The 72089-nt window shown below is 37.3% G+C and overlaps 3 protein-coding genes and 1 long non-coding RNA gene across 10 annotated transcripts; 3 read left to right on the top strand and 1 right to left on the bottom strand.

Annotated features, from left to right (window-relative positions):
• Window positions 1-7442: 7442 nt before the first annotated feature.
• LOC131606616 (uncharacterized) lies at window positions 7443-10019 on the top strand. 7 transcript variants are annotated; one of them, XR_009284918.1, is made up of 6 exons: window positions 7444-7804; window positions 8532-8593; window positions 8743-8784; window positions 8852-8926; window positions 9003-9676; window positions 9756-10019. It is a non-coding gene; the product is annotated as an uncharacterized LOC131606616 (long non-coding RNA). The 7 variants fall into 7 exon arrangements; XR_009284920.1 differs by having other exon boundaries at window positions 7443-7804; window positions 8697-8926; XR_009284917.1 differs by having other exon boundaries at window positions 7443-7804; window positions 8532-8784.
• A 14456-nt stretch (window positions 10020-24475) lies between these two features.
• LOC131604653 (uncharacterized) lies at window positions 24476-24916 on the top strand. Its single transcript, XM_058877084.1, has 2 exons — window positions 24476-24694; window positions 24761-24916. The coding sequence occupies exons 1-2, from the start codon at window positions 24476-24478 to the stop codon at window positions 24914-24916; spliced, it is 375 nt and encodes a 124-aa protein (XP_058733067.1).
• A 6717-nt stretch (window positions 24917-31633) lies between these two features.
• Window positions 31634-43886, bottom strand: LOC131606615 (putative calcium-transporting ATPase 11, plasma membrane-type). The gene is made up of 7 exons (XM_058878811.1): window positions 43713-43886; window positions 35352-35406; window positions 33296-35250; window positions 33002-33160; window positions 32619-32790; window positions 32239-32537; window positions 31634-32095 (listed from the first exon to the last, which is right to left on the bottom strand). Exons 1-7 carry the CDS (start codon window positions 43884-43886, stop codon window positions 31787-31789), a joined length of 3123 nt encoding a protein of 1040 aa, XP_058734794.1. The 3' UTR covers window positions 31634-31786.
• A 5804-nt stretch (window positions 43887-49690) lies between these two features.
• On the top strand, window positions 49691-51662 carry LOC131604652 (uncharacterized). The gene is made up of 3 exons (XM_058877083.1): window positions 49691-49925; window positions 50016-50530; window positions 50634-51662. The coding sequence occupies exons 1-3, from the start codon at window positions 49691-49693 to the stop codon at window positions 51660-51662; spliced, it is 1779 nt and encodes a 592-aa protein (XP_058733066.1).
• The last annotated feature ends 20427 nt before the right edge of the window (window positions 51663-72089 follow it).

Genomic DNA, 72089 nt, shown 5'->3' with positions numbered 1-72089 from the left:
ACATCGACTCAACATCAGGAGAAGACCTAAGCATGATCTTCAGGACTGAAAGAATAAGATCTCTTACGATCTATGACTCAACATCGACTCGACACCAGGAGAAGATCTAAGCATGATCTTCAGGACTGAAAGAATAAGATCTTTTACGATCTATGACTCAACATCGACTCAACACCAGGAGAAGACCTAAGCATGATCTTCAGGACTGAAAGAATAAGATCTTTTACGATCTATGACTCAACATCGACTCAACATCAGGAGAAGACCTAAGCATGATCTTCAGGACTGAAAGAATAAGATCTTTTACGATCTATGACTCAACATCGACTCAACATCAGGAGAAGACCTAAGCATGATCTTCAGGACTGAAAGAATAAGATCTTTTACGATCTATGACTCAACATCGACTCGACACCAGGACAAAAGAAAACATTGTGTCAGACACTCATCAGAGATTGAAGATACCTCGCCTCGGCACCGTGGTTGGAAGAGATTTGAAATGTAGTAGCAGATATCAATCAGAATTTGTAAGGACAACTTTTTGTGTGGGGATGTATCATTGTCTTGACTGGGTGCGGATTTGTATTATCTGGCTTATGCTTTGTATGCATGTTTGAATTTTTCTGTGGCGTAATGCTCCATCTTGATGGATATGCTACGCTTTTGAGGATGTAATGTTATATGCAATGAGTACTATATGCAGAATGCCAAATAAAGGCATTGGTGATGTAAACACCAGGGAGGATCCCCTTAGTGTTAAGGACCATGTGGAGGTGCCAATAGATATTGGAATTTTGATTTGAAAGATGCACTTTTCTTTGACTTGAAGAATGATTTCTGACTTCTCACCATGCGCCACTGCTTGGAGGATTTTCAGTTTGAGGAGATTCCCTCGATTCACCATGTTAGGGATGAGAAATCCAGATAAGGAGCCTTGACTAGGGAAGTAGAACGACTCCTAGGAGGGATAAACCCTTATGCTTGAGGAGAGACCAAATTTCTAGGAGAAATAAACTCCTATGGTCATGGAGCGACAAAAACTCAGAATTGTCCCCCAGGCTTCGTGACTTATGGAGGGATTTGCCCCAGAGGATCCTTGGAGAGATTTGTCGAATCTCGACGTAACTGCCCCCGATTGGTCGAACTCAAGAGAGATTCCTCGACATGATTGCCCCAGATTGATCGAAGCTTGAAAAGATTTATAGCCATGACTGCCCCAGATAGATCAAGGCTTGAAGATGTTTACCTCGACATGATTGCCCCAGATATGCTGAATTTGAGAGGTCAAACCTCGACTTAATTGCCCCTGATTAGGTACATCGGACTAGAATCCTCAAGCCTTCATTGTTTTGAAGTTAAACAAACATGGAAACAACTTTACCACGCTCAACGGAGTCTTCAAACTCTTCCCCTCAAGGTAATCAAAGAAAGTATTAATTGTTCATGCCCAACGGAGTTCTTTAGAGAACCTGCCCCTTGATGGTCAACATTTGGAGTGATTAGCTTTTACTCCTCGGAGTTCTCAAGTCTCTTGTATTTTGACATGATCAAGTTGCTCACTGATTCTCATCCTTGAAAATTTCCTTGATGTTAAGCACACATTTCGCATGCAAAAGAATGTTAATTCTAAGAATGGTAATTCTAATGCAAAGCCTATGTTGATCTTGAAGTTGTAAACTTTTTATGAGATGAGGTTGCGACACAACCTCGATTTTTGCATATGGAAGATAAAGCAAGCATACGATACCAACATGGATATGAGTCTCGCTTCATTGGAAGTCAGTTGAACGCTATCTCGTCGGAGTGTGTTTTCAAAACAAACCCTACTTCAATTAGGACTTTTAAGGGTTGTAACTTGGCCAGGTTCCCGGTTTTCAGAAAACAAAGGATTTTAGGCTCAAAATTATTTGGTACCCACCCCCTTCGTGATGTTCTCCATTCCTATGTTCAATTAACTCGACACGAGTGCTCATCCCTCACAAGGAATTTTGAGATGGTTGAAGAATCAATGAGGATTTTTGGACATGGCGGGTCGCTCACCTTTTATTCTTCTGATTCATGATCACACGACTTTGTTCTTGCTTGGCAATTTCATCATCTTTTTTCTTTCGCCATTTTCTTTTTCATCTTTTATTTTCATTATTTTTCGCCATTTTTTTTTTGCTCTTTTTTCTTTTGAACAAGTCGTGTGACCTCGCATAGTCTTTGATTCGTTGGAGGTGATTGCGACTGCCTCACTCCTTTGATTTGATGAAGGATTACCATTGTGGTATCGTCATCTCTTGATCTCTTGATGGAATAAGTATAATCATTGTGGTTTTGACATTCCTCAACCTTTTGGAGGATAACCATTGTTGTATCCTTAGATGCATGCCCTTCTGGTGAGTTTTGAACACTCGATCAAGTTAAATGAACATTACCCTGCCCCAAGGTCAAAATAAGGGTTTTAATGATTTAGAAAAGAACTCCTACTTCAAGGCTCAAAGGGGTCGACGAGGGTCTATCTCCCTTATATCTCCGGTGTTTGGGGATTTGAAACAATGCCTGTACATCCTCAGTAGGGTTTTATTCAAAAGCACATGATTAGAGATTTTTGCGTTTTTATTTTTCATCATTCTCCCTCAGCTTTTGCCTAAGCAAGCAATTAATAAAGTTGGTATCGTAATGCCAAAACATTTTATGAGTGATAACGAATGGATTACTTCAAGACGAACATGAACAATGTATTATGATTTTCATTCAGAAATTAACAAGTTTTTACATGCTATAAATGCTTAAACAAACAATGAAATGTTACGAATGAGAATGCAATGAAGAACTGAATGGCTGCCATTGTTGAGGAGACTTGACTCCGTCTGGACTTGTTGATCTCGAATACTTTCTGCAGTTCCTTCCAAACTCTTCAGATTACTTCAAAAGAGAACTCCAACGAAGTCACCCATGAGTCGTAAACTTTTGCTTTGCTTTAGGGATTCGAGCAATGCGAGTGATGCAATGCTCAAGATAAAAGTACGTCTTGCTTATCCCTCGTGCGGGAGCCCCAAGCATAGGTGTTGTAGAAGTATTCATTATCAAAAGTGGAGGAACCTTGCATGGTCATCAAATTGAGAACTTGTGGTGAAGAAGACCTTGAGAATGAGGAGCATTGTGTAGAATACTCTTGATTACCACATGGAAGAAGATTCCGACAAAGTCACCCAAGAATTTGTAATGCTTTAGGGATTCGAGCAATGCGAATGATGCAATGCTCAAGATAAGAGTGCGTCTTGCTTATCCCTCGTGCGGGAGCCCCAAGCATATTCATTGAAGAATTATTTGCCGTCAAACATGGAGGAACTTTGCGTGATCACCAAACTTAGAGAAGTTACTTGTTGCAAGGAGAGCTCAAACACCAACTGAAACACCAACCTCCACGGATACAACTGAGCATAAGAACCTTGAGAATGAGAGATGGTTCTACAAAACATTCTTGATTACTTTTTGAAAAAGATTCTGACAAAGTTGCTCGAGAATTTGTGGTGTTTTCATTATTATCATACCAACGAGTTCAAACAAGGAAGCAGCTTTCTACAAAACAGGAAATACTTGAAATGAGAACACATAAAGGAAATGATGATTGCCATAGTTGAGGAGACTTGACTCCTTCTGGGCTTATTCTTCTTTTTTTTTTTTGATACTTTCTGGAATACGGGCATTCACTTAGGCATGAACTCTTCGTTTTATGCGCAGGCCATTTGGAGTGAATGATATTACTTTGGAGTCAACGAGATCTTGGACTTTGTGTTTCAAAATATTACAATTCTCAGTTGAATGTCCAGATGTCCCAGAATGGTACTCACACCTTGCATTTAAGTCATATCCTTGAGGAATCGATGTTGGAGGGGGCTTAAACTCCTTTAGTTGGACCAAAGAATCCTTGAGCAAATGAGAAAGCAGCTGACTATAGGTCATAGGAATTGGGTCAATCCTTCTTGGTGGTCTCCTTGGCATTTGTGGACCCGGCTGATGGCAATGATTCCAATACCCATTCTGTTCAGGTGTCTTCCTCTTTTGATCTGGCTGTGAAACAAATGGAGATTGATGAGGTGGGAAACCTGGAACCCAAGATGGTGCATTATGCTTCTGATTTGAAGTAGATCTGACATAGAAGTATGAATCAACCTTTTCTTCCACCGCAGTTGGAACCCCATTTCCTTGAACAAACATACCCTCGGGGGTGAACAAAATCACTTTTGAATCAATGAGATCTTGAATTTGCTGCTTCAGCGCCCTACAATTCTCAATATCATGACCAGGTGCCCCAAAATGAAACTCACATCGAGCATTGGCATCAAAGGTGGGGGGGAAGCTTTTCAGGCGTAGCCAATTCTCGTAGCTCAACCAACTGAAGCTCCAGCAAACGGGGAAGTAACTGAGCGTAAGGCATCGGGATAGGATTGAGAATTCTCTGAGGTTTCTTAGGCTTTTTCCCACACATTTGGCCTCCTTGAAGAACAGATTGGCATGGAGGTAATGGCACATGGAGTTGAGGAGGAACTTCCTGAGGTATTCCATGAGTGGGAAGGGATCCTACTGAAGAGAAGGGATCAACAACTTCTGTTGCAGCAGTAGGAACAACATCCCCTTCCTTTCTTAGTACTGTTTTTAGAATTTCCATAACCAAGCTTAACTGAGTCTTCAACTGACTATTCTCTTCTTTTAGTGCATCCTGATTATGGACCAAGTCTTGCATCTCCAACATAAGATGACCCATTTGTTCCCTCATCTCATCCATTTCCTCACGGAGTTGTTCCATAGTTGATTTTGGAGTCGTGGCGGTGAGAAGTCGAATTTGTTGTTGATCTTGAAATCTGAAGAGAAAGGGTCCCATAAGTATCTGAGAGAACCATGAAATGCATGATAGTATGAATGCATGTTCCGTTTGTGAGAGATCCTAAAGTCTTTTCACACTTTTTTGTTCTCTTTTGGAATCAAAGCCCTTTTTTTTTTGTATAGAATATCTTTTCTTTTCTTTTTTCTGATCTTCTATTTCTTTTTCCTTTTTTCTCTTTTTTTTTTTTTTTGGAAATAGACTTTAGGACCCCCCGCAAATGAAGTGGATGAAGGAATAATGTTATGCAATGCAAAGGCATGGGATCAAGGCTCATATAATCTTAGTAACCACCGCACAATCCTCTGAATAACTGATGTGAAACCTCTGTACAGGCCAAATGTCACAGGATCAAAGGTTCGACGCCTTTTTTGAATACCAGAATATCAAGCACCATGAGAACAGACCAAATAAAGGTCCGACCTCAAGTATGAAGAAGTAATGGTATGTAGGAGCCAAGGTTTCCTGTCCCACCCCAAACTCACGGGTATGAATTCTAGACACGGACAGGTGGTCCCTAATGGTCACTAGGGTCTACAGTTCCCATGGGGTACAAAGTGTTTGAGGCAACAAGCGTGCCAGACACAGTGTTCCATGAAAGAACCTCGCCCAGTTGTGGTACCTCATACTGAACTCATCCATAGCAAGCGCTACGGTAGTCAACATGAGCATCCACGCTAATCCTATGTGTCACTTGGCCTGGGTAATGGGCCTTTTACCTCACACAAACCCCCCCACCTGCAAAACAGAACAGAAGACCCCAAGGAACACAGAATATAATCCATATGCATGATGTGCAAAAAGAAATAAACATGATATGCAAGCAGAAAATAAACATACAAACATATATACAAGATATAGACATAAAACAAATAAACACCCAATAAAAGAAACAAACAAAGGCTAGGATCGACTTGCTTAGGTAATCCCCAGCAGAGTCGCCAGCTGTCGCACGCTCGCGAAAAATGAACAGAGTCGCCACCAATATATTTATCCCAAAAGGGAAAGGAATATCAGAAAACCTAACAAAGGAAGGAACAGGGTCTTGCGACCAGAGAATCAAGGTACAGGAGTCGGTTACGCGAGGGGAAGGTATTAGCACCCCTCGCGCCCATCGTACTCGATGGTATCCACCTATGTTTGTTTCTATCTAAAGGGTGTGTCTATGTCTATGTCTACATGCGAATGAATGCAAAAGAAATACGGGGAAAAGAAGGAAATATTTACAAATGTGCTCGTTCAAGCCCCGCGACTTGATGCCTACGTATCCTTTTCAGGAATCAGAGCGCCGTAGTTCGGCTCCATAGTTTCTGTTTGTTTTTGTGTTTTTTAGTTGGGCGGCGTTAACGTTCGCGCTCTTGCACAAGGGGACAGCCTAGGATGCAATGGAGCGGAAATAACGGTGCCCTTAAGAAAGCGAGAGAAGAGAGAGAGTTTGAGTGTTTCGAGGAAATCCCTTAAGCAAGGGAAACTCGAGTTACTCTTTGGTTGGTGTTTTTTAGGAGTTGGGAACTTACGCCTGAATGGAACCCTTAAGCAAGGGAGCTCCAGGCACTCGAACATCCCTTAAGCAAGGGAAGTTACAAGCTTCCATTCCCTTTTTATTAGTCAAAGTATTTATTAGTCATTTTTTATGAGTTTTCTTGGTGTTTTTTATGGGAAATTTATTCAAGTATTTTTAAATGGGTTAAAGTTGAAAAGAAAAAGAAACTAGCCTAAATGAAGGGAATTTCTACCTATTATTATCATGGTTTCTACCTATGGTTAGGAATAGGAGAGCATGAAACTTAAAGCAAAAAGTAGGATATTGAAAATGGCATGAATAAGAACAAGTCGAAATATAGCACAAAAGTGAATTAAAAGTACTTTTATTTTTATTGATTTTTTATGGAAGAAATGAGTTCAAATCAAGTAAAAGACCAAAACAAAATAGCCTAAAACTACTATTTTTTATGTACATTTTTTGACAAAATTGGTATTCTAATCAAACACAAGAATTAAAAGTCTAAACTAATATTTTGTGATCATTTATTTTTAGTCAAAAATTAGTGTTAAGGTCTAAAAGTACAAGGAAGAAAATTAGCAATTTATTATTAAAATGTAAGGAAATCTAAATTCTAAAATGCAAAAGAGTGTGAATTGAGGGGGTGCATGTTGAAACTATGGGTGCAGTAAGCATATACGCGCAGGGCCCAGACTGAATTAGGCCCACCAGAGTTTGTTTTATTGTTACAGTATGCCAAAAACGTGGTATGGGCCACCTGGGGTGTGAAACTGAAAAATGAAGGTGTAAGTAATGGACAGGGCGCGGGCCCACTGAATACTGGCCCAGCAGAATGATTATTGTTATAGTTTTGTTTTTGGACAGCAATAGGAGGTGTATGGGCTCTCAGGGGGTGTGAAGGGTAACTCGTGAAGGCCCAACGGATTTGTTGTTTTGGTCCCAAAGCATTATCCAGATTTTATTTCAGATTTAGTTATCTAGATTTTTTGTATTAACATTCTAATTACCAGCAATCACATACGAATAATCCTCATTCAATTTTTCTAACCTCAGATTAATTTCAATTAAACATAGTTAGCAATTACTGTGACATAACAAAAAGGGTTAGGGTTACAAACCTGTGAGCATTCAAACTGATCTCTCCCTTTTTCAATCGGCGACGGCGGTGCTTTCACGACGGCGATCAGAGTTCCCTTCTTCGACTGAACCAGCGGCGGACTCCCTTCCGACCCCTTCTGATAAGCTCGAGTACACCACTCTCTAAGCCGAACACATGCTTTTCTCCATCTCCGATCGTCTTTCACACATATCGTTATCTCTTCGATTCGTATCGATCGGACAAAAAACACCCGGTGCTTCTTTGAACGATGGAATGCGATGAAGACGTAGGATAAACGCGGAGAAACAAACGAAGGATACTCTGGTTTCAGGTGATAACACGCATTCAAACTTCTGTAACTCTCCTTCTATCACCTTCTTCTATGCTCTATTTGTTTTTGATTTCATTTTCTTCTTCTTTTTCTGTATGCGGTTTTGGTGAGTGAGGTTGGGAGGGTGAAGATGAAGAGTGTATGAAGATTGGAGAGTGGAAGATGATGGTGGATGAAGGTTGGTGAAGATTAGTGGAGTGGTGTATGTGAAGTTGATTCTGTTATAGGTTGGAAGTGAAATTGAATTCAGTTAGAGAGGTGAGTGATAACGATGAAGATGGTGAAGGATGAATGGAGTATGAGGTGATGGTCTTGGATCGTGTGATTGATGAAGGTTTGAAGGAGGTTGCAGAGATTGAAGATGAATCGAAAATGGAAAATGGACGTGTGAAGAGAAGGAAGATGAAAATGGTGGAGAAGGTGAGGTGAGAATGGAGAAAGTAGTGTGTTTGAACTTTAGGTTTTAGCACTTCTTCTCTCAAGGTTTGCAAGCGAAACAATGACGAAGCTTAGTGCTTGTGCTTTCTAGGTGTAGCTTTCTGAGTGGGTGGAGCTGACTATTTATACAGCGATGATTGGGCGATCAATATGAGTTCTTAGATGTGGGACTCAGGATCACAGCTCATGATGTGTTTTTTTTCAATTTCTTGAATGTGGGACTGATATGATTGCAGCATAGTTTTTTGATTTCTTGAATGTGGGACTAATATGAACTTTGGCTCTGCAGGTTTCTTGATGGTGAAGAGTGATACCAATGTGGAGCTGCTTGTTTGTGTGGCCGAATTTCACGTATGGATTTTGTTTTTTCTGTTATATTATGTATGGCTGGTTGCTGTCTTCCTTTTCTTCTGTGTGTGAATATAGATTGAATGGCATGCTGTTTTGGATAAAGGATTGATTTGAATGGAGTGCTGAATTGTGATTTTATGCGTATGCAGCTGTTACGGATTAGTAGGTTTATTTTTCTCTGTGTTCTGAAGGTAATGCAGCCCTGCTGTTAGTTAGAGTTTGGCTGTTTATAAGTTACTAACTGCAGGTTTTGTGCAGGTTTGAATGCGGTTGTTAGTGGTTAGGACTGGTATTGAACATGGTTGCTAATGGTTAGGACTAGTGTGAAATTCGGTTAGTGAAACTGTTAGTTTTAAATGGTGCAGCAGGTTGTCTCTTGTAGGCTGAACTTGTTTTATTGTGAATGCAGGTCTGATGGTTTCATGAAAGCAAGAGATGGTGAGCTGTTTTTTTCCTTTTGTACTTTGTTTTGCTGATTTATGTTGATTGTTTTGTGGAATGGTCCCTGAACTGGTTCAGTATGGTATATTAGTTTAGTGTAGCATGACGGTTCGAATTCTAAGGGGTTTTGTGGTTTATTATTTTTGGGAATTAAAAAGGTATGTGGTTAGTATGTGTATGGCAGCAGGTTTGACTGGTAATTGTGTAGGGGCTGTTTTCTTTTGTATTGAACTAATGTATGTTAATACTTAATGGATGTGCTTGGTACTGGCAGTTGGTTTTGAATAGTGGCAGGTGTACATGACTTGAAGATGGCTTGAATATTGTGATGAGTGTTTGAGTGTTGAACATCAGCTGACTGCAGACAGGACTTGAATATGCTGTTAGATTTGAGTCTGAATTTGGTTTTATGTATGGCTGAACCATGATGAATGATGATACTGAACTGAGACATTCTGATATTGCGGGTTTGGAGCAGCATGAGGAAGTGAATATTGTGGCTGAGTGACTGCTATGGTTGAATGGGATGGGACTGATTTAATGTTGGCTTGATAGTGCCGAGTCAGATTCAAGTGTACCTCAAGAGTGTTTCGCTTTTTTTTTGTGATCGTTTTGAATTATGTATTTATGGTGCCAGTTTAGGTATGTATTGTATGGTAGTTTTGAACTGTGAAGGTAGGGTAGGCTGACTCATGACTCATGTATGTTCACAAATATGCAGGTCTTTTCTCTCAGATGGATGCAAGATACGATGACTTGATTTGAACTGATATTGGCTCCGATGTGTATGGGACTGTTAGTAAATGGATGTGGAATGTATTTTTATGAACCAAGACTTATTTCAAATGTATTTTGGAGTGTATGTGAATGTATGTATTAATGCAAGACTGTATGATTGTATTGGCTTGTTTGACAAACTCCCTGTAATAGCTGCTGACCCATGTAATGATAGGGATGTTGAATGGAACTTGTATCCTTTTAGACATGACTGAAAGCTTGAATTGTAGTGCAAATAGATTTTAGCTTTTTCTTCCTTTCAAAAGCAATTTGAAAATTCCTCCCTACACTTTGAAGCATCAAATCTTTTGCCATTACTTTACTCACCATGCTTGAATCCAACTACCAATAAGAAAGCCTTTAGTTATAGCTTCACTCTTGCAATGATTTCACGAAAACTCCTCATAGACTCCAATCCTTGTGATATTTGAATCAAGTAGCACCGAGGTAAAATGAAAACCATAAACTTCTTTGGTCAAAAGTCAACTTTCCATGGTTGACTTTGACCCAAAAGTCAAATCCTTAAAACTTTGCTTCTAAACCTATAGCTTAGCCACATTAACACCGTATACCATTCTCTGTCCAAATTCACTCTTGCAATGAATCTCTAGAGCAATGACTTGCGTCGTGAGTGAAAATGAAACTAAACTTCAAGGGATGAACAAATCCAAGTGTTGAGAAAAAGCCCACGATGATCATAAGACCAAACCATAGATGTATCAGTAAACTTCAATCCATGATCAATTGAGAACTTCAGTAGAAATAAGCCTGCATGAACACTGAACCCTGTGAAACCTCAGCTCTATCTATGACCTCGATCCCATGTCGAGTTTATTGATTAATGATGCATGTTATGTTAATGACCTAATGGGAGGTATGTACATGAGATTGTGAAATGCATAAGCCAGTTAGAAATTAAGGGTAGGACAAATTTGGGGTATGACACCATGGTACCTGTGATGTTTAAAAAAAATGTCTCTAAGTTCCTTGAAAACCATTTGTGAATGTTATTTTTATGAATGCATGAATGCATGGTTTATGCATCAATCACAATCAAGAGCACACAAGAGCACATCAAATCACACAAAATCACACAGTCCAGGTTCTTAGGTTCGACGGCACGAGCATGGAGCCATGGGTCTACCCATCCCACAAGGTGTGTTCTAGGGAATTTTGTACCTGCCAATCGGGTTCTACAAAGGTTCCCAGAGTTTTCAATCTTCTATCGGATATTACCGGCACGCACAATTGCTCATGGGCGCCAATAATATGCCTAAAAAGACCTCGTCTGAGCGTAGTATCGCATGACAACAAGCTCAAATTGGTACTTGATCTTGTTTCTGCACTACATCCTAAAAAGGCTTAGATTGGTTAAAAAGGTTCTAGGCCATTCAGCTTCTACGGACACTCACTATTGAAAGTAATAGTGTTATCACGATGGTTCGTAACAACCTCTACTACCTTCCATGAGGCCTCCACTGATTGGGGTTCCACCATATGACGCTCATGGTAAGGATTGCTCCTGACATGCGACTATTGGTCTTACCACCTCCTATCTCAAGTTACTCACCAAAGTTCGGGTTAGAACTTTGTCTCATCACAGAGGAACCATCAAGCACCAAAAAGAAAAAAAAGAAAAAAAAACAAACAAAGCACACATCAATATATACAGATAAAAACACACAGACAAACAAAAATAGGCTTAACACACTTAAAACTGAAAATCCCCAGTGAAGTCGCCATTTTTCTGTAGCGGGGAAAATCTGATATCGAAGCCATGAAATTGACTCGAATCAATATTTCGTTTGAAATCGCCACCGCGCTTTATTTTTTCAAAGGAAAAGGGAAAAGAACGTAAAACCCAAAGTTTTGTTTTTAAAACAAGAAAGAGATCTCAGGTACGGGTGTTGATTATATGAGGGGAAGGTTTTAAGCACCTCTCATATCTGTGGTATTCCACAGGAACCTTTTTGAAAATCTGTGTGTGTGTGCTAAAAAAGGGTTTGTTTTATTTTTAAAATAAGCTCGGCAAAGCGTTTAGCTTTGGGCCTACATACCTCCTCGGTGCAATGGAGAAGTCAGAGCTAATGTAGTTCCGCTTAAAGGGAAAAAATGTTTAAAAACGAATAAACACTTTATCGTCGTCGGAGAGAAATACTCAGCCGTGGATTTTGAGCATGAGAACAAACGAGTTCTTTGCATCGCAAATGAAAGAAGGGCTCCAACTCGGATAAAATCGACGAGTATGCCACTAGCTCTCTCACGCGGAAAAGATCTCATTATATCAATCAATTTCAAAATCGTGGGGTATAACCACTCGTTTCGACAATTAACGGTGTCTAAACTTTTGAAGAAAAGCCACTAAGGGCGAAAGATATTTTTTGAGAAAAGGTTTTGAAAAGGTTGCAAACATAAGAATATTTTGAAAAAGGGAGAAGATTTTGAAAATTTAAGAAGTGGGAGGAGATGAAGAGGCTATCCTATTGCGTAAAATAAAAGCTAAGGAAAAGAACGGTCTAACCGAAATAAGAAGCCAACACTTGACATTAAGAGTCAAGGTAGATTTCCCATCCTTTGGAATTATCAATACCAACACATTAACACTTGGGGGATCCAGATGAACTTATTGTCTTAGCACCACTTTTCATTAAGCACATTAAGATTCTGACGAAAATCGGGCAGAGTAACGGCTGTTTTCGGGTAAAATCCTTATCTCAATGCCTTGGAATTAACCATCAAGGGCTTTCAAGGAAATACCTGCACATACAAACAGACAACAATCCAATGCCAGACAGACAGAATAGTAGCAGAGTAATAACAGAATAAGAGTCCAGAGGCACTAGGTCCATAAGTCCGAATCTCCAAAATGCTAGGGATAGTAACCAATAGTCCAAAGAGAGCCTTATGTGTTTTTTAGATTTTGGTTGTTTATTAGTGTTTTAGCATAAAAGTAAAGTATGGTCCAAGTGGACAAAAGGAAAATAGCGGAAGCATAAACATATGTCCAAGTGGACAAAGAGAAAATAGCGGAATTATAAACGTCCAAATGGACAAAGAAAAATGGCGGAATGTAAATATGATGAAATGATAAAATAAAGCGATAAAGCGAGAAATATAAAGAGCGGTATAATAAATGGCGGAAATTAAAGTTAGTTGTTAGATGTTAAAGATAACCATCTTGAAACTTGTCAAGTATGTTATCAAAGTTAGTAATGAAGATCGATGGTGAGTGAATGATGTACTCGGATTTAAGGTCAATGGAAACTTATCAGATGCTTGATAAAATCATAGCGACTACACGATAAATTTCCATAAGTCATAAATCAACCACATACAATTCTCTTCTATATTTGATCTTTTATCGAGTCGGGACAAATGTAGGAGAACTCTCCATGTATCAAGATCATCAATCAAAAGAAATAAGAAGGAGAAGAAGAAATGATCTAGCCTTTATCAAGAATCCATAGAATTCTCAAGATATCAAGACTTTCATCGATCAAGAGAAAATAAGATGAAAAAAGATAAGAATGAAAACAAATTGATCTAGTCTTTATCAAGAATCCATAGAATTCTCAAGATATTAAGACTTTCATCGATCAAAAGGAAATAAGATGAAAAGATAAGAATGAAAACAAATTGATCTAGTCTTCATCAAAAATCCATAGAATCCTCAAGATGTCAAGACTTTCATCGATCAAAAGAAAGATAAGATGAAAATAAGAATGAAAACACAAAAGATAATCAACTCACACTATCATTAATATCATTCATCCATTTTGGTGGATTAGGTCATTTCAAACCTATCAACACCCTAGATCCAATGATATTAATGAAGTGTAGGAAGAAGGAAGCCAAAACAAGCACAAAAAAGGCAAAAAACCACATTCTGCCTGCTGGAAATCGATTTCATGCAGGGGGAAATCGATTTCCATAGTGCAGTTTTAAAAAAAACAAGTTACGTTCAGCAGGAAATCGATTTCAGCCTTAAGGAAATCGATTTCCTCAGTGTAAATTTCAGCAAAAACAGCATTTAAAGGCATGAAACTTGATTTGAACAAATATACAAACACCTTATGATCACACATCAACTTGAGCACGAAATTTCCATCACAAAACCAGCAAATATCATCAATATAGCATCAAAGATGCATTGAACACAAGAAATAAAGATCTACATCATGGATCTAGCAAATTACCACTTCTTGAACAAAGATTTTGGAGTAGCTTCAAGAGAAAGCACAAGGTGTGTAGATCCTTCAAATTTGGAGATGATCAAACAAAGAAAAGAGTGAAATGTAGGAGGCTTAGTTCAAAATTAGCAAGATTCAATGTGAATCTCACTAATCTTATGAAAATGAACTTTGGGTGAGGGTTTTGGAAATGGTGAGAAATGAATTTGCAAGCAATTTTTTGGCTCTCCAAGCTTGAGAAATGAGAGAGTAGTGGGCTCTATTTATAGGATGAGAGCAAGAGTAGTGGTAGTTTGGTCTTTTTGCATTTGGTAATTAGCTTGTGTTTAATTGGTGATTAAAGTGGCAATTAAATGGTAAAAAGTGGTAAAATGGGGTTTAAGTGGGTTTAATTAAGAGAATTATTTTGATGAGGTGGAAAATTGGTACAATGATCAAATAAAAAGGTGCCAAAATGATGTCAAGCTTCCTTCCTTATATTTTTTTGAATTTCGCCCCAAGGAAATCGATTTCCCCAAGAGTGAAATCGATTTCACTCTGTTCCAGAAGAGAATTTGGCGCAAAATACACTAGGGAAATCGATTTACCCAGGAGGGAAATCGATTTCATGCTGTCCAAAATGTGATTTTATTGAAGATTGCTGCAGGGAAATCGATTTACCCAGTAGGGAAATCGATTTCATCAGTCAAAAATTTGAAAAATGCCTTGTTTATTGCATGTCTTGGCTTGGTACCTACAAAACAAAAGCCTACAAAGAAACAAAGCAATGTTTTTGGTATTTGGGTTAGTATAATATGCATACAAGATAAACAATCATTGGTGCTTGATGGTCCCTCTTATTGATGAGGTGAGTGCAACACCATAAACAAAACTTCCAAGTGAAGCTCTTGATTAGTGATTGGGATATGAATGATATAGGATCTTAGGGTCAAAAATTGGGGTATGACAGATATGAAGCTACCTCCAATGTAACACTGCGATAATTAGATTTAATTATTTAATTATTATTTGATGTGTGTGGGGTAGTAGAATTAAGGTATTAGTTAGAATAATATAATTTCTAATTAGCATTACCAACTAATTAAATAAAATAAGAGATATTGTGAGATAAATTAGTAAGGGAAAATGAGGAAGTTCATAAAGGGTCCTAAGGCTAACTAGGTAAAAAGAGAAAAAGGGAGAGAAATTCATTAGTTGTAGAATTGGAGAAAACGTGAATAGAAGAGAGAGCTAGGGCAAGAGAGGAGAAGAAGAACGACCGTAGAATTTGGGAAGATAATAAATCAAGATAATAATCTAAAGTAAGGGGGTTATCTTAATTATTATGTTTGCCTTAAGGGATTGATAATTATCTGTTGGTTTGGATTTGTGGATTTTATGATGAATTTGAAGATATTGATGAAATACTATGATGAATTGTTTGGATTGCTTGATTTATATTATGTATGATATCGTTGATTGTTGTATTGGAGATTAATAACATGATTTAGACTCAAATTCACCATTGTTAAGGATTTGAAAATCTAGGGTTTGATGAAGAATGATGGAGGTATGAGGAATATGTGTGTTTTTGTGATTAGAATGATTGAACCATGTTAGAACAAGGTCAATAGACCTTAAATCGCAGAAAATTATTGATTAAAATCAATTTTTGGGCAAAGATTTGGGTCTGGTATTATGTAGATGGCGCAGAAATTTATGCAGAATTTTAGAGCCCGCTCTAAAAAATAATTTCCAGTAGAGGGCGTGCTTAGCGCGATATTTTGGTGCACAACACGGTCCCCGAAAATGAAATTTTTTTATTTTTGAAAAACGATTTTAGAATATGGTAACTTATATTTTTTAGAATGTCTGAGAATTTTTTGGAATTTACTGTACACGTTTGGGTAGGTTTAGAGGGGATTTTGTATGAAACTTGACTTTGTGAATTCTTGTGTTTCTATATCTGACTTTGGTGAATGTTGTTGTGTTGATTGATAACATGATTAATTGATGTTTGTGTGTTGTGTTGAACAAGATGCTTGTGATGTTGTGTGTTTGAATGATGACATGACTTTGATGAATACATGAATGATGATGCCATTTTGACTAACCATGGTCGTTGATTTTGTGACGTTGAGAATCATGCATTCATAGCATAATTATAGGACGAAAGTCCAATGATGTTGTAGGACCCTGGTCTAGTGTTGGCCTCAATTCCATTGTGTGGATTGAGTGCATTTTGTGTTGAGCTCCAGTTCCAAGTGGGAAACGATCCTACGGTGGGGATCTTTGGAGGACAATGACAGAGTCATCAGTGATGAAATGGTACCACATGCATGAGTCCATTGTTGTTGCACTGCATTGTTGTGACATTGTGTGAATTTTTGATATTCGATTATTTGTGATGTGAAATACTTAAGTGATAACTGTGATTGACTTGTGAGATGATGTTGTGAATATGTGATGATGTGCAGGTGGGAGTAAGTATGTGTATATGATGGATAAGTCATATTGGTATATGTGTGATTGGTTGTTTATATGCCACTACTATATCTGTTCCTTATGTCTTACATGATGATTATGAAATACCCACACTTTCCGTTTGAATGTTGCCTGCACGTGGGTAACGCACAGGTAATCAGGAGTAGTCCGATGAAGTTAGAGGATAACTTCATGGCGTCCTTTTACCATAATTTATATTGAAGCGAGTCTTGATCTGATACGTAACATCGGTGATGGGGTCGTTATGTTTTGAACTATTATGTTCTCTTTGATTATCTGAGATGATTTACATTTGATGTTTATGCTTTGAGTTGTAACTCATGAACCATGATGTTCAGTTGATGTTTATGAAGTGTATTTTAAAGATGTTTTAGATTTTGAATTCCGCTGTAAAGTATTTGAATAAGTATGTTGAACTGTCATTCGATGTATGTTTTAAAATTGATTGCAACCCGTGTTATGGAGCAGGACTAGTTATTGTGAAGTTTTTATGACGATGTGACACCATTGTTGGTGATTTTATTTGACATTATTGTATTATATTGTGAATATTATTTGTGGGTTAGAAGGATGTTACATTAGTGGTATTAGAGCAGTTCGGTCCATCCGGGAAGGTTATTGAGTCTGTAGTGTGACAGTTGGATTACTGTTGATAAGTTATTTCTAACCTTGATGTTAACTTTTGGTGTGAGTAGAGTATGGCTAGAATAAATGATACTGCAATTTCTGCTGCTTTGGAGGCTGTTGCTTAGGCCATGCAGAATCAGCATAATATTTGAGGGGTTGATGAGTCGCGTAGCTTGAGTATGTTCTAGAGGGAGAATCCGCCTACCTTCAAAGGTAAGTACGATCTTGATGGAGCGCAAGAGTGGCTTAAGGAGATCGAGAGGATCTTCAGGGTGATGGATTGTTTTTCAGCGCAGAAAGTACATTATGGTACTCATATGCTGGCTGGAGAAGCTGATGACTGGTGGGTTGGTACTCGTCAGAGATTGAAAGCTGTTGGTGAGGTGATTACTTGGGATGTGTTCACGAGGGAGTTCCTGAGGAAGTATTTTCCCGAAGATGTCCGGGGAAAGAAAGAGATGGAGTTCCTTGTGTTGAAATAAGGTAATTCAACCGTCACTGAGTATGCTTCTAAGTTTGTGGAGCTTGTGAAGTTCTATCAACATTATAGTGCGGAGACGGCTGAGTTTTCGAAGTGTATCAATTTTGAGATTGGGCTACGTCTAGAGATCAAACGGGAGATGGGATATCAACAAATCCGTAGATTTGTGAAATTGGTGAACAATTTTCAGATCTATGAAGAAGATATCATTGCTCATTCGGCTCACTACAAGAGTCTGAACGAGAAATGAGGAAAATTGCATCATGATCATAAGAAGCCTTATGATGCTCTTGCTGACAAAGGGAAGAAGAAAGTTGCTGATGGGAAGATGACAAGTGGGGGAGGAGCTCTTGCTTCTGTCGGTTGTTATAGATATGGTGAACAAGGTCACCGTGCCAATGAGTGTAAGAACAAGGTGCTGAGATATTACAAATGTGGCAAGGCCGATTATTGTTTTTCTGACTGCAAAATGATGGTCCGACTTGTTTTAATTATGGTGAACATGGTCATATCAGTACCCAGTTCCAGAAGTCGAAGAAGGATGCTGATGCTGCTAAGACTAATGGTAGAGTGTTCTCTTTGAGTGGGACTGAAGACTCCAAGAAGGACAACTTGATTTGAGGTACTTGTTTTATTAACAATGTCGAATTGGTTGCTATTATTGACATTGGTGCTACTCCTTTGTTTATTTCGCTTGATTGTGCTGCTATGTTGGAATTGCAATTGTCTTCTATGGATTGTAGTATGGTAATAGATACTTCTGCTAGTGGTTCTGTTACTACTACTTTTGTTAGTAAGGGATGTCCTTTGACTATCTTTGATAAGAGTTTTGTGATGGAATTGGTGTGTCTACTCTTGCACCAAATCGATGTGATTCTTGGTATGAACTGGTTGGAGTTCAACTATGTTCATATTAATTGTTTTAATAAGATGTTGAGGTTCCCCAAATTTAGTGATAACGGAGAAGTGATGATGTTGACTGCTAAGCAAGTGAGTGAAAGCCTTAGAGATGAAGCCGCGATGTTTGCAATGTTTGAATCATTGTAAAGTGACCATGAAACTACAAGTGTTGAACTTCCGTTTGTTTGCGAGTTTCCAGAGGTGTTTCCAGATGATATAAGGGATTTGCCTTCGAAACGTGAAGTAGATTTTTCTATAGAATTGGTGCCAGGTACGAGTCTAGTATCGATGGCTCCTTATAGAATGTCAACTTCTGATTTGAATGAAATGAAGAAGAAATTGGAAGAGATGCTCGAGACAAATTTTTTTTTGACCGAGTGTTTCTCTGTGGGGTGCACCTATGTTGCTAGTTAAGAAGAAAGACAGAAGTATGAGGTTGTGCGTGGACTACAGGCAGTTAAATAAAGTGACTATCAAGAATAAGTATCCACTTCCGAGGATTGACGATTTGATGGACTAGTTAGACGGTGCTAATTTTTTTCAGCAAGATTGATTTGAGGTCGGGTTATCATCAGATTCAAGTTAGACTAGATGATATTTCAAAGACGGCTTTCTGAACGAGGTATATTGTGATTTCGTTCGGTGTGTCGAATGCTCCGGGTGTTTTTATGGAATATATGAAACAGACTTTCCATTCATATTTGGATAAGTTTGTGGTGGTCTTCATCAATGATATGTTGATTTATTCCAAATCGGAAGAGGAACATGTTGAACATTTGCGCGTGGTATTGCAAGTATTGAAAGAGCAGAAGTTGTATGTAAAGCTATTGAAGTGTGAGTTTTGGTTGAAAGAAGTGATTTTTCTTGGCCACGTGATTTCTAGCGGTGGAATTGCTGTAGATCCTTCTAAAGTTGATGCTATGTTGCAATGGGAAACTCCGAAGTCTGTGACTGAGATTAGACGTTTTCTTGGTTTAGGTGGTTATTATTGAAGGTTTATTGAAGTATTTTCTAAGTTGGCATTAATAACTATTAACTCAGTTGGCTCGAAAGGGTCAAGCTTACGTGTGGGATGTTGCGTGTGAAGAAATTTTTGTGGAGTTAAAGAAGAAGTTGACGACTGCTCCGGTGTTAGTTTTGCCTAACCCAAACGAGTTTTTTGTGATATATTGTGATATGTCAAAGATGGGTCTTGGTGATGTATTGATGCAAAATGGACAAGTTAATGCATATGCTTTAAGACAAATTAAAGTTCATGAGAGGAATTATCCTACGCATGATTTAGAGTTGGCCCCTGTGGTGTTTGTTTTGAAAATTTTGAGACATTATCTTTTTGGCTCTAAATTTAAAGTGTTTAGCGATCAGAAAGAGTTGAACATCAGGCACAGAAGATGGTTGGAATAGTTGAAAGACTATGGTTTTGATTTGAGTTACCATTTAGGTGAAGCAAATATGGTAGCCGATGCATTGAGTAGGAATTCTTCGCATGTGTCGATGATGATGGTGCGTGAATTAGAGTTAGTTGAACAATTATGAGGCATGAGTTTGGTGTATGAAACAACTCCTGATAGTGTGAAGTTAGGAATGTTGAAGTTGACAAGTGGAATTCTTGAAGAGATTCAAGAAGGACAGAAATCCGACTTGAAATTGGTTAAGCAATTAACTTTGATTAACCAAGGTAAATTAGGTGAATTCTGACATGATGAGAATGATGTGATGAGATTTGGGAATAGAGTATGTATTCCAGATGTTTCCTGTCGCACGCTCGCGAAAAATGAACAGACAGAGTCGCCACTAACATATCTATCCTAAAAGGAAAGGAACGTCAGCAAACCTAAAATGAATAAGAACGAGGTCTTTCGACCAAAGATAGGGTACAGAAGTCGGTTACGCGAGGGGAAGGTGCTAGCACCCCTCACGCCCATCGTACTCGATGGTATCCACCTATGTTTGTTGTTATCTAAAGGGTGTATAAATCTATAGTTTAATGCTAAGGGAATACATGCAAATGAATGAAAAGAAACACGGGGAAAATAAGGTTTATAAATAATTGTGCTCGCTTAGGCCCCGCGACCTAATGCCTACGTATCCTTTTCAGGAATCAGAGCGCCGTAGTTCGGCTCTTTGGTTTTGTTTGTTTTTGTGTTTTTTAGTTGAACAGTTACATTCGCACTCCGCTGCTCGACCTCTGGAGTCTTAAGCTGGGAATGGAGCGGAAATAACGTGTCCGATTAAAGAATGCCTCGGAGGCGAGGTAGAGAAGAGAGTTTGAGCGTTCAAGTGGCACCCTAAAGCAAGGGAGACTCGAGTTGCTCTATGGTTTGTGTTTTTTAACGTTGGGAACTTACGCTCGAATGGTTCCCTAAAGCAAGGGAGATCCAAGCACTCGAATGATTCCCTAAAGCAAGGGAGATTCAAGCTTCCATTCCCTTTTTAATGATTTTCACTTTTTTATTAATGTTTTATTAAGTGTTTTCTTTGTATTTTTTAAAGGGATTTTATTTTGATAGTGTTAGGTGTTTTAAAGTTGAAAAGGAAAAGAAGCTAGCCTAAGTATGAAGGGAATTTCTACCTAATGTTATCATGGTTTCTACCTAAGGTTAGGATTAAAAGAAACATGAAAGATAAAGTCACATCATGAGCAAAATTGAGTAAGGATACAATGGTACAAAAATTATACACAAGTATGAATTAGCAAGTAAAAAACATAGTACAAAATGAATTGAAAATACTACTATATTTTTTTTATATTGATTTTTATGGGAGAAATTGAATTACAAATCAAATAGCCTAAAGCTACTATTTTTTATGAACATTTTTATATGTCAAAATTGTGTTAAAGTCTAAAAAAACAAGAAAAGTTAGCATTTTTATTACTAAAAGAAGTGACAAAAATCTAATTAAAACCTCTAAATTGTTAAGTTAACAAAATACGAACAGGGGTGCATAGAGTGATTCGGCCCACGAGCTTTGTGTTTGATCCATTGGATTTCTCATGGTTGATTTTCAGAAACTCTGATCTAGGACCGAGTTCAAACTAAACTATATGTTAATCCCAATTAAATCTACACTTAATGCATATTTAATTCACATTAATATCAATTAACATACTTCTTTATACTTAATCAATATTAACTTAATAAAATAGAAGGAAAGAGGAATTAGGTTAGAATCATTCGTGACCTTCAGACTCCCTTCACTCAAATGCACTTGTGACGGCGACGAATTCTCCGATCGCTCTCTCTCCCGACGGTGGCGCGGCTTCAAACTCTTTCTGATTGAAGCAAAAATGGCGAAGGCTTCTTGATATCTTTGTGCGCTTGGCGATGGGAGAAGAACGTCAATTGATGAAGAAGGACGTTGACGAGGTTGAATCTGAGATAAAGATCATGGAGCGATGTTGCGAAGGTGACGATAGGGGTCGAGAATTGAAGATTGAAGCGTGGAGATTGACGTGGAAGTGCTGAAGGTTCTTTATGTAAGTTCTCGCTTCTTCGACCTCTTACTCTGTTCTTCTTCTCGAATTCTTCTTTTTCTTTGAGTTTTCTGCTGAGCCGTGTTTCGAATTCTGAGTTGTTGCTGTTGCAGATGTGCGTTGATGATGATGATGATGAGAAGGTTGATGAAGATGAGGCTGATTCAAGGTGAAGGTTGAAGGGAGCAATTCGGTTAGAGGCTCAATTTCGAGTGTGGTTAGGGAGGATCGAAGAATGGTGAAGGTTGAAGATTCTGGTGTGTGAAGTGAGGGTTGGTGATGAGAGTGAATGAAGAAGATGAAGGATGGTGGTTCTGGAATGATGAATCGAGAGCAGAGAGATGAAGTGTGATGAATTATGAAAAATGGTGGAGAGATCGTTGAAGATTGTGAAGGTTTGTTTAAATAGAGATTGATGGAGAAGAAGTTAGTTAGGAATCAGTTTCTGTGGTGAGCTTAGAGCCATTGGATCAAACTTCTCTGTTGGACAAATGGAGGGTGAGATTTGGTTAGTTATATCTGAACTGAATTCTGTTACTTTCTGTTTTTGGTAGTTACATGGTAGTTATTGAATTGGTTTTTGTGGTTGAGAAACCTGTTAGTGATTATCAGTTGCCAACTGAATGTGCGAATTAGTTAGGGTCATATTTGGATGGTTTCTGTTAATGAATATATGCAAGGCTGTGGGTTTTGTTTGAAGGTGTATGGATTTGGTTTTGGGAGAATTCACATAGGATTGCAGGGTCTGACATCTGGATTTTTTTGCATCTTTTTTGGACTGTGCTTAGAACTTATGATGGTCTGCCAATATTAATGCTTTGCCATTTGTTTTTGTATTGCAGCTGGGAGGATCTCGGTAAAGGCGCTTGCGTTCCAGTCTGAATTATAATAACATGCTATGAGCTGAAGTGTAAAAGCATTAGTAATTATCCTGGCAGTTAGATAACATAGGAAAGTAGTTTGAGCATGTACTGTCAGTAGGTTATAGCCCTTATTATATACATTTTTTGATTGTATGTAAATTTTCTTGCAATATGATGTAGTGGTGATGGCCCTGTGAGGTATTTTGAATATATGTATAATTTGACATTTGAGAATGGACACTTGATTTTTGGTTTTGATGAACATTTGAAATTAACTTGAAATCTCGATAACTTTGAATGAGAAATGATGAGAAATGTTTGAACTTGAACGGTGTTGACTCGAATGATGTTGTCTTATACTTTGAAATATGATGAATTTTGCTTTTGTAATCAAGACTCCAAGCAATTCAATACCTTAATCCAACTAACTTCACACATTGAGAACTCTTGGCCATAAGTAGTATTTGAAATGAATAATTATGACATTAGTCAGAACTTAACTCAAATTTCTAAGTTCACTTGCATAGAAAGTTTACAAGCAGATTCTTTGATCAAGATGACCTCTTATTTTGAAATAATTTGATAATAAGTTTAATGCCCCTTTTGTAGCTTGAGAGACGGAAGAAATTCATAATGACTTATTAACACACAACCTCAACTTCATGAACCCTAATTAACAATAGAACTAGTTGATTCCTTGAGTAAAGTTGAAAGCCTTTAAGTGTAGAGAAGTCATTTCTCAACACGATCCTTGATTCAAGATTTAAAACACTTGACAAATGAATGTAATATGCAAATTACCTAATGAGGATATGCCGATGAAATGCAAAGTTTGAGCCAATTAGAAATAAAATTAGATGGGCAAATTTTGGGGTGCAACATTTCGAACTTAAGAAGAGTATTCTTCAAGAGGGATATAGAAGTGGTTTAAATATTCATCCAGATGCTACTAAGATGTATCAGGATTTGAAGAAATTATTTTGGTGGCCCGGTATGAAGAAAGATGTTGCTGAATTTGTTAATGCTTTCTTAACTTGTCAGAAGTCGAAGGTTGAACATCAAAAACCTCCTGGGTTAATTTAACCGTTGAACATTCCAGAGTGGAAGTGGGATAGCATTTCCATGGATTTTCTGACGGGATTGTCGAATACTGCTAAGGGCAATGATTCTATTTGGGTGATTGTGGATAGGTTGACTAAGTGAGCTCATTTCTTAATGATGAAGATTAACCATCCTATTTCTATGTTGGCCGAGATGTATGTTGAGGAGATCTTGAAGTTTCACGGAATACCTTCAAGTATTGTGTTAGATAGAGATCCAAGGTTTACATCGCGGTTTTGGAAGAGTTTGCAAGATTTTTTGGGTACTACTTTGAGGTTTAGTTCGGCGTATCATCCGCAGGCGGATGGTCAAACCGAAAGGACTATTCAATCATTAAAGGATTTGTTGAGGGCTTGTGTGTTAGACCAAGAAGGATCATGGGATAGCCATTTGCCATTGATTGAGTTTACTTATAACAATATTTTTCATGCAAGTATCGGTATGGCACCATATGAAGCGTTGTATGGTAGGAGGTGTAGAAATTCGTTGTGTTGGTATGAATCAGGAGAGAGTGTTATGCTCGGACCTGAGATTGTACAAGAAATGACTGTAAATATAAGAATGATCCGTGAGAGGATGAAAGATTCTCAGAGTTGTCAGAAGAGTTATCATGATAAGATGAGGAAAGCAGTTGAGTTCCAAGTGGATGACCATATATTTATGAGAGTTACTCCAGTAACCGGTGTCGGTAGAGCTTTCAATTCGAGAAAGCTTAGGCCTTGTTTTATCGGTCCATATCAGATTTTTGAGAGGATAGGTGAGGTGGCTTAACGGATTGTGTTGTCTCCGTTGCTTGCGAATCTTCATGATGAGTTTCATGTATCCCAGTTGAGGAGATATGTTCCGGATCTTTCACACGTGATGCAAATGGATGATATTCAGGTGAAAGATAACCTGACTATTGAAGCGTCACCAGTGCGAATAGAAGGATGGGAAGTGAGGCAATTGCGAGGAAAAGAAATTGCCTTAGTGAAGGTGTTGTAGGGTGGACCAACAGGTGAAAGTATGACGTGGGTGCGGGAGGAACAGATGAGGGAGTCTTATCCGTTTTTGTTTCCGTTAGGTAATTTTCGAAGGCGAAATTTCTTTAAGTGGGAGAGAGTTGTAATACCCCGATAATTAGATTTAATTATTTAATTATTATTTTATATTTTTGATGTGATTATGTGGCGTGTGATGTTATGTTGATGTGTGTGGGGTAGTAGAATTAAGGTGATAATCAGAATATTAGAATAATATAATTCATAATTAGCATTATTAACTAATTAAATAAAATAAGAGATATTGTAAGATACATTAGTAAGGAAAAATGAGGAAGTTCATAAAAAGGGTCCTAAGGCTAACTAGGTAAAAAGAGAAAAGGGAGAGACATTTATTAGTCGTAGAATTGGAAAAAACGTGTAGAGAAGAGAGAGCTAGGCCAAAAGCGGAGAAGAAGAACGACCGTAGAATTTGGGAAGATAATCGATCAAGATAATAATCTAAGGTAAGGGGGTTATCTTAATTGTTATGTTTTCCTTAAGGGATTGATAAATATATGTTGGTTTAAGTTTGGGGATTTTATGATGAATTTGATGATATTGATGAAATACCATGATGAATTCTTTGGACTGCATGATTAATATGATGTATGATATCGTCGATTGTTGTATTGGTGATTAATAACATGATTTAGACTCGAATCCACCATTGTTGAGGATTTGAAAGTCTAGGGTTTGATGAAGAATGATGGAGGTATGATGAATATGTGTGTTTTTGTGATTAGAATGATTGAACCATGTTAGAACTAGGTTAATAAACCTTAAATCGCATAAAATTATTGATTTAAAATAAGTTTTTGGGCAAAGATTTGGGCCTGGTATGATGCAGGTCGTGTAGAAATTTCTGCAGAATTTTAGAGCCCGCTTTGAAAAATAATTTCCAGTAGAGGGCATGCTTAGCGTGATATTTCGGTGCTCAGCGCGGTCCCCGAAAATGAAAATTTTTATTTTTGAAAAACGATTTCAGAATATGGCAACTTATATTTTATTAGAATTTGTGAGAATTTTCTTGAATTTATTGTGCATGTTTGGGTAGGTTTAGAGGGCATTTTGCATAAAACTTGACTTTGTGAATTCTTGTGTTTCTATAGCTGACTTTGGTGATGGAGTCGTTATGTTTTGAACTATTATGTTCTCTTTGATTATCTGAGATGATTTACATTTGATAGAGTTGTTATGTTTTGAACTATTATGTTCTCTTTGATTATCTGAGATGATTTACATTTGATGTTGATGCTTTGAGTTGTAACTCATGAACCATGATGTTCAGTTCATGTTTATGAAGTTTATTTTAAAGATGTTTTAGATTTTGAATTCCGCTGCGAAGTATTTGACTAAGTATGTTGAACTGTCATTCGATGTATGTTTAAAAATTGATTGCAACCCGTGTTACAGAGCGGGACTAGTTATTGTGAAGTTTTTATGACGATGTGACACTCTTGTTGGTGATTTTATTTGACCTTATTTTGTATTATATTGCGAATATTATTTATGGGTTAGAAAGGTGTTACATCTAACGGAGAAACCTCCGCCAATGGTGTTTATGTTGTAATCTAGCGTTTTGTCGGCCATATTCAGAGGGAAGATGGAGGGAGTAGGAGTAGGAGTAGGAGTGTGGCCTATGTTAGTTTTACCGGTGCCCTACCGTGGGCACCATTATAGTGATAAAAAAGTACAGGTGTGCGTGTTCCTTCTGCAAGGGCAGGGGGACTCAGAGAGCTTATTAGGTATATTACATTGTACGGTGGTTAGGGCTTGCCCCTGGCAGCGAGAAGGCCTATACGATGGTGTTTTGTGGTGGGTTTAGGAGTCTTGCACACGTGAGGTTAGAGGCTCTGTGGAAGAATGATATGCTTATGCATAAGCGTGTATAGGGTGTGATCAATATGAGTTATGTCCTTTCTCACCCTGAGAGGGGTGTATTTATAGAAACCTTTAAGACCTAAGGTTCTATTGGAAAGGATCACAGATATGCGTGTCTCTCCTTCCAGTGCATGGGTACTTAGAGGACTTAGTAGGTATATTATGTTGTATAGTGGTTAGGGAGCAGCGATAAGCCCTGTATAGTGGTGTTTTGTTGGGGGTTTAAGAGTCATGCTCACGTGAGGTGAGAGACTTTGTGAATGAATGATATGCTCATGTATACGCGTGTAGAGGATGTGATCATTTTGAGTTATGATATGTCATTCCTCCCCCTGAGAGAGGTGTATTTATATTGGCCTTTAAGGCCCAAGGTTCTCTTGGAAAGGATCACCTCTCACCTAGTCATTGGTGGACTGTTGAATCCATATTTCTAAGGAGGTTGTGGATGAGTTAATGACCCTGACTTCTCTCTACCCAAGAAATGTCTCTTCCCATGTTTCCCATGACTGGGCAATAGGAAGACTTTAGGGGCGATGAGATACCTCCTCTTTGGGCAACATGTTATCGCCTCTCCTTGGGCGTCCTATAACCATCGCCCTAGTTGAGTCCTTTTACAAATATAACACTACAATTACCAAGGTAGATAATCAAATAGAGGCAAAGTATATATATATATATGTGTATATATATATATATATATATATATATATATATATATATATATATATATATGTGTGTGTGTGTGTGTGTGTGTGTGTGTGTGTGTGTGTGTATGTGTGTGTGTGTGTGTGTGTACTCGCCTCCTCTATTTTTCTCATGCCTCTCTTACATTATTCTACTATGTTCTTCTTGTTTTCTCCAAATTCTTGAAAAGTCTTTTGCAATCTTCATCATCGTCAATGGTTTTAAAAAGGACAAGAACTTCTAGAATTTCCTCATCAATACACTTCTCCTTAGTACTAATTTTATTTCAAGATCAAGAGGTTCGTTTCAACAGAGATTATGCAAAAATAAGGATCCTCCCATCCTACTAAATGGAAGAGAAAGTCTTTAAAAATTATGAATTTTTGAAGTGGTTTTAAGAAGTTTTGCTAAGGAGCTTCGTTTGTGACATCCATGAAGACATGTTTCTAAGTTTTTTAAGGATGTTTATTACAACCTTAAGTATGGTAGAGGGATCCTTACAAGTTAAGTGAATAAGCATAAAATAACATTATCTCTTGAAGAGTTTACTAAGATTGGAAATCTTTCGTGCATCAATTCAGAATTTGAAGCTGAAGGTAATGGTTATTCTTATATGTGTGTTGTTGTTTCGTTCTTGGTTGATCCTATATGTGACATCCCTACTCCTCTCAAGGTGATTTGAGTTCTTCTTGATATTCGTATCACCCCTTATGTGGTTTCTCATATTCTTGTCCCAAAGAATCACAATTTTAGGTAACTATCTAGAACCGAGGTTGTTGTGGTCTAGATAATTGCCAACAAAATAGAAACAAATTAGGAAAATGTTGTGATCCACCACATTATTGACAACAAGAGAAATAATACGTGGTTACCGTTTGGTGGGTTCATAACAAAATTTGTAGAGCAATCCAGGTTCAACCTCGAAGATGGAGAGTCAAATATAATTACCCTGAGATAAAAAGTAACAAAATAGGCCAAATGAAGTGTTTTCCTGAAATTCTTCCAAATAAAAGGGAAGCTCTTCAAGTCAATAACCTCCACCTTAGCAAGGAAAGGTGTCCCTTTTAAAAGATTTAGATTATGAACTTCCAGAGACTGCTCCAACTAAAGCTTTCCTCAACACCATTATTAAAAGGCAAAATAAGACTAATAAGAAAATCAACATTTTGGTCTGTATGCTCGTAGAAAGTGAGTCTCAGATATCTCCTGGAGTTTTCATTAATGATGATACATAGTAATTTTTCTTAGTTGTGTCTTTTTGCTTTTTGTTCTTGTTTTTTGTACTTGAATTATGTTTTTCTAATTAATGAAGTACTTTGAGTTTTTAAAAATGCCTGTGCATGCTTTGGTGATCTATGTGCTTGAATACTTGCCATATTTGTTTAATGTTTTTATTTACTTTTTGATAATTCCAAAGAGGGCGAAGTATACTCTTAGAGGAAGCAGAGCATACTCTCTATATTTATCAGGGGGAGTTTAACCACTAAAACCTATCACCCTTGTCGTGCTTGACTCGAGTGATTTGTGTGTAAAAGGTATACAATTAGCTCTTAAATTTTCGAAGGAAAATCACACACACACACACACACACACACACACACACACACACACACACACTTTCAAATGATAGAAAATATTCTCCTAATTAATTAAATCTTCCGTAAAATGTTTTGTTGTCTAGCTAATGGATTAAAGACTCATTATAATTAATTAGAAGGATTTTTAACATGGCATAATCGATTAGCTCATTAGGGTTAATCAATTATAAGTCTTACAACTCTAATAATCGACTATTAGGTCTCTTAATTGATTAATGGTTACGCCTTTTGAAAACTTCCTTTTTGAACTACATAATTGAGTATCCGTGTGGCATCGTTTATGAGCTTTAAAAAGCCCATGTGTCCTTTTCTTGTTGAGCCTTGTTTTTTCTTATAAAAAGAGGGGTTCCCCTCATTTCATTTTAGATTTGAAAAACATATTCTAAATATCTTTCTCTCACTGTCATCTTTCTATCTTTATTTCTTCACTGTTGTCTTAGTGTTTTGTGAGTGAATATTTTATATGTGAGATGTTTGGATCTAGGGTAAAGGAATTATTGTAAAATAACTTTGTGTTAAGTTTTTTTTGGGTTGTGAGTTAAACCAATTGAAAATATCTTGTTTGGTTGTTAAGGTGAACGTGTTAAAACCTCTGTTTGGTTGAAGGTCTCCGTAATTAAAAGTCTCGTTTGGTTCGTGAGCTTATCTTGGTGTTAAAAGATTTTAGTTGGTTTGAGATTGTACTAGGGATAAAATCTCTTGGTTAGGAGGTTTAAATAGTTAAAATCTCGTGTTTTTTTGGAGGGAAAGCATTGGAAAACTCAAGTCCATTTATAAGGAAGTTTGTGGAAAAAACCTGTCAAAAGTTCATTTCATAGTGGAAACTCTCAAGAAGATATTCTTAGGGAGAGGAGTAAGCCAAATCATTAGGTTGAACCTCTATAAATATGTTATGCATATTTTTCTTCAATTGTCTCTTTATATTTTTGCTATTTATTTTCACTTCATTTCATTCTCTTCGATTTACTTTACTCCGCGACTTATTTCTTGTTTGTTTTAAAAACTCGTTTTAAACTCTAATTTTGTCAAGTATTTTTATCTGGAAATCATATTTCAAATCTTCACAATTGACCCTCCTTTTGTGTTTGGAGTCACTTGTTCAACATGATTTTGTTGACCAATTCCGAATGACTGTTCCCTTAGGGGTGCTCGACCGAGATAAGCTTTGTTTGTATTTCTAAATTCTTACATAAGTCGGGCACAAAAGAGCTGACGAACTATGTCTTGTTGTTGGAGACTATGGTGTTTAGTAATCTGAATCTTCAAACAATATTTTGCCAATTAAAACGACATGCCTTTTCTACGATTATCTTGGCCGCTACTTTGGCCTCAACCCATTTGGTGAAGTATTATACCCGACCAATAGGAATTTGAGCTATCCAGAGGACAATGAGAATAGCCCAACTATGTCCACCCCCACTAATAGAAAGGCCATGATGAAATCACTAAGAGCATCTCCAATGGAGATTGCTTATTGTCTAGGTGGAGGCCTTAGTTCCATCTCTTAAGTTTTCAATCATTGGAGGAGATCTAGGTGGAGTTCTTGTTACTTATATATTTGTGTCGGTAGTCTATTGAAGTAACCCAAAAAGCAAGTTGCTTATGATTAAAAAAATAATAAAATTTGTTCAAATGTTATGAGAAAAGGGAAAAAGAAAAAAAATCATATTTTGTGAGGTCATTTAAGAGATCAAATTTAAAAGATCAAGTATTGGAGTAAAATTATTGTAGATTGCTAAAAAATGATGTGGCACATGGGGCCATTTAAAATATGCTGAGAGACCAATTTAAGAAATGGTGCATTGGAGATGCTCTAAGTGCAGGATCTCGCAGAGGTGTGGATGAAATTTGAAAATCTTTGTCTTTTACAACCTTAGTAAAGGAACTCGACAATATCTCTTAGTATATTGGCCAATAGTATTCGGCTCTTAGAAGCTTGTTCTCTAATGCTCTTCCTCCAATCCGACTTCCATGTCTTCATGTACTTCTGGTAATACTAAACCCACATCATCTTCTACCAAGCATCTCAACATAAGTGTGAATCACCCCATCATATATTGCTTGTCCGCCACAATGACATATCTAGCTGAAAGTCTTCTTATCTTTCAGACTTCTGTTTCATCCTTTAGTAGTTGTTTATTTATCAACTATCTAATGATGGACGACATCCAACCTTTGCTAATATCTATCACTATTATTTGGGCGACTTCATATCTTATGTGCTAGGGATCTCTAATAAACAGGTTAAATGATTTTTATGATCAGTTGATTGAGTTTAATTTAAAAAAGTTTAAAATATAAATTATGAATTTATAAATTTATAATAAATTAATAAATTGTTTTTGTTGTTTATTATTATCGAAATTCAAATTCAAAATCAAACTCATTCAATTCTTTCACTTTTATCACGCCCAACTATTTCTAGTAGTTTAACTCAATGAACTATATAGCTAAATTTCTATTCAATAATCAATATGTATATGTTCCCTGCCAAACTAATGTTGATTATAAAAAAATGTGAATGGAGAAAAATGAAGTAGCTACTAGCTAGTACAGAGACATGAAAAGAGTGTCGTAGGAGAAGGAAAATAGAGTCTCTCTTTTATATGCTTTTAAAAGAATGCATGCAAGCAAGCTTATAGTAAACTGAATTGAAGTATCTATCATATTCATGCCAACTCTGGTCCACTGGGAAGCTGCTCGTAGCCATCGTGATGCGTTGCGACGTAATTTTTGACAGGAACAGGAATGCATTTTAAGACAACAGCTACTAGTAAACTTACGGCACCAATCATCACACTCATGAGCCACAAGTCACTACTCAGTGGCACTGTTTGAGCAAAAGCACCAAGAAATTCAACTATTATGATTTGAAAAAATATTGTTGCGGCCATTACTATCAGAAATATCCAGCTACTCAATAGGCCTCCGAAAACGTTTATTTTTTCCATGTCGCGGCTGTTTACCTCGTTGAATACCTGTTTAGTTCATAGATGGAATCGAAAAGTATGTTAAATAATGGCACAAATTGGAAAGTGTTTGCCCGTTTGCCTGCTATTTCAGTATAATTTTGAAAACTACTTGTTTGACAGAATAAACGTGCATTTAAGTAATGAAATACCTGGCAAAACACAAAGGTGTTGAATATGAATGTATTTAGAGTAATGGTAGCATCGGGTCCATTGAGGTTAAGAATATGTTCGCCGCGAAATTTAAGGACCAAAAGAACGATAGTTTGATAGAGACTCTGACCAATGATGTTCCTCCACATGACCCCGGTGATGAACTTGGCATTTCTTCCAATAGGTGGTCTCTTCATCAATCCATCATGGGGAGGTTCTGTAGCCAATGCCAATGCACCTAGTGTGTCCATTATCATGTTTACCCATAGCATTTGAACAGCAGTAAGAGGAGCAGAGCCTGTGATTCATTGAAATTGTGATTAAAATCATATTACAAGTTTTTTCAATGGTTTAGGCGAATTATGTTAATATGTACTACCTGATACACAAGCTGAAACAAAATTCAGCATGAGAGCTACAACATTAACTGTTAACTGGAACTGGACAAACTTTTGTATGTTAATATAAACAGAACGACCCCATCGCGTAACATTCACTATTGTGGTGAAGTTATCGTCCATCACAATCACATCCGCATTTTCTTTTGCTACCTGTTCGAGATCACAGTTAACATTTCTCAACTTATACAACATATTTTGCTTGTGCCTAACATTTTAACCTATATAGTATTGATACTTTTGATCGAAGACGTGTCACATGTCTTATACGTGTCTGTGTCTAACATCAACATGACCCTGATATATTTGGTTACATTCTATCAATTCTATTTTCTTAAATTACTAACTTTAGATTGCGACAAACCTCGGTTCCAGCAATACCCATAGCAAATCCAATATCAGCTTCATGCAATGCTGGAGCATCATTCGTCCCATCACCTGTTACTGCCACAACTTCTTTGAAGTCCTTTCTCAAATGAGTCACTAAGGTGTGCTTATCAAGAGGCAAAGATCGAGCCATTACCTACACACGCGTGAGCATTAACCAACCGTTATATAAAATGTACCTTAAAAACATTTATTCTAGTCCTAGGATTAAAAAAATAAAAATAAGAGAAATCCAATTTATTTTAGAGACAAAATGATTCGGTAACACAACCTGCAATTTAGGTATTATCTCTTCCATTTCTTGCTGAGTCTTGTTTCTGAAATCCGGTCCCTCTATGGCCAAACCATCTGTCAAAATACCACATTCTCTAGCTATAGCTTTAGCAGTGTTTATATTATCACCAGTTACCATTCTTACAGTGATTCCAGCTGCCAAACAAGTCTTAACAGCTTCTTTTACTCCAGGTCTCACTGGATCCTTGATTCCAATAATAGAAATTAGAGTATAGTTATCCTCAGGAATACTGCTACCACTTTCAGAAGATCCTTCAATATCCTTAAAAGCAATGCAAAGTGTTCTCAGCGCATCACAAGCAAAACCATTAATAACTTCATAGATGTTATTTCTTAGTTGTTCATTCAAATCAACAACTTTTCCTTCTGCATTAACAACTTTATCACACATTTTAACCACTATTTCTGATGCTCCTTTACAAAATGCTCTAGTTTTGTTGGTGCTATCCGGAAGAGAAACAAGAACCGACATCTTTTTTCTGTTTGAATTGAAAGGTTCAACTTTAATTATCTTATACTTGTCATTGTAAAACTTAGTATCACCTCCTAACATCAAACCAAATCCAAGCAATGCTGATTCTGTTGGAGTTCCCATCACCTTGTTCTTTCCATCTTCACCTTTAACAACCTCTGACGCAGTATTCTGAAATATGGACTGCAAAAGTAGATCAAATATCTCCACAGAAATTGATTTCTTCAACACGCTGTCATCGAAATTTCCGCTTTTAATTGCCTTAGTTTGTTCACAGATCCATATTTTGTCAACAACCATTTGATTTGTAGTCAATGTTCCAGTTTTATCAGTGCAAATACAACCAGCAGATCCCATTGTTTCGCATGCAGATAAGTGCCTAACTAGGGCCTTATCATTCATTAGTTTCTTCATTGCAAATGCAAGACTTAGTGTAACCGCTAAAGGTAACCCTTCAGGAACTGCTACAACTATTATAATAACAGCAGTAGCAAAGAAATTGAGAAGCTTAGATGCATCATCTAGAGACCATTTAGTGATACTATCATGAGATATTTTCACCAACAAAAACCTACCAGTTAGAACTAAGAATGTTACCAATGCAAAACCTAATCCTATCTTTCCGATAAGCGTAGCAACGCCGTTTAGTTTAACTTGAAGAGGTGTTTCATCGTCACCACCTTCATTCAAAGTTTCCATCAATCTACCCCATTCCGTCTTCATACCGACCGCAGTCACTAGCATCTTAGCAGAACCATCTTGAACTGTGGTTCCACATAAAAGAAAAGGCTTTTGTTTGTCAGCATTCACTGCTTCACTCTCGCCCGATAAACTTGATTCATCGATCAATAGACTAAAACCAGATATAAATAATCCATCTGCAGGAACTATGTCTCCTATCGCGAGATGAACTATATCTCCAACTACTAGTTCATGAATAGAAACCTTTTGTCTTCTACTATCTCTTGTAACATGAATACTTACATTTTTTTTCTCTTTATCCAAATCCTTAAATTGCAAAGACTGTTTATAGTCACTTAATGAAGTGACAAAAACAACTAAAATAATGCATAGTATGATTCCAACTCCATCATACATACCTTTCGGAAAACCTTCCGTTAAGATTCCAACACCGATTGAAACAACTGAACATAGAATAAGGATAATCAGTGTTAAGTCTTGCATTGCATCCCAAACAAACATCCAGAAACTTCTTGAGGGTTTCTCGGTATGACGGTTATGACCATAGATATCTTGTCTATGTTTTACATCGCTCGAACTCACGCCTTCTTGAAACAAAACTCGGACAGCTTTTGCTAATCCTTCAACTCCTTCATGATGTTCTAAACATTTAGAGTCATGGGATCTTACAATGGATGCTAATTCATCCGGGTTGATTCCAAAACCTGCATCTTGAATCTCTTTGGAGAGCATGTAATTACCAGTTTTTCGGGTTCCAGCTGAATGTGAGTGAGAAAGAAGGAAAAGAAAAGTGTAACAGAAGACAAGAAAAGAAAAGAGTTATAAAAAAGTGAAATGAAAGGTATTGAATGTAGTTTACCGGTTATAAAATGTAATGCTGCTTTTTGCACATAGAGAGCCACTCGTATCTTTTCCTGGTCAAGATAGTTAGAGCATATGCAAAGTGTGTTAGAGAGACAGATAATAAACGCATGTCATGCAACGTTTCGAAAAGTATAACCTCGTATCATTCCAAAAATGTAACATGTTTTTTTTTTTTTTCATTGAAATATATTTAAGTGACTTAGATCTCGAAAATACATTAGGGTCAAGCAATCCTAAGGATTAAAGAACACTTGAAAAGTTCTTGCATATGCATAATTTGAATCCATATTCATCTAAATATAAGTTACTATCCTTTATTTTCATACGTATTAAGAAATTATGGTATGAAAAAAAAATTACAAGAATTTTACAAAACTATCATTCATTATGCCAGTAGATTTTCTGGTGGATGACTCGGTAAGAAGGAAACATGTTTGTGTAGACTTGATAGGAGTTTTTCCACTGGTAAGATTGAGGAATGGAGGTTTTACAGTGGAACAAACAGCTTTTAAAACTGTTTTAAGTAAAGTGGTGAAACATGAGATAGCGTGTTCCGGCAATCAACACACATTCATACCGTATGTTTTAGACACTTTTAATTTTCTAGTATCAGAAGCAGCAATGGATCTTTTAAAGAGAATCCAAAAGCTTATAAATAACAATGTTGTATCTCGTAGATCTATGACTATAATTTTTAAGAAGATTGACTTCGTCATTTAAAAAGGAATAACGACGCTCATTATCTGTTTACCTTCTATTTCTGTATAATACTACTATTTAAAATCAAGTAACATTCAAAAAAGTAAATATTTAAATATAAAAAAATTAATTATATGAAAAAGATAAATTTAAAGAATTAAAGTTAAAGAGAATAATAAAAATCTAAAGATATAATTGAAAAACTAACATTAATGATTCTATAATATTTTAAAATAATTAATTTATAATTTAGTATAATGTGTTTTCCGAAAACATATATAATAACAACCAATTGTAACGACCAACCCAAGAGCAAAACAGCCTAAGTTAAAGTTTAGGTCTCAAAATTTAGAAAAAAAAATCTTAGAACAAATTAATTTAGTTCTAATGCTTTTATTAAAATTTATCTAGTAGTAATGAATTGTAGTGCAAACAGTTTATTAAATGAGTTGTGATAAGAATTCTTTAATTGAGTTGACCCAAAATTTAATATTGCTGAGTTATAATAGAGCACAGTTTTTTGGTACAAATATCTAATGACTTGTAACATTTATTGCTATTTTATTGTGTTCGGTTTTCACTTTTGAGCTTAAAGCATCGAGTTACTTTAGATCAGAATTCATAATGTTGTGTATGAAGAAATAAACTTTGGAAATATTGTTCTATCAAGAAGCTCTATAGTGCAAAAATGCAAATTATATTTGAATTTTGACATCAACATCGATCATGTAACAAAAGCAAAGGAAAAAACACTTTTAAATGAAACATGATATTGTGATAACATAACTCTTTATATTGATATGAATATTATAGTAAGTTAAAGAAATTAATAATGTTAGTGTAGGTTACTTCTTGTATCCCCTAGTTCATTATAATATTAAGTGTTTAAGCATTACAACTAAATTAATTTGTTCTAATTTATAATTTAGTATAATGTTTTTTCCAAAAACAAGTATAATAACAACTCGGCTGATTCAAAACATCATAAATGACAAAGAGTTTGATGAAGACCTTCAAGCGCAAAATATTCAGACTCAGATCAATCTGAACATAACACGTAATATACAAGACTCAGGAGGTTTGTAGAGGGAGATAGGAACATGACATATTTTCACAGGCTATCTAAGATCAAGGGTATAAACAAAAAAGATTGCTTTGATAATGGATGGGGACAGAGTTATTCTGGAAAATCATATGATTGAGCAACATATTCTAAATTACTTTACTTTGACCCCAAGGGTGGTCTCCTTAGAGGATAACGAGGCTCTCTACGAAATCTTGACTCCTTCCGAAGTTAGGGACATTATGTTTTCCATGAATGGCGATGTGTCTCCTTGTCAAGATGGTCTGGAGGTCAATTCTACCAAACTTACTATAATATTATGGGGTTGGATGTTACTTTAGAGGTGTGGTTCCTCTTTATTAACAAGAAAATCGAAGAGCCCCTAAATGCAAACATGATTATCCTGATTCTGAAAGTGAAGTGGGTGAATAATATGTCGAATTTCAGACCTATTTCTTTGGCTACCCTTATCTTCAAAATAATCACCAAAGTTTTGGTAGACAGGTGGGTTTATTAGCTGCTAGAATTATATCACACAACTAGCAGGTGTTCATTCTTAGGCGACATATTGATGATTGTGTGATCCTGGTGTTGGAAGTAGTTAATGTGTTGGACAAGAAAACCTGGGGATGCGATCTTATCTTGAAGATTGATATCAATAAAGAGTTTGATACTTTGGATTGAAGGTTTATCTTTTAGATGTTGGATACTTTTGGGTTTAACTTTGTGATTCAAAGCTGGATAAGCGAAATCTTACGCTCGAAGCAACTTTCTATTTAAGTCTATATGGTAATCCAATTGTATTTTATAACTGAAAAAGAAGGGTGCGAAAAGGGGACCTTTATCTCAATTACTATTTTGTATTGTCGAGGACGTCCACAGTCTTGATTTAACTAAAGCGGGTAACCAAGGCTTTTTTAAACACTTGCACTCAATAAGGGAGAGACACTCTCCATACATATTCTTTATGTCGATTGTATCATGATTTTGTGTTAAGTAAACAATAAAGCTCTTTTAGCAATTTAGAAGTTCTTCAAGGACTATGGAGAGGCATTAATGTAATTGATTAGTTTTAACAAGAGGAAGTTTATGTTGGAGCCATAGCCCTACAACGAGAAAGCAACAATCAAACCTAGTTAGGTTTCAACCAAGGGTCAATTCATTTTGAGTATCTAGGATGTCCAATCTTCAAAGGTAAACCGAGGAAAATTCACTTCCAGAAGATTGCTCATAAAATTTGGATGAGACTGACATCTTGGAAAGGTGTTTTGCTATATGTTATAGGAAGAGTATAACTTATTAAATCGGTCTTACAAATCATGTTGGTATATTCATTATGTATTTATAATTGTCCGGATAACGTGTTGGCTCACATGGATTGGTGGTTTAGAAATTCTATATGGAGAAGAGATATTCTCATCAGAAAATTTTGCACAGTCTCTTAGTCTGTACTGTGAAGGCACATAGGTCAGGGAGGTATATTATTGAAATGATCTAGGCAAATAAATTAGGCCTTAACACTAAAACTTACATGAGACTTTCTGAGATCTAAGAATGAGTTAGCGAATGTTTACATAGCTAGATATTTTCATAAAGGTGAGCCTTGTCGGTGTCACGTTAAGTCATCTATCTGGCTAGGGATGTCTTGCCACTTGATACTTATGATGGAGGGTTATATAGGAGAGGATGATATCATCAGCTTTTGAATGACAAGTGGTTGGGCGACCCGATTAGTGATATTTTGGAAATCGATCCCATGGAAATCTTGGAAACATAGAGGATTGAGTTGAAGGAAATAGATGGAGCATTTTGAACTTTATAATGCACAATTATCCAGAGACAACACATCGTATTAATTAGATACATGTTCCATAGGGCAACTTTCAAATCAGTTAGTTTGGACTCAATCGAGCAATGGTATGTTAACGACAAAAAACGAGCACATATATCGGTGAAACTCATGATGCTATTGAGTGGGAAAAGTTAATTTGGCAGTTGTTCATCACTTGATATACCTCAGAATCCTGACAGCAGTTTAGTAATGGGACCACTTAGGTTTACTTATGAACCTACTAACCATTCCAAATGAAAAGTAAATATCAGGTTTGTATTACACAAATACCTTAGAGAACCAACCAACTGTTTGAAGGTTGTAGCATCCACGTTCTCACCCTCAGGGTCATAATCCAATTTAAGATTGGTGTCTGAAGGTGTGACAACAGCCTTACAATTCTGCTGCTTAAATATCTTCAAAAGTTCAAGTACATACTTTAGCTTATGCAAAATTATGCCCTTCTCAGAGTACAATACCTCCATCCCTAGGAAGTATACCAGCTTTCCTAGGTCATTCATCTCAAACGCATTCATCATAATCTTCTTGAACTTTACTACCTCTTCAAAACAGCTACCTGTCAGCAATATGTCATCAACATAGAGACACACTAGAATCATATTGCCTCCAGAATGATGTAACTTGTACACCATCCCTTATTAATTCTTTTTTCACAAATCCAGGAGGTTGTGACACATATACCTCTTTTTGTAACAGACCGTTCTAAAATGCAGACTTCACATCCAGATGCAGTAGAGGAAAATTCCTATTTACATCTAAAACAATCACCAGTCTAATTGTTTCATGTCTAGCTATATACGCAAACAACTCAAAGTAATTTAGCCCAGGTTTCTCAAGAAAGCCTTTAGCCACTAGCCTTGCTTTGTGCCTTCCAGTTGATCTATCTAGCTTAAGCTTTATCTTGAAAACCCATCTGACATTGATGGCTTTCTTCTTGCCTGGAAGCTTAGTCAACTTCCAAGTCTTGTTTCTTTCGATAGCCTCAAAATATTCTTTCATGGAATTTAGCCATACTATCTTCTTGAGAGCTTCTTCAATACCCACGGGTTCAGAGTCTACTAACATGGCACACTAAATAATTTCTCCTTCAAAGCCTACTTTAGTGTCTTGCAACATGTCAAACTTTGCAAACCTTCTTGGTATTCGTCTGATTCTTTGTGGCCTCTGAATAATATCAGATGCTTGAGCATCTTCACAAATTGGATCGCCTTCATAAGCTCTTTCTTCAGAAGTTTCAACTTCAGAGTCATGACCAGCGTCAATGGTTGGACTACCTTCAGAAGCTCTGCCTTCAGAAGTTCCACCTTTAGAGTCATGATTAAAACCAGAAACATGATCATCTAAAGAAGCTTGTCCTCCAGAACCTACATCTTCGGAGTTTTCCCTTCCAGAAGCATGATCACCATCAGATTCAAAATCTGGATCAGAATTAGATTCACCATCTGACTCATCTTCAGAGTCTTCATAATCATCTCCTGACTCTAAATCTTCTTCAAAACTTTCAAGTTCCGGCTTATCTTCAGAAATGCATTAAGACTTGCTCCAATCCCATGCTTCTGACTCTTTTATAATGACGTCTCTGTTGACTTCAACTTTATTAGTTTCTGGACAATAAAGCTTGTAAGAACCTGTACTGTTGTACCCCACCAAAATCATTACTTTACTTCTATAATCCAGCTTCTGTCTACTAGCTTCTAGAACGTGTTAGTAATATACAGAACCAAAAACCTTCAGATGGCTAACACTTTGCTTATCTCAAGTCCACTTCTCTAAAGGAACAATTTTATTCATCTTCTTCGTTGGACACCTGTTGAGCACATACGCTGACGTGGCAACAGCTTCTCCCTACAAGATGTTAGGAAGCTTCTTCTCCTTCAGCATGCTTCTCGTCATATAAGGAAAAATATGGCTTCTTCTTTTAGAAATACCATTGTGTTGAGGAGTACAGGGAGCAGTAACCTCATGCTCAATTCCATTCACATCACAAAACTTATGGAATTCTGTAGAGTTATACTCACCTCCACCATCCGTTCTGAGAATTTTCAGCTTCTGACCATTCTGTTTCTCAGCCTTCACCTTGAACTTCTAGAATTCAGTAAACACCTCATGCTTAATCTTAATGAGTGTTACCCATGTAACTCTTGTAAACTCATCCACAAAAGACACAAAATATCTATTTCCTCCAAGTGAAGGTTTTGGAAATGGTCCACACACGCTAGAATGCACTACTCCCAAAGCATGTTTTGCTCTTGGGGCTACATCTAACCCAAATGGAAATTTGGGTTGTTAGCCTTTCATGCATACCTCACATGACTTCTTAGGCTTCACAAATATTCGGAAAGTCATGCACGAGCTTCTTATAACTCAAATGCCCTAGGCTTCTGTAATTCAGATGCCCCAACCTTTTGTGCCACAACTTACTATCATCTTCAGCGTCTTATGTACTAAGACATTCTGCATTCTATTTTAGCTATCTCCACATTCATCTTGAATGTTCTGTTGCTTCCCTATTCAGATTCCATAACCAGCTTCTGATTGGAATTATACAACTTCAAGAGATTTTCCTTCATGATAACTGAAAAAACCTTTATCAATGAGCTGACCTACACTCATCAGATTGCTCTTAATTCCTGGAACATACCAAACATCCTTGATTATAACAGTCTTCCCATTTCTCACTTTAAATTTAACATTTCCCATACCTTATACATTAAGGTACTTATCATCAACACATACGATCTTTGTCCTCCTTCTAGAGTCAAAATCTATCAGCCATTGTTTTCAATCAAGTGATTTGAACAGCCAGTGTCCATATACCACCAATCGGCCAAACACTTTCCATCAGACTCAGAAGCCATCGATAGCACAAGTTCATCATCAGAGTCTCCTCTAGCTATATTTGCTTCTTCTGATTTCCTTCCCTTATTTGACCACTAGTCTTTAGAAAATTGGTCAAACTGCTTACAACAGTAACATTGAACCTTCTTCTTGTCAAACTTCTCATTTCCCTTCTGATGTTTCTTCTCATCAGAAGTAGAGGTTTCTGACTTCTGGAATCTACGACCATCTCTCTTCTTAGTTTTTGACCAAGAATGCTTCTGGTCCTTCTTGACAAAAGAAGCTTTCAGAGCCTACTTAATCTCCCTCTTAGAGGTTCTTTCAGTATGACGCAACTCTTGCGCCTATAGATTGCTTTGCAGCTCTTATGTTCTCATGGTGTCCAGATCTTTATAATGTTCAATTGCTACAACAATATAATCAAATTGAGAAGTAAGAGACCTCAATACCTTCTCTATGATTACTTATTCAGAAATAGTTTCTCCACAAGCTTTCATCTTATTGGTGATCAGTATCATTCTGGAGATGTACACAAATACCTTCTTGTTGTCCTTCATGTTGAGATTCTCATGCTGCTTTCGTAAGGACTGAAGCTTCACCTTTTTCATTGATGCGCACCACCATAACACCTAACCAGTGTGTCACACGCAGCCTTCGCCGTCGTCGAATCAGCGATTTTCTCAAACATGTTCACATATACACACTGATGGATGTAGAACAACACCTTTTGATCTTTCTTCCTTGGGTCACACTAAGCATTTCTCTGCGCATCAGTTGCATTTTCTAGAAGTGCAACTAAAGCATAACCATCGTTGGCGAGATCAAGAACATCTTGAGCGCCAAACAACACGCATTTGAATCATCCAACGATTCCAGTTCTTACCATCAAATACTGGAAGTTTGATGCTCAGACTACTGTTTCCGTTCATCCTCAACCTTGTGCAAGTCACTCAGATCTCACCAAACACAGTGTTTCCCAATTCCGCAGAATCAAAAAATGTGATTCTGTTACAATTTCTTTCAAGATTCAACACGAATTCAAGAAATGATATCAATCACACAACATCTCACCGTTCACTCGTGTTTCCCGTGTATCCCTGTGGTTCTGAATCGGAGCTCTAGATACCAATTGTTAGTGCACAAGGTGATGAGAGCAAAATGAATATTATTTAATGCTCTGCAATGACGGCTACAAAAGCGGTAAGAAAGTGAGTGAGAAATTAATGACAACTACTTGTCTATTTATACACAAAAAAACTAGGACTACATAGGCAACATACTAAAAATACTAAATAACACAATATTATGTTTTATTTAAAAAATAAAAAAAACTTTGCAACTCTCTATTTTATGCTCACTGCTTTACACAATATACATATGTCATTTTAACTTAAAATTTTATTTCAAATTATATTATTATTGAATTTATTTATTTTTAATTCATTTTTCTTGATAACTAAACAATTACAAATAACACAGATGTTAAGGAAGCTACTTTAACGTGAAAATTTAAGGAAGCTACATATTCCTGATTTTCTTTTGTTAATATCTAAAATTATCATCTTTACAAAGATATATTTTGAGATGTTAACTCTTAAAAAGAATATGAAATAGTTATGATTTCCCACTGTTTCTAATTACAAGAGGCATTGTCATCGCGTTTATATCACTCGAATTTTGCCGTAACTATACCAATTTCCTCAGTTTTGTATAATCTCTAACAACTTAAAAATAAAAACAAAATCGTAAATAAATTAAAACTATTTAGATTTCGATCTCTAACATAAACAGGTTTGGAGAGTGGATTACATAGATAATTGGATCAAAAAATGAACAATGATTATCTATAGTAAAAAAAAAATTAATTTAATATAAAAAGTGAAAAGAAGAGAAGAAATGATAACCTGGAGTTTCTTGCGTTTTTGTTCGGCGTCGGCACGTTGGGCGAGATTGGCAACCCATCGGAAGCGACGGCGGGGGTTCTTGACGACGGAAACGGCGGATCTCCATCGGAGTTGAGCGTCTTCGGAGGGTCGTTTAGGTTGCACGTAAAAGTTTTCTCTCAGGTATTTCTCCATTACTGTCTACCCACTCACTAAGCTTCACGATCACTCTCTTCTTTCTATTATTATCATAATATTATCATTAATATTATTATCATCTTGTTACTTGTTGTTATTGTTTGTTATTTTTATTAATTACAAGAAAAATAAAAGGGACGTGAAGAAACATTCAAGTGTTGCCGAAAATTGCTGAAATAACGGGACACATTCTTGTGGTCTCTATACTAGAGAAGAAGAGAAAAAATCCTTGTTGTGCATTTTTCATCTATTATTCAGCATGTTTTATTGACTTTTTTTGTGTGTGTAAAAGATTGACCGTTTTATATCTTCACTTGTGATACATAATTTATTTATTAAAAATAATCTATAATTTTTTTTATTATATTTAAAATTATTTTCACTATAACAACAATATTTTGTAAAAAAAACACTATGATAATTTAAAACATGGTTAACCCATATAAGAGAAAAGGCTACTATTCTCCGTAGAAACAAAAAGCAAATATTTATTTTTGTATATAAGATCAAATACCACCGATACAATCCTCTATAAAATTTGTATTTAATTTACAGGAGTATTAAGAAATTTGAGATTGAAAATACTTTAAAATATTTATCGCAAAAAGTGCAAGAAAAATATAGGGTTTCATGAATCTTTAAATAAAACATGAGTTTTAACTTTAATACAACATTTTTATAACATCAATCAATGAAACTCTTATAAAATTTAAAAGATATTGACTAAGTTCGAGTTTATGGAAAAAAAAAATATAAATATTTTATTAGTAGAAAACTTATGCGGACGCACGAGTAAAAACATTTATATCTTAAATTGGCTATTTGAAAAGAAATTAAAGTTAACGAAAAATTTAAACATGGAAGGATTAGACATTAAATTATAGACATAAATGGTTCATAAGTCATTAATCGTCTCATTATTAAGAGATATATTTTCTTTGTTTTTCTTTTTATTCGGAACTAAATGGTCGTGTCTCATGTCACTTCACAAAAATTTACTTAACCATTAGTATAAACTTAAATTCTATGTGATCGCTTATGTTACTAGAAATGATCAACGTGATTAAAAACTATTAAAAGTGATATCTTATTAATTAAAGTTGTTAAGTCATTGAAGTATATTTTGGAGGCAAAATTAGGGTTATTTGAGTAATTTTATTTATTAATATTTATTTATTATTAATAGTCAAAATTTTATTGTTATTGATTATTATTTTCATATTCCTACTTCATTGCTAGCTTTCTATGTATATAGCCCGTTCATTTTAAGTAGGACATTACTCATAATGTTTAATTAATTTATTAAAGTGGTAAATAATAATAAATAATTTTCCACCACTAATATTTTTCTATTCATTAATTAATAAAAATCAATTTACTTAATTAATTAAAAAAATAATAGCATGTTCCTTTTAAGTAGGGCACTACTCATAATATTAAATTAATTTATTAAAGTGGCAAATAATAATTAATAATTTTTCACCACTAATATATATCTATTCATTAATTAATAAAAATTAATTTACTTAATTAATTAAAAAAATCAAAAAGTTTCTATAACAATTACTTATTAGTAGGAAGTTATTACCCATCCATTTTTTTTCTTCTAACCTACCTATTTCCCATCACTTTATAAGGAAAGATGAAATCAATTCTATATAACCCTTCTTTTCAATGTGCTATTGTCATTTCTTACGTTTCAATAAATTTTATATTCTATATTACCCTCCTTCAAAATAGCTATTTACAAATGAATATAATCTTTTTAATTTGTCTTCATTTGAAGATTTTGTGATAATAGGGAGAATCAACATGTGATGGATGAAGAATTTCCAAATAATAATTAATAATTTTCCACCACTAATATTTATCTATTCATTAATTAATAAAAATTAATTTACTTAATTAATTAAAAAAATCAAAAAGTTTCTATAACTATTACTTATTAGTGGGAAGTTATTATCCATCCATTTTTTTTCTTCTAACCTACCTATTTCCCATCACTTTATAAGGAAAGATGAAATCAATTCTATATAACCCTTCTTTTCACTGTGCTATTATCATTTCTTACGTTTCAATAAATTATATATTATATATTACCCTCCTTTCAAAATAGCTATTCACAAATGAATATAATCTTTTTAATTTGTCTTCATTCGAAGATTTTGTGATAATAGGGAGAATCAACATGTGATGGATGAAGAATTTCCATATAAAATTATGCTATTTTTTAAATTATGTTGTTAAATTATTATAGTATACAATTCATTACATTGTTGAGTTTTTCTATTTTAACAATTTATTATATTTAATTTTTCTTCTTTGAATGTTTATTTATATTTTGTTGTATTAGTCTCATTTTCCTTTTTTTAAACTGTAATTAAATTAAGTGATTTAAGTTTTGATATATACATGTTTTACTGATTTGTATAGGTGTCACACAATTTACTTATATGAGGAATATTGATGTACATATTTTATTGATTTGTATAGGTGCACAACACAATTTACTGTAGAATATTGATGTCTTTACATTGTCCACAATACTATAAAAATAACAAAATTAGCTTGGAGTGATTGACCACTAGAATACTTCACCGATATAGCATAGAGAGGCCACTATATCAAGATAATGATACAAAACCAAAATCAGCATATAACTTTTATTATCCACATGAATGTTCTATAAAAGTACTCTAAATATAATGACAGAAATATTTCTATGCTTATATTTTTTTCTATTAGTTTTGTTTTTTTATGCCTATAGGAATCTTCATTTCAGAAATGAAGGAATTGAAGAAGAAATTAAGGTATTTTTTGTAATTTTCAATGTTTCTTATTATTTAATCTTATTTATTTATTATTATTTTAAAATTCTTTTGACTCAATCAATATTTCTTCTCTTTATTCATAGCTACGTTGGTGGAAGTTAAAATATTGTCTTAACTCTCTGTCCATGTTTATAGATATATAAGTTGAGAAGTTATCTATTTTTCTTTTAATTCTATGTTTTTATATTAATATGTTACTGAAATGGTTTTTGGATTTTACTTACCTAAGTAATGATTTTTATTTGCATAAAAACCATAGCTTTATAGCTCATGCAAGCAATAACATCTTAAAAAGTGTTTTACTTTAAACATATTATTATACTATTTACAGCAAAATATTGTGTACTCATTATATATATATATATATATATATATATATATATATATATATATATATATATATATATATATATATATATATATATATATATATATATATATATATATATATATATATATATATATATATATATATATATATATATATATATATATATATATATATATATATATATATATATATATATATATTGGTATATAGGTTACTTAAGTAGGTATTATAGTGTCTTCTATAGCTTTTAGAAGCCTAAATTCATTTAAGCATCTTTTATATCTTTTTCTCTCAAGTGTTTAGATCGATATTAGGATGCATAGATAAAAGATATTTGAAGTTGTATGGTGTTGTCTTTTTAGATTGTGATTATACATTTTGAGACAATTTGATAATGTCAAGATAATTTTTTATCATTAAGAAGACTGACTTGAAACTTTATAGATAGTATTGTATATGAGTTTGTGGTATTTATGATGTTTTTTTTTGTTCTACTTATAATAGAATATTTAGAGTTTTACTTGCCTTTGCCTTTGTTATCTTTTATCTTATTAAAATTAGCTTCTTCTTTTTTTCTCTCTCTTTATTTTCATGTTTCATTAGTTAATAAATTATAATCTAAAGAAACCAACAAAACAAACTATTTTTTTAGCACTATCTAGCCTTTTTTTTTTGGTTTTTCATTCGTTTCATTTTTTAGTACATTATAATATTTAGGCTTAATAACACTTTTCGTCCTCGTATTTTGATCAACTCACGATTCTGGTCCTTCATTTTTAAAACAGCACAAAGCAGTCCCTGTACTTGCCTAAAGTATGTAAAACTGATCCTAACCCCCATTTCCACTCCAAAAAAGCTGATGTGGCCAGATGTTTAATGAAGTGGCATTGCATATGTGGAAATTTAAATTATTAATTCATTAAAATAATTGATTGTAATTAATTTATTAATTCACAAGTAAAATATCAATCCTAATCTCCTCAAATAGAATCAGTGTGCTAGTGTTCCTCGTCTGACCCTTCTTGTTCCCAGTCTCTCTTGTTCTCGTCTCTGTGCTTATTCCATCTTCCATCAAGGACAACAATGGGTGCAAAAGGAAATGAAAAGTACTGTATGTGTAGGGTTTTTCTTGTTCGTGCTATGTGCTATGTCCTTAGGGTTTTTGTTGTTCGTATTCTGTGCTTAGGTTTTTTTTTGCTTTGTTTGTGATATGTGTAGGCCAAGTGAATCCCAGAGGTTGAGGCTACGTATCAACCATGGGGGTAGATTTATCTTCTTCCCTGTCAAATTGTATGTTGAGGGTCTAGTTTATGAGATGGATGAAGCGTTTGATGTTGATTTTGCAAACTATAAAGACTTTAGAGCAGAAGTGCTACATCTTGGGTATGCCAACTTCAAGTGTTTGTGGTACCAGTATCCAAAGCTATCATTTCAGACTGGACTTAAGCCTCTAAACACTGATGATGACGTCTTAGAGTTAATTTCATATGCAAAAGGGTATAATGTAGTAGACATTTTTGTTGAACATGTAGTTGATATTCCTGATATAGTTGAAGTTGGTGATGAAGGACCGTTGGGGGATGAGATTAGGGATGAAGAAGTTGAAGAAGTTGTTATGGAGGAGGTTAGGGCTGAAGGTGTCAGGGAAGAAGGGGTTAGGGATGAAAGGGTTAGGGATGAAAGGGTTAGGGATGAAGCTGATAATGAGGGGGTTAGGGATGAAGGGGTTAGGGATGAAGCTGATAATAAGGGGGTTAGGGATGAAGCTAATAATGAGGGGGTTAAGGATGATGCTAATAATGAGGGGGTTAGGGATGATACTGATAATGAGGGGGTTAGGGTTGCTCCTGAGAATGAAGGGGTTAGGGATGACGCTGATAATCAGGATGGTTATGTTAGTGAAAAAGATGAAGACTGTGTTGCAAGTGATGAAGAAAGTGAAGATGACTCTTATATAGGTGTTGATGGAGCAGAATGGGATTGGACAAGTGAAATACCTGTTGAGGGTGGAAGCATGAGTGAAACACAAACTATTGATGAAGAGTCTGACCAAGATGAAAGTGACTTACACACTCCTGTTGAGAGTGATGATGAAATTGTTCAGAAAAGGATTTTTCCTACTTTCAAAGTTCCTGAAAATGATGAAGCAAGGAAGAGATCGAAAAGCAACCAAGAGATTGTTTGGTGAAACCAAGAGATGGAGTGATGATCACTTTAGGCAGGGAGGACCTCTGTTTTATACCATGATGGAGTAGTACTTGAATCTGTTTTAAGACCACCACCAGAATTGTTGGATGGGGTCTCTGTTTCCTTGTGTTGAATAATGTTATTTGTGTATGAACTGATTTTCTCTGAGAATTTGTCTTGATTGAAAGTGAAATGTCTTTTGCTTATACTTAATGCTTGTCCCTTTATCATGTTGTTATTTATTCTTGACCAATAATGAAATTTTGGATACTCTGAAAATGACACATCACCTTATATGCACACATGCACATCATACATATGTATATCATGCACATGCACAAAAACAGGTACACCAGATGGTATTCTTTGTTTGACTGATCAGATTTTCTCTTACAGCAATTGCACCTCCACCTACACATCGCTATTATACAAGGGCTAATCAATCACTACAAATGGATCAGTTAAGGGATGACCTTATCAAGATAAGAGCTCAAGTTACTTCTCAGATGGCTCAATTCATGGAGGTCATGCAAGGCATGGCTAATCGCCAAGAAGAGCTCAGAATTCGGATGGACACAGTTGCTCGGGTTGTTGCGGACCCCCCGCAAGGAAATCCTGCTGATATCTGTGTCAATGGTGAACCTATGAACGGAGTACCTGATGTAATTCCTCCTGGTGTCAATCAAGGTAATCCTCGTGGGCCTCCTTAGCCTACTCCTGAAGGACAACCGACACAACAAATCAGAAGGACTGCTTCTATCCCCGTGTTGGAAGAAGACCGACACGAGGATCTATTCCCTGAAAGTGAATGGGGACTTCCACCTGATGCTGGAAGGATGTTTAGAGGTTTGGAGGAAAGGATGAGGGCCATGGAAGGCCAAGGACTGGGGATGGACATAAGTGATTTGGGACTGGTTCCTGGCGTCCGCGTGCCACCGAAGTTCAAGGTACTTGACTTTAACAAATACAAGGGGAATACTTGTCCTAAGACACATGTCCAAGCTTACTATCGCAAAATGCATGTGTACTCCGAGGACGAAGAACTGTTGATGCACTTCTTCCAAGATAGCCGGACTGGGGCATCCCTGGAGTGGTACATGAGATTAGAGAGAGCTCACATCCGAAGTTGGAGGGATCTAGTTGAGTCCTTCATAAAGCAATATCAGTATAATGTTGACATGTCACCAAATCGCACTCAGTTGCAAAATCTAGCCCAGAAAGCTAATTATTCCTTCAAGGAATATGCGCAGAAGTGGCGCGAGCTGGCAGCTAGAGAAGGAGATGATGGACATGTTCAACAATACTCTGGAGGGCCAATATTACTCCGCCTGCTCTGCATCCTTGAGCTTCGCCGATTTGGTTATGAATGGTGAACGAATTGAAAGTGGAATTAAGGCTGGTAGAATACAGAATATAGGTGTTGCTAGTTCCTCCTCTGGGGCTGGTGGAAAGAAGCCATACAATGGATTTGCCAAGAAAAGAGAGGGCGAAACAAGTGCTGCCTACCATGGTAAAGGCAAGAGCCATGCTTATCAACAAGTAGCCGCTGTGACTATACCAAATGCACCTTTCCACCAATATCAGCAGCGAGGGTATCCTCCACGTCAATATCAACAACAACCAAAAGTGCCAGAAAGGGTTTTTGATCCGATCCCGATGACCTATGCACAAGTATTGCCATATCTCCTCGATTTGAAGTTGGTCCAATTGAGGACTCTGGCCACTCCCGCTAAGTTGCCTGCTAATTGGGATGCCAACGCAAGATGTGAATTCCACTATGGGGCGCCTGGCCATAACATTAAAAATTGTAAAGCGTTGAAGCATCAGATTCAAAATCTTATCGACTCTAAGGACATTGAGTTTACTCCTACTCAAGGGCCTAATGTTGTTCAGAATACTATGCCTCCCCATGGAGCTCATGCTCCGAATGCTATTGATGTTGTTAAAGATGCTCTCCTAGTCAAGAATGTGATCGAACTGGGCTCTCTGTTTCCGTTATTGAAGAAGGAATTGTTAAGGATGGGCCTATACTCTGGTTGTGGAGAATTTTGTGTTGATTTCCTGGCTAATTCCTCGGCTTGTGATAATTTGAAAAGTGGGGTCCAACAGTTGATATATAGTGGGTATCTAAAGTTTGAGCGTGTGCGACATCCTGAAATGGGTGAGAACGAAGTCAATGTGGCATCCATTCCGTATACTCCTTCCAAGATTCCAATTCATGCCGGAGCACCTCCTTTGGTTATTACATTGCCTGGTCCCGTCCTATATACCAGTGAAAGAGCAATCCCATGGAATTATGAGGCAAAAGTTTTCTACCAAGGGGCCAAGTATGAGATCAAATTGCCGGTTGAGAAAGAAGATGTGGATAACTTTGTTGGCATTGGGAGAATGACAAGGAGTGGTCGTATTCTCAATCCTCCCTAGAATGCTCGTGACGATAATGCTGAAGCTCTAGCTCAGGCTAATGGGAAAAGAGTGGTAGAAGATATAGTGGATCAGGGGCAAAGCTCTAATTCTGAAGATACTGTGGCCAAGGAAATGGAAGAGTTCCTAAAGATCATCAAGAAGAGTGAGTATAAAGTGGTGGACCAGCTGAGTCAAACTCAATCAAAGATTTCGATCTTGCAGTTGCTCTTATGCTCGGAGACACATCGAAATGCTCTGTTGAGACTTTTAAGTACTTCCTTTGTCCCTCCGGAGATCTCAGTGAACCAACTTGAAGGGGTGGTTTCAAGCATCAACGCTGGTAATGGATTGGGGTTCATTGACGCTGACTTGCCCTCTGAAGGTAGAAACCACAATAGAGCTTTGCATATATCAGTGGAGTGTAAAAGGACTGTGCTATCACGTGTTCTCGTGGATACTAGATCTTCTTTGAATGTATTACCGAAGTCTGCTTTAATGAGGCTAGATTATTCTGGCGTCGAGATAAGGCCAAGTGAATTAACAGTGAGAGCTTTTGATGGTTCAAAGAGATCAGTGTTTGGGGAAGTTGGCTTGCCAATAATGATAGGCCCTCAGCTCTTTACCATTACTTTCTTTGTGATGGATATACACCCGTCTTACAGTTGTCTCCTAGGACGTCCATGGATCCATGCTGCTGGGGTCGTGACTTCCACATTGCATCAAAAACTCAAATTCGCGACTCAAGGAAAGATAGTCACCATATGTGGGGAAGAAGAACACGTGGTAAGTCATCCTGCGTCTTTCAGGTATATTGAGGTAGAAGGAGAGGTCCACGAGACACCGTGCCAAGCTTTTGAGGCTGTTCAGACTATCAAGATCCCCTATGCTGAAAAGAAGAAGCTGGAGGCTCCCATGTCTTCGCTAAAGGAAGCTAAAGCTGTAGTTGAATCTGGTCATCCCGAAGGGTGGGGCCGAGTCTTGGACTTACCAGTTAAGCATGATAAGTGTGGGATTGGTTATCAGTTGGGTCAAAGTTCATCTAATATGGTCCCCAAGAAGCCCGGAACCTTCGTTCCGATCAAGTTCTCGAGTGTTGGCATTATTGAGGATCATATCTGCGATGCCGAGGATGATATGGATAGCGATCATGATATTGATGAATGGATCAAGCCATGTGTCCCAGGACAAAAGCTTCTCAATTGGTCGGCCGAGGACATCATCTCAATTGCTTTTGATCAAGAGTCATACTTTTGTTTTTGTTTATCATGCAATAATTCATGTGTTCTGCCCAAGACACAGTGAACACATGTAGGGCATCATTTGTTGTTTTTCAATGTTAAAATCATTAATAAAATTACGTTTTTGCATTCATATATTTTGTTCCCTGTCTTTCATTTTTACTTTTATATTTGTTATAAAAATAAAAAATGGCAACGTTATCATCCCTCCATTCTAAAATGAAGCATAAATCATAATTCATGCAGATCCACTTCTCCCCTAGATTCTGTTGATAACGATCTTGCTATGCCTCGTTATGACTTCGACAATCCTATCTACATCGCTGAAGAAGGGGATGAAGAAGATTATGAACTCCCTGATGAGTTGGCCAGATTGTTGAAACAAGAAGAGAAAGAGATCGAGCCACATCGAGAACCTATTGAAACGGTGAATCTTGGCTCCGAAGAGATGAAAAGGGAGGTTAAGATAGGGGCTTCTTTAAATGAGGATGTAAAATAAAATTTTATTGGAATGTGGAAGAAGTATTCTAATATCTTCGCTTGGTCTTACGAAGATATGCGTGGGTTAGATACCGATATTGTTGTGCACAGGCTACCTCTCAAAGAAGATTCTCCGCCTATCAAACAGAAACTCAGAAGAACGTGTCCCGATATGGCCAAGAAAATCCAGGAAGAGGTTCAGAAGCAGTTTGATGCAGGCTTTCTTGCTGTAACAGTTTATCCACCATGGGTCCCCAATATTGTACCTGTACCTAAGAAAGATGGGAAGGTACGGATGTGCGTTGACTATAGAGATCTGAATAGAGCGAGCCCGAAGGATGATTTCCCGCTTCCTCATATTGACGTGTTGGTAGATAATACTGCTCAGTTCTCAGTTTTCTCCTTCATGGACGGTTTTTCTGGCTACAATCAGATAAAGACGGCGCCCGAGGATATGGAAAAGACATCATTCATTATGCCATGGGGCACCTTTTGTTACAAGGTCATGCCATTTGGGTTAAAGAATGCTGGGGCAACCTATCAAAGAGCTATGGTGACTTTATTCCACGACATGATTCATAAAGAGATCGAGGTCTATATGGACGACATGATTGCGAAGTCTCATACTGAAGAGGAACACCTTGTTCACCTGGAGAAATTGTTTGAAAGGTTAAGAAAGTTCAGGTTAAGGTTGATTCCCAATAAATGTACCTTCGGAGTGAGATTCGGAAAGTTGCTTGGTTTCATTGTAAGCGAAAAAGGGTATTGAGGTCGATCCTGCCAAGGTAAAAGCTATACAAGAGATGCCTGAGCCGAGGACTGAGAAACGGGTTCGTGGGTTCCTGGGAAGGTTGAATTACATTGCGAGATTCATCTCACACCTTACCGCCACGTGTGAACCTATCTTCAAGCTATTAAGAAAGAATCAGGCAATAAAGTGGGATGACTGTTGCACCCTAAAATTTGCCCACCTAATTTTATTTATAATTGGCTTATGTTTTCTGTTTCATATGCATACCATCCATCCATTAAATCATCTAACACTTTGCATTCATTCATCAATAAATTTGACATCAGGATCAAAAATCTTGAAGAGCTGGAGTTTTATCTGATTGATAGACTTCGCTTCCATTAAATTAACAAATTTGCATATGTGGGCTTTCTCAAGGAGGTTTTGATACATTCTCTAAATAATCGAGGCTTGGATCTTTACAAGGCGATCAATTCAAAATCTTTTTGTTTAAATCATGAGATTTGTATCGTGGTACCATTGAAGAAAGGATGAACGTATCAAAGTCAAGGTGTTTGTATTTATCAAAGTATTGTGCTTCCAAGTAAAAGTTGGCTCGAACTTCAAATTCAAGTGGTTCCTCAAGATTCAAATAAAGAAATGTAAAAGGAAAATACATCTTCATAATTCATTTGGAAAGAAAAACACCTTATGCATTGAATTCCAAATTCCTGGAAGAGGGAGTCCATTCAATACCATCGTATGTTCATTACATAATCCATGTTCAAAGGAAAACTAGGAAAAAAGAAGATACAATCAGAAAAGTACATTAAATTCTATGGTCTCATTCAGCTGCATCCTAATTTCACACTGTTATTTTACAAAAAGAAAGAGGAAAGAAAGATCTCTATGGTTCTATCTTGAGAATTATTCATCCTGTCGTCTTACTCTAGCCACATGTACGGATCGAACCGGTTCAGAAGCTTGCATCCAATCAAGGCCCATCATAGACCTGCACCATACAAAATCAAACCAGAAAATTAAGTCCAAACCACACATACAAAACAATTTCATCATTCTGCACAACCAAAAGGAACAATGCATCAGTTTCCAGCAAAAGGCAGTTTATTCAAGAAGGATTGGCCACTGTTTCGGTTCGTGTCTTGCGGTTCAGACCAGGGATGAAAACAACAACAGTTTCACCAAGTTAACAACCTACTGCATTCATACAAATAGCCTAACCATTTAATAAATATATTCAAGCAGTGGCAGCCACATATAAGAACTTCTCAAAACAGAATTTTGCTAACAGTGAATCAAGTCAAACAGAAAAAAAACATAACAAGCTTCAAGTCTAACAGTCCCGCATCAGTCGAAGAACGAACCACAACATGTCATCATAGAATCAAGGCGTCTTAAGGAATAAAAACAGTTTCAAACAGCAGCCCACATATTCCTTTTCAAAACCATACAGTTCACAAATCGGTTCACATAAGTCACTGAAACAAACCTCCAACAGAATTCCCTAACCGAATGTAACAGAACCATAACTAACTATTTCTAAACTACCAAAACAGAGTCATAACTAACTTCCTAACAGATTCATAACTACCCTAACCAACTAACTGTCAAGCCTAATAACTTAACCAACTTTTCCTAACCTAGTACAAACTTACCATAACTACCTTTCATAACAAACTTTCAACATTCTAACCAATTAGTTACATCCCTATAACTAACTTCCAAAATCAGTTACAAACTCTAACTATACTAATAGCTTCAACTGAACAGAGCTATGAGATTACAACTGAATAACAGAAATTTGAGCTGGAACTAACCTCTATATAACAGAGCCTTCATCACTAATTCAGCTCGGGATTCATTCTACACACTTCACAATCTTCATCTTCCACCACCTTCATCACCCTCTCCACCATTTTCACCAATCCTCCACCACTTCTCTGCTTCACTCATCATCATCTTCACTCTACCTTCATTCTTCATTCTCTATCTCCATTTTCACCTCCGAACTACGCCCATTCATCATCACCATCTTCAATTCGCACCTGCAAAATCATCACAAAACAAACTCAGAAAATCAACCTTCATCATTCATTCTTGGACCTGCAGAAGAATCACAATCTCCTTCACACGAAAATCTTCGAACAACTTTGATTTTCTCACCATCTCTGAATCTCTCTTCACCGCTTTTCAACCATCAGAATCTACAATCAAACTCTCCAACCATCACTTTCTTCATCATTAATCATCTTCATCTGCAGCAACAGCCATATGCAACTCAGAGGAGAGAAGAAGAAGATTCAAAAAGCAGAACGAAAAAGAAGGAGATGCACCTGAGCCAAGGATTATTCTCGCGTTTATTTCGCGATTCAAACATCGGCAAGGAACACGAATTCTTCACTCCGGTCTTCTTCGACACTTCTCACTTCAGATTTTCGGAATTTAGGTTCACGATGAAAAAAATCAAGGACAAGGCGGAGAGGAAAGTGAGAATGAGGACGAGATGAGGGTGGAATGGTGTGGTTCTCGCGGGGAGGCTCGCCGTAGAAGTTGCCGCTCGACGCCGTTCGTGAGAGGAAGGAGGAGCAGAATCGTCACCTTCGTTCGCGAAGAAGAGGAAACTAATACGAGCTTCTAAGGTAACCCTAATTCCCCTTTTTCAATTATCCTTTTTTACTTTAATTATTATTAATTATTTGTTTTTTTGATTAATAATAATAATAAATCAATTTGGATCAAAACATAACTCTCGGGCCTGATCACTGCTAACCTCACCCCCTTTTGGCCCACGTTATCATTGTTTGCTGAACAAAACTAATAAAAAAAACTCTGCTGGGCTGATTCAATAGGCCCTACGCCCAGTTTCCCTTCACACCCTTAATTTCAGTTTGCACCCCCTGTTCATGTTAGATTTAGGTTTTAATTAGATTTTTTTTCCTATTTCTCTTATGTAATAAAAACACTGATCTTCACTATCATTTTTAGACTTTAATACAATTTTAGACATAAAAAATAATCATTAAAAATATTAGTTTTAGGCCATTTGCTTTAGACTTTTACTTGATTAGAACTCAATTCCTCCCATTAAAATCAATATAAAAATAATAGTATTTTAATTCACTTTTGTACTATATTTTTTGGCTTGTTGCTTCATGCTTGTGTATAATTTGGTACCATTATATCATTCTCAATTTTGCTCATGTATCTTACTTATGACTTCTAATTGTGACTTTATTTTCATGTCTCTTTAATTCCTAACTTTAGGTAGAAACCATGACAACATTAGGACTTAGAAGTTCCCTTCATAACATTAAGCTAGTTATTCATTTTAGGCTAGTTTTCTTCTTCTTTTTCTCTTTCAACATTAAAACATTAACAAATAGAGATGCGAATCACATTAAGAAAGTGGTAGAGAAATGAGTGGGATTCATTCCCTAATCTGTTTCTCAATCACTTAGTGGCATAGAAATGAGTGGGATTCATTCCCTAATCTGTTTCTCGGTCACTACTTAATGGGAGAGAAATGAGTGGGATTCATTCCCTAATCTGTTTCTCGAACATTAACTAATGGGATAGAAATGAGTGGGATTCATTCCCTAATCTGTTTCTCGAACATTACATAATGGGATAGAAGTGAGTGGGATTCATTCCCTAATCTGCTTCTCGATCATTATACATTTTCATGTGATTCGAATCGCAAAGTAAATTCCCTTAAAAAACACTCAACCAAAAACATTTAAAACACTTAATAAAGGCTCAGACCTAAACAAAGTAATGAAGTGGTGCGAAGCCTTGTATTGGGTTTTGTTCATCATGGAATTACGTCTAAAAGACACAAACCAATTTTCTCTCTTCTCTCTATTGCCTCCGAGGCATTCTTTCTCTTGCCTTCAGGGTATTCTTCCTCCTAATCGGACACGTTATTTCCGCTCCATTCCCAGCTTAAGACTCCAGAGGTCGAGCAGCGGAGTGCGAATGTAACTGTTCAACTAAAAAACACAAAAACAAACAAAAACTAAAGAGCCGAACTACGGCGCTCTGATTCCTGAAAAGGATACGTAGGCATTGGGTCACGGGGTCTAAGCGAGCACAACTATTTATAAACCTTATTTTCCCCGTGTTTCTTTTCTTTCATTTGCATACATTCCCTTAGTAATTAAGCTTTAGATTTATACACCCTTTAGATAGCAACAAACATAGGTGGATACCATCGAGAATGATGGGCGTGAGGGGTGCTAGTACCTTCCCCTCGCGTAACCGACTCTCGTACCCTATCTCTGGTCGAAAGACCTCGTTCTTATTCATTCCAGGTTTTCTGATATTCCTTTCCCTCTTTAGGATAAATATATTGGTGGCGACTCTGTTCATCATTTCGCGAGCGTGCGACAATGACAATTGTCAGAAGGCGTTTGATAAAATTAAAGAGTATTTGCAGGAGCCTCCAATCCTTTTGCCTCTAGTGGAAGGTAGACCGTTGATCATGTACTTGATAGTCCTCGAGAATTCAATGGGGTGTGTGCTGGGGCAGCATGACGAGTCTGGTCGAAAAGAGCATGCAATTTATTACCTTAGCAAAAATTTTACCGATTGTGAATCAAGATACTCACTACTTGAGAAAACTTGATGTGCTTTGGCATGGGCTGCTCGCTGACTGAGACAGTATATGTTGACTCTTACCCCTTTATTGATTTCAAAGATGGATCTGATCAAATATATATTTGAGAAACCAGCATTAACAAGAAGGATTTCCCGTTGGCAAATGATCTTGACAGAATATGACATACGATACACTACTCAGAAGACCATTAAAAGTAGTGTGATCGCTGATTATCTTGCGCATCAGCCTGTGTATGACTACCAAACTATGTACTTTGAGTTTCCTAATGAGGATATAATGTGTGTGGCAGAAACTTCCAATAGTCAATATCAGGAGGGAGGACCTGAACCAGGGGCGCGATGGGCACTTGTGTTCGATGGTGCTTCTAATGCATTGGGTAATGGTATTGGGGCTGTGCTTACTTCTCCGACAGGTTTTCATATTCCATTCACAGCAAGAATTTTTTTTGATTGTACTAATAATGTGGCTGAGTATGAAGCTTGCATATATGGTATTGAGGCTGCTATTGATTTAAGGATTAAAAATCTCGCAGTTTATGGAGATTCTGCTTTGGTGATTAGTCAGATCAACGGAGATTGGAAACACGCCACCCTAACCTGATTCCTTATAGAGAACATGTTGTGAAATTGGCTCAATACTTCGATGAGATCACTTTCGATCATGTCCCTCGAGAGGAAAATCATCTGGCTGATGCTTTGGCCACTTTAACATCCATGTTCAAAGTCAAATGGGATAATGAAGCGCCTTCTATTGTGATCAAAAGATTGGATGAGCCTGCATTCTGTGGCGTTGTTGATAATGTGCCTGATGAAAAACCATGGTTTTATGATATTAAGAAATTTTTGGAGACCCAAGAGTATCCCGAGGGTGCCTCTCTTACAGATAGGAAAACTCTGAAAAAGGTTGTCCTCCAAATTCTTCCTTGCTGGAGGCGTGTTGTACAAGAGGAAGTTTGATTCTATGTTGCTCAGATGCGTGGATAGAAACGAAGTAGCAAAGATCATACAAGAAATGCATGAAGGATCCTTTGGTACACATGCGAGTGGACACACCATGGCTAGAAAAATATTAAGAGCAGGTTATTACTGGTCAACTATGGAACATGATTGTTTCACCCATGTTGTGGTATATTACAAATGTCAAGTTTATGCAGATAGGGTTCATGTACCTCTAGTTCCTCTGAATGTGTTGACATCTCCTTGGCCGTTCGCTATGTGGGGCATCGATATGATTGGAGAAATTAAGCCTACCGCTTCCAATGGGCATCTTTTCATCCTCGTTGCTATTGACTATTTCACCAAGTGGGTTGAAGCTGCTTCCTATGCAAATGTCTCCAAGAAAGTGGTGACTCGTTTCATCAAGCACAATATAATCTATTGTTATGGGGTTCCTGAGAAGATTATCACCGATAATGGATCCAACCTCAATAATAAGATGATGAAGGAATTATGCGAGGATTTCAAGATAAAACATCATAACTCCTCCCCTTACAGGCCAAAGATGAATGACGCAGTTGAAGCGGCCAATAAGAATATCAAGAAGATTGTGCAAAAGATTGTGGTCACTTACAAGGACTGGCATGAGATGTTACCCTTTGCTTTACATGGTTATCGTACCTCGGTGCATACTTCCACAGGAGCAACTCCTTTCTCATTAGTATATGGCATGGAAGCAATCCTTCCGGTTGAGGTCAAGATTCCTTCATTAAGGGTATTGACAGATGTGAAGCTCAGTGAAGCTGATTAGGTTCAGACCAGATTTGATCAACTAAACCTCATTGATGAAAAGAGATTAGCGGCCATATACCATGGGCAAGCCTATCAAAAGAAGATGAAGAAAGCCTTCGACAAGAAGATCCGTCTTCGACACTTTCAAGTTGGTGACCTTGTGCTCAAGAAGATCCTGCCTATTCACAATGATTCTAGGGGCAAGTGGACTCCGAATTACGAAGGGCCTTATGTCGTAAAGAAAGTCTTCTCAGGTGGCACCATGATCCTCTCAACTATGGATGGTGAAGACTTCCCACTTCCCATGAATGCCGACGTAGTTAAAAAATACTTCTCATAGACCTGATCAAATAAAATAAAAGAAAAGCAAAGGATCAGGCAAAAGAATGAAAAAGAAATAAAGTACACCCGCTAAGTTGAAAACCCGAAAGGGCGGCTTAGGCAAAAAAGGGGGTCCTGGTGGATTGAAAGCCCGAAAGGGCGGTCCAGACAAAAGAGGGACAAAAAGCGAATAACTGCGTTGTGCATTAGACCCTTGAGCATAGCTAGTCACCACAACAGGTGGACTCAGAAGGGTAAAGATCAATCCATTCATCCATTTCAGAAAGCAAAGCAGAAGGAACATTGAGAATCTACAAGGCATAGCAAGATTGGAACCCAATGGAATCTTTTTCATACGTTGCCATGTTCGTAAATACTATTTGTTTTCCTTTTGGTAGCCACCTCTTTAAGGGGCTACTTCCTGATGTACTCGCCTATGTTGGGCAAATTTTCATCAATGAAAAGATATTTCACTCAAAAGAAAAATTCTCATTTTGTTTTATTTTTACTATTTTGTTTACAAAAACGTCCAGTTATTTTTGGTAAGTGTCATACCCCAAAATTTACCCGATACGATTCGCATCTTTTGATTTATTAAGGGTGTTAAAATTAAGGGCTATGGGGTTTAACATACATATTGTTAAACCTGACCTCTTATAAAACCTTTGATTAAACAGAGATGTGCAATTAGCAGTCATTTGGGCCCAAATTGATGGCCCAATTGTCTCATTTCAAGGATTTCCTTTTATCAACTATAATTTAATTATTTATTCATTTCTAACTACCATTTGAATTGTTAATACTAAGTAAGTTCATTATTAACCTTAATGTATAAATTAAATAGGAGTTAAATTATGTTAATATTAGTATTAAAATTAATCATTTTATTAGGGCTTTTATTGATTTTAATTAGGTTTATTTTTATTTGTTGAATAATTATCATTAGTCAATTATTAGAATTGTTATTATTAATTTCATTATGGTTAACTATTAGTATTAGTATTAGGTTTAATTAATTAGGGTTATTATTTTAGGTGTTAATTATGGTTTATTATAGAAATAGGAGGAGGTTTTATTATGTTGGGAAGAGTGGTGTTCGTTTCATGTTGGGCTAAAAAAAACAAACAAAATGGAAGACTAAACAGAAGCAAGCCCAATGGGCGCTGGATCAACAAGCGGGTCGAATCGACCCGATCCTGTTCACTTCCTTCTTCCCCAAACGAAACCCTAGCGCAGCCACCACCACCTTCAGCGAGCTTCTAATCTACCCAAGCCCAGATCCATCAAATCTTCAATCAGCAGAAAAAATCAAACGAAATCAAATTCTCAGAATCAAATCTTAACAAAGTCTTAATCAAACATAAAATGAAAATATTTTATTGAATGAATCATAGAATTACAATGAATCAATTTACAAAAATGAATCGAATCAAATCTCAACTAAAACCTAAATCTAATCTCTAATTTCCTAAAATTGAAACAAACCCTAACTATAAAAGAAAAGAAGAAATCATATGAAAGGGGTTGGAAATTTTCTAGAGACGCTGGGACTTTTGCCACGAGCACCGAGCGAATCAATCTTCATCTTCGTCTTCGTACCTGCGAGAAAACGAAAAGGAGAAAGATATTAGCGAGGGGGAGCATACATGATCTAGAAATAGAAGACAAAAGGTAACCGATCAAAACTTAGCTTAGGTTTTTTTTGTATGCATATGGTTGTTGTTTTGATTGCGTGTCTGGACTTAAAATAAGGTTAGGGTTCTTAATCGCAAGAGTTAGGGTTCTTGAAATTATTGTGGTAGGGTTAGGGTTTCTTTGATTTTTTGAGTTAGGGTTCTTAAACGTTTGAATTTCTGGGTTTTCTGGGGATGAAGGTTGAGTTTCACGGTTGAAGTTCAACCGGAAACTGGGTATTGACGGTGGTTGGGGTGGTGGTTTCTGGGTTCCTAGGGCAGAGGACGATGGTGGCGAGGGTCGTTTCTGGCCTTTGTTTGAAGGGAAGGGGAAAGTTTGAGAGAAGAGAGAAATCGGAGAGAGGAAGAGTGAGAAGAGAACATAGGAAATGAAAGAGGTTGGGATTAGGATTGAAACTTGCCTCTCCGTTCAACCGTAGGATGAGAAACACGTGGCCTCTCGATGGCCACGCGTCCGGGAAATTGAACATGATTCAATGCATGCTTCTTACCATGCGTCCCACCTTAGAATACATGCAGGCCGTAGATAGTAGTCTGAATGAATCCTGGCCTTACACTACCCTGTACGCACCACCATAACCTACACCTGCGTCGCACTGGATCCAACGGATCCTTAACTTTCATGGGCCTAACCTTGCGCTATTCACACACCCCAGGTTTTACTACCCAGAACAATAATACACCCCCTGCAAAATAAAAACTATCGTCACTTCCTTAGATATTATCCTCAATAATTTTGCCATAAACCTTTATCTTAAAACGCAAACCTTAGGAAAGTGTTAAGGATGCCTAACACCTTCTCTTGACCTGATTATAATAATATTACCCTGAATCTCTTAACTGCGTAGGGTTTCCTATTCGCTCTGGTAGAATAGGTGGCGACTCTAAAATCTTAATTTTTAAGGCAGGTTGCTACAGCTGGCGACTCTGCTGGGGAATATACTTCTGGTTAATTATTATGCTCCTAAGTCTTGGGAGGGTTTAGGTTTTTGGTAAACTGTTTAGGTTTTTGGCAAATTTTTAGGGTTTGGCTAATTTGCCATTTTAGGGTTTGGTTTAGGGTTTGTGGTTTGTTTGATGTAAATATTTAATTTTGTTTTATTTATTTATTTTTTATTTGCATTAAATGTTTAATTGTCATATTTGCATTAAATGTTTAATTGTTATATTATTTGCATTGTTGGGATATATAAAACTATTGTTAAACCTAAGCGTGGGGATTATCCTTAAGACCAGAGGGGACTTGCATCGCCTACGAGTCTTATTGATGATCCCATCCATAGTGGGTTAAATATCCGGAAAGGTCTGATACGAGGCTTGACTTTGTTGAGGGCTGGACTTGGTATTTAGCTGTTCTCTCTGGGAACCTACCCTTAAAACTCGAACCTCACGGATAAATGAGCTGTTCTAAAATCCGAAGAGAAAAAATTCTTGGAGGCTACGAACGACCCCATGAGACCTTCTAGAACATACCCATGGGAAGGGTAGGCTCCCTGAGCCGTTACGTCGAACCTATGAACCTAGGGCTTCTGTGATTATGTGTTAAATATATGTTTGTTTATTATTATTATTATATTTTGTTTTTTGTGTGTATAATTGTTTGCATGCATCATACATCATATGCATATTTTTATCATGTCGTATCCACAGGTAAAAAAAAGAAAAAAAGGATAATAAAAAATAATTCTTTTGGTGAATGTTCAGGAAAATGAATGCTAAGAAGCCCATCATCCACCTTACTGTCTCAGTGCGTGATATCAAGAAACTAAGGATAATCAAGGATAAAATGTCATCAAATGCTTTGAACAGGTTTGTGGGTCGCTATGGTGACATTCTAGATTTGCTCAGGGTTAAAGTTCAAGAGGAAGCTATCACTGCTTTGGTCCAGTTCTATGATCCTCCGCTTAGGTGTTTTACATTTCAGGATTTTCAGTTGGCTCCTACCTTGGAAGAGATGGATACTATGCTAGGATTTTCAAGGATCAAAAAGGGATTCTATACAGGTGCTGGAAAGAAGGTTGAAATTGCTGATTTGGCCAAAGCCTTAGAAGTGCCCGCTGCGGATTTAGAATCTAATTACAAGACTGATGGTAATGTACATGGGATTAGGAGAACTTATTTGGAATCTCAAGCTATGTCTTATGCTCAAAAGAAACAATGGGACATTTGTGGAAATTTTCTGGCTCTTTTAATTTTTGGTGTTATTTTATTGCCTAAGAAGGCGAAGTATGTCGATCATGCTGCGATTCATGTTTTTACATCCTTTAGTTTCAGATGAGGATCCAACTCCTACTATCCTTGCTAATATTTACTATGCCATCCATGCTCGATGCGAAAAGAAAAGGGGAATGTTATTTTGTTGCGTTCATTTATTGTACTCTTGGTTGACTTCTCATCTTTACAAAGCTAGTTATTTGATCAAAGATTTGACTAGGCATGAATGGTCTCAGAAACTAAGGGCTCTCAAAGCGGATTCTATCTTCTGATTTGCAAGGAAATTAAACTCCGATAGAATTATTTACAGATGTGGGGAATTCAACAATGTGCCTTTAATGGGTACTTTAGGTTGTATTAATTATAACCCCGTGTTAGCATTGCGCCAATTGGGTCATTCTATGGATTGTGAGCCTTTCAAACAACAAGTGGAGGAATTGATTTTGCATGACAACGGGAAAGGTGATCCTAGGAAATTAAAGAAAATAATTCAAGCTTGGAAGCATGTTCAAACAAAGAACTTTGGGCCGAAGAATTTCATTGCTAAGGAGTCTTACACTAAATGGGTTCAAGAAAGAGTTGGAAAGATTTTACTTCCTTTTGTTGTGGATCCCGCATACAAGCCTGATTCTCCTAATCCTGTTTCTCTATCCATCGAAGAGATAGAAGGAATCAAGGTTGGCCTAGAGGCGTCCCGAAAGGAAAAGGAAAAATTGGAGCTTGACATACATCAACTCACCAATGAAAAGAGCCAACTGCGCCTCGACCTTAAAGAGAAGAACCAAGAGCTTCAAGCAATTAAGGAAGAGAACGATAGACAAAGAGGTAAAAGGAAGCGTGCAACAGAAGGTGTCCTAAGTGCTAATTTCAATTTAATTGCATATAACGAAAGGTTAGAACAAGCAGGTGCGGAAATCGCAAGGTGGAGAAGGCGTTATGAAAAGGCCTCCCATGACAAAGAGGAGTCCGAGAAAAATGTAGAAGCTGTAGTCTTTGAACTAACTGATAGGACTAAAGATCAAGAGGTGGGAATAAGGAATCTCAAGTATGACCTTCAAGAAGCCTGCAATTCTGGACAAGAAGAGCGCACAAGGAGATTGACCTCGGAAGAAGCACTTTTACAGCGCACCAATGAGCACAATAGAGCACTTCTAGCTTTGGCCGCACTTCGGCAAGTATTTGTAAAACAAAGAGAGCTATTCGAGGAGACAAGGGATGAAAAGGATTATTGGAGAAGGCAATAAACAATTGTTTCTACGGCAAGTGAGCATGTGAGCATGGTTCCTAAAATGCTTAAGGATTATGAACAATGTCGTGATAATTATGACAAGCTAGTCTTCTTGTGCAACGACTTAATCCAAGACATTCCGAAGAGTTTGGATAGGACGGAATCCTCTCCCATCATTCTTCCCGAGGTAGTGAAGGAATTCATGGAGCTCTGTAGAGATATGGTGGACAAGTTCAAAGCGGATATTCAAAGGCGTTCTTAGACATTTACTATTTCCTTGTTGCATTTATTTTTGAGTGTTTAATTTTCAGTTTCTATTTCTATTTGTAATCCAACAATGAATTGGTATTTCCCTTTTGAGTTTTTTCAATTAATAAAGTGTGTTTATTTCTATGTTACTCATTATTCCTATAATATTCACTAAAAGGATTATTTAAATAAAAATGATAAATATATATATATATATATATATATATATATATATATATATATATATACACACACACATATATATATATATACACATATGTATATATACATATGTATATATATTAACAATAATGTGGATAAGACATGAACATAGCATAAACATAGCATTCATAGCACGCATATCATCTTTATTTTTGCAAGACATTAAAAGAAGGAAAATTGTCTTTATCTCCAGTCACGCCATTGCAACCATACCGCCGTATCAAACAAGGTCTCAAAAGAAGAAAGCGATGGAACAACTAGAGCATAACTAAGCCGCCCTTCGCGAAGAAGTGACTTAACTGAAAGGTACTGTGGAGGAAATCAAGGGAGGGATGACTCAAATACTGAGTTTTATGAAGGATCTCATGGATAAATAGGAGAAGGCTAAGGAACTTCAGGATCAATATGAGGAAATACCGGATGATGGTAACCCGTTGCTAGGGTACGTTCGGGGTAGTGACCCTCACAAAGCAAATGGCCGCTCCTCAAAAAGGGTCATCAGAACTCATGAGGAAGGAGAGGCTTCTCATGAAGGATTTATCCCTCATGAGAGGGTGTCCCGCATAGTTCGCATCCATATCAACAATGCTCCTAAGGATGATGACTACTTGGATTTACAGTATGGGGACACGGATGACACAAACCAGGAGCCTCAACACAAGCTGACTTCCCCTAACTCTGGAGAGGATTCTAAGGATAGCAGACAAATTAAGGCGCTAGAGGAAAGGCTAAAGGCTGTAGAAGGGTATGATGTCTTTGATGTGGATACCTTCGAGATGAGTCTAGTCCCAGGTCTGACTATTCCACACAAATTCAAGGTTCCCAACTTTAACGAGTACAAAGGACTCACATGCCCAAGGAACCACTTGCGCATGTATGTCAGGAAAATGGCTGCTTATGTCCATGATCAAAATCTGATGATACACTTCTTCCAAGATAGCTTAACCGGAGCATCTGTCGACTGGTACATGCAATTGGAGAAATCCTATATTCGAAGCTGGAATGACCTTGCTAACACATTCTTGAAGCAATACAAGTACAACCTGGATATGGCACCCAACCGGATGCAACTGCAAAATCTGTCACAGAAGAAAGATGAATCATTCAAGGAATATGCTCAAAGGTGGAGGGAAATGGCTTCTCGAGTCCAACCTCCCTTGATGGAAAAGGAATTGGTAGACATGTTCATGGGCACCTTGCAAGGACCATACTATGATAAAATGGTCGGAAGTGTATCCTCAGGATTCTCAGACCTAGTGGTTATTGGTGAAAGAATCGAGCATGGGATAAAAACCGGAAAGATACAAGGAGCATCATCTGGTTCTTATCACTCAAAGAGGCCCACCCCAACCTTCGCGAAAAAGAAGGAAGGGGAGATCAATGCAGTAGTGCATCAAGAATCTATACCTCCTATGTCATTTCCACCACAACAAAACAGGTTCCAAGGCCCTCAAAGGAAATTTGATCCTTTGCCTACGTCCAAAAGCGAAATACTGAGGTATCTGATAAGCGAATCATTGGTGGAAATCAAACCATTGGCACCTCCTACCCCAGCCAAGGTTACACCCAAATTCAACGCTAATGAAAGGTGTGAATACCACGCTAATTCTCCCGGACACACATTGGAGAAATGTTGGGCTTTCAGACATAAGATTCAGGATTTGATAGAGTCAGGGGCAATTTCCTTTGACAAACCTAATGTGAAAACAAATCCTATGCCTCACCATGATGGTGCAGTCAATGCAATTGAGGTCGTTACTGACCAAGAGTTGGTTCAACAAAAGAGCTCCCCCATAGATGCACTTAAGAGGTATCTACTCATAAAGGGGTTCATCCTAGAACACAATGAAGCTTTTAAGGACACTCTGCAAAGGCTCATGGATCAAGGGTTGATTCAACTTAAGGAGCATTCTAAGGAGGAATATGTGACTATGGTGGATAGGGATGAGCCATTGATGATACCCAGTCAAGGGGCAAGGAAGCCGTTAATTATCCCCTATTCTAAAACACCATTGCGGATACCCACACAAGAGCATACTAGGTTCAACCCGATCTGAACTCTGTATCCTTTGGACAAAAAGAAAGCAGTGCCTTGGGAGTACAATTCTAGTACTAATACTGCTGTGTCAAGCATTGTTGGACCTGGGGGTATAACTCGTAGCGGTCGCGTATTCAAAACTGCACAGGCACAACCAAATCCTAATGAAAACTTGCCACAAGCTAGTGATCAAGCTGCTACGAGACCAACTGTAAAGGAAATCCCCAAGGATAAGGAAGCCACTGATAAGGATGCAGAGGAATTTCTGGCTTTGATCAAGATGAGTGATTATAGGGTGGTGGATCAGTTGCAACAGACACCATCTAAAATATCACTCCTATCACTATTGGTGCACTCCGAGAAGCATCGAGACGCCTTGATGAAGATTCTGAATGCCGCCCATGTAACTAAAGACATCATTGTCAATCAGTTCAATGGGATGGTGGCTAATCTCACTGCTGGGGTATGTCTAGGGTTCAGTGATCACGAGTTACCTCCACAAGGAAAGGCGCACAACAAAGCCCTACATATCTCCATACAATGTGGGAAAGCCATCTATCTAGGGTTCTGATTGATACTGGTTCGTCACTAAATGTGATGCCAAAAGCTACCCTCGACAAGATAGCCTTGGAAGGTCTTGTTGTTAGACCAAGCCGTCTGGTGGTCAAAGCTTTCGATGGATCGCAGAGTCCGGTGTTTGGAGAAGTAGACCTCCCTGTTGTAGTTGGTCCTCACACCTTCTGCATCAATTTCCAAGTAATGGAGATTGAACCAGCTTACACTTGCCTGCTAGGGCGTCCTTGGATTCACACAGCTGGGGCAGTCACCTCCACCCTCCATTAGAAGATAAAATTTGTGGATGGGAATTCTATAGTGACCATCAATGGAGAAGAAGATATATTTTTCAGTAACCTGGATTCCTACAAATACATCGAGGTTGGAGAAGGGACACTAGAAATTGCATTCCAAGCATTAGAAATTGCAACTGCTGTCACACTACCTGTGGAGAAAGTGCGAAGGGCGGTAACATCCTGGAGAGGCCTACAAGACCTGAATGTGGAAGGCTGGGGCAAAGTACCAGAAATCCTAGAGAAGAAGGATCGCTTAGGGCTAGGATATCAACCGTCAAAGATCACAGGCACTATGAAGGAGGAACAACGATTCCCCCCGATTATGCAGACTTTCGTGACAGGCGGGTACGAACATGTGGCTATGATATCCAACATGGACTCTAAGGAGGGAACATCCAACTTCATCCGAAGGGTCAGATCAGAAGAGCAGCTCAAAAACTGGACAAGCCTGGAGATACCGGAGATAGTTTTCATTTCAAAGTAATTTGCTTTTGTTGTTTTATTTCCTTTCAATAAAAAAAACAATAACGCTCATGCCTCGCCCGAAGCATAAAGGTTGTTTGTAAGGGCCCCATTTACTTTTAAAGTTTATTAATAAAAGTGTCGTTTGCATTTGGTATTAAAAAAATTGTCTCTTCTTGCATTTATTTCTTCCCAAAATGACAAATAAATTTCTTGCACAAACAAAAAAAGACACATCCATATCTGCATACTAAAAGCAAAACATAAAACATGTGCAGATCACCTTCTAACACTACCGATAATAATACTGCTGAAACTCAATATAAACTCGAGGCTCTCGCTAATCAATCCGAGGAAGGGGACGAGGAAGACGATGAACTTCCGGAAGAGTTGTCAAGGTTAATGGACAAGGAATCCAAAATCATGCTCCCTCCTCAGGAAGCCATTGAAATCATAAACTTGGGAACAGACAAAGAACCCAAGGAAATCAAAATTGGGGCAACGCTGAACGAGGACGTGAAAGCAACGCTAATCAAACTCCTCCACGAGTATGCAGATATATTTGCTTGGTCATACCGTGACATGGCAGGGTTAGATACGGACATCGTCGTACATAGGTTGCCGCTCAAAGAAGTGTGTGCACCCATCAGACAAAAGCGCAAAAGGTTCTGACCAGACATGGATAACAAAATCAGAGAAGAGGTGCTCAAACAGTTCGACGTCGGGTTTCTCGCCGTGGTTGACTATCCACCATGGATTGCCAATATAGTGCGAGTTCCTAAGAAAGACGGAAAAGTACGTATGTGCGTGGATTACAGGGATTTAAACAAAGCAATTCCGAAAGATGACTTTCCACTACCACACATAGATGTTTTGGTGGATAATACAGCCCAAGCTTCGATTTTCTCCTTCATGGATGGGTTCTCTGGGTATAATCAAATCAAAATGGCTCCCGAGGACATGGAGAAAACAACCTTCATGACATCCTGGGGCTATTCTGCTACAAGGTAATGCCTTTTGGGTTACGAAACGCAGGGACAACATATCAAAGAGCCATGGTCACACTATTCCATGACATGATCCACAAGGAGGTCGAAGTATACGTGGATGATATGATTGCCAAGTCCTGTACGGAAGAAGAGCATATTACGCACCTACAGAAGTTGTTCGAGCGCTTAAAGAAGTTCAAGCTGAGGTTAAACCCGAACAAGTGTACATTTGGTGTAAGGTCAGGAAAGCTGTTGGGATTCATTGTGAGCTAACGAGGCATAGAGGTAGATCCCGACAAGGTAAAGGCTATACAAGAAATGTCTGTTCCGAGGACAGAAAAAGAGGTTCGTGGGTTCTTGGGTCGATTGAATTACATCTCAAGGTTTATTTCACATCTAACAACCACGTGTGAGCCTATATTCAAGCTTCTCAGGAAAGATCAGCCAATCAAGTGGAATGACGATTGTCAAGTAGCCTTCGAAGCTATAAAGAGCTACTTGCAAGAACCACAAATACTCATACCTCCCGTACCAGGGAGACCACTAATCATGTACCTCACCGTTCTCGAAAGGTCTATGGGGTGCGTACTCGGGCAACAGGATGAAACAGGCAGAAAAGAGCACGCTATTTACTATCTTAGCAAGAAATTCACGGATTACGAATATCGGTATTCACCATTGGAAAAGACATGTTGTGCCCTAGCATGGGCCTCCAAACGTCTAAGGCAATATATGCTGAACCATTCGACATGGCTGATATCATGGATGGATCCTTAGAAATACGTGTTCGAAAAACAGGCTCTCACGGGTAGAACCGCAAGATGGCCAATGTTACTGTCATAATACGACATACAATACGTCACTCAAAAGGCGATAAAAGGGAGTGTACTGGCAGAACATCTTGCTCACCAACCCCTCGAAGAATACCAGTCTATGAAGTTTGACTTTCTTGACGAGGATATTATGATGGTAAGGGATTACGAAATACTAGGACCCGACGAAGGACCTGAACTAGGGGAAATATGGACACTTATGTTCGACGGGGCCTCAAATGCATTAGGACATGGTATAGGGGCAGTCTTGACATCTCCTGACAATCATTCGCTACCTTTCACTGCGAGACTATGCTTCGAATGCACCAACAATATTGCAGAATACAAAGCGTGCATATTGGGGTTACAAGCTGCAATTGATCTAAGGATTAAACTACTTGAGGTATATGGGGATTCGGCACTGGTAATTCACCAAGTCAATAAAGAATGGGATACTCGAGATGCAAAGCTAATCCCATATCGGGACCTCATACTAGCGTTAATGGCTGAGTTTGAGACAATCACTTTTGCTCATATCCCAAGAGAAGAAA

This window comes from Vicia villosa, linkage group LG5 (genome assembly GCF_029867415.1).
Source record: "Vicia villosa cultivar HV-30 ecotype Madison, WI linkage group LG5, Vvil1.0, whole genome shotgun sequence".
NCBI lineage: Eukaryota > Viridiplantae > Streptophyta > Magnoliopsida > Fabales > Fabaceae > Vicia > Vicia villosa.
Note: the sequence above shows the minus strand (reverse complement) of the source record. Positions and strands in the feature narration are given on the sequence as shown.

Bases quoted from the DNA above. Each gene is read 5' to 3' on its own strand.
- LOC131604653 (XM_058877084.1), top strand. From the start codon at position 24,476: ATGACTGTAAATATAAGAATGATCCGTGAGAGGATGAAAGATTCTCAG. The intron at 24,695-24,760 runs GTGGCTTAACGG...CATGTATCCCAG, and splicing joins TTTTTGAGAGGATAGGTGAG to TTGAGGAGATATGTTCCGGA.
- LOC131606615 (XM_058878811.1), bottom strand. From the start codon at position 43,886: ATGGAGAAATACCTGAGAGAAAACTTTTACGTGCAACCTAAACGACCC. The intron at 32,791-33,001 runs GTTTGTCGCAAT...GATCTCGAACAG, and splicing joins TGGGTATTGCTGGAACCGAG to GTAGCAAAAGAAAATGCGGA. The intron at 32,096-32,238 runs GTATTTCATTAC...TGAACTAAACAG, and splicing joins ACACCTTTGTGTTTTGCCAG to GTATTCAACGAGGTAAACAG.
- LOC131604652 (XM_058877083.1), top strand. From the start codon at position 49,691: ATGGATCAGTTAAGGGATGACCTTATCAAGATAAGAGCTCAAGTTACT. The intron at 49,926-50,015 runs GTAATCCTCGTG...TGTTGGAAGAAG, and splicing joins TCCTCCTGGTGTCAATCAAG to ACCGACACGAGGATCTATTC. The intron at 50,531-50,633 runs GTTCAACAATAC...AGTGGAATTAAG, and splicing joins GAGAAGGAGATGATGGACAT to GCTGGTAGAATACAGAATAT.